The 53,309-nt window shown below is 44.7% G+C and overlaps 3 protein-coding genes across 11 annotated transcripts in view; 1 reads left to right on the top strand and 2 right to left on the bottom strand.

The window, feature by feature from the left end:
* Nucleotides 1-5,147, bottom strand: part of LOC110297739 (zinc finger protein 420) — an 18,893-nt gene extending 13,746 nt beyond the window's left edge. For 2 of the 4 annotated variants that reach the window (XM_029479716.1, XM_029479717.1), the window contains exons 1-2: nucleotides 5,039-5,147; nucleotides 4,071-4,125 (exon numbers count right to left, since the gene is read on the bottom strand). The gene's annotated coding sequence lies outside the window, so the exon portion shown is untranslated. Of the gene's footprint in view, nucleotides 1-2,078; nucleotides 2,611-4,070; nucleotides 4,126-5,038 lie in introns of those variants that run through there. The other 2 variants (XR_003837175.1, XR_002378322.2) reach the window with 2 other exon arrangements.
* Nucleotides 5,148-11,573: 6,426 nt separating this feature from the next.
* LOC110297688 (zinc finger protein OZF-like) lies at nucleotides 11,574-23,146 on the top strand. 2 transcript variants are annotated; one of them, XM_029479718.1, is made up of 6 exons: nucleotides 11,574-11,797; nucleotides 15,943-16,018; nucleotides 19,974-20,100; nucleotides 20,366-20,461; nucleotides 20,687-21,636; nucleotides 21,805-23,146. In XM_029479718.1, exons 2-6 carry the CDS (start codon nucleotides 16,010-16,012, stop codon nucleotides 22,306-22,308), a joined length of 1,686 nt encoding a protein of 561 aa, XP_029335578.1. In that variant the 5' UTR covers nucleotides 11,574-11,797; nucleotides 15,943-16,009; the 3' UTR covers nucleotides 22,309-23,146. The 2 variants fall into 2 exon arrangements, with proteins under 2 accessions (XP_029335578.1, XP_029335579.1); XM_029479719.1 differs by lacking the exon at nucleotides 11,574-11,797 and adding an exon at nucleotides 11,826-11,945.
* Nucleotides 23,147-34,527: 11,381 nt separating this feature from the next.
* LOC110297669 (zinc finger protein 345) lies at nucleotides 34,528-50,169 on the bottom strand. 5 transcript variants are annotated; one of them, XM_021166562.1, is made up of 6 exons: nucleotides 49,952-50,169; nucleotides 43,449-43,523; nucleotides 41,706-41,829; nucleotides 40,910-41,005; nucleotides 37,742-38,593; nucleotides 35,539-37,573 (listed from the first exon to the last, which is right to left on the bottom strand). In XM_021166562.1, the coding sequence occupies exons 2-6, from the start codon at nucleotides 43,455-43,457 to the stop codon at nucleotides 36,312-36,314; spliced, it is 2,343 nt and encodes a 780-aa protein (XP_021022221.1). In that variant the 5' UTR covers nucleotides 43,458-43,523; nucleotides 49,952-50,169; the 3' UTR covers nucleotides 35,539-36,311. The 5 variants fall into 5 exon arrangements, with proteins under 5 accessions (XP_029335547.1, XP_029335548.1, XP_029335549.1 ...); XM_021166561.1 differs by having other exon boundaries at nucleotides 35,604-37,573; nucleotides 43,449-43,613; XM_029479687.1 differs by having other exon boundaries at nucleotides 34,528-38,593; nucleotides 43,449-43,613; nucleotides 49,952-50,150.
* Nucleotides 50,170-53,309: the final 3,140 nt, after the last annotated feature.

Here is a 53,309-nt window from a genome sequence, read left to right as displayed (position 1 = left end):
AGAGCAGGGACAGCAGGGGAGACAGCAGGTGCAGCAGGGGAGAGCAGGTGCAGCAGGGAAGAGCAGAGACAGCAGGGGAGCCAGCAATGCAGCAGGGGAGCCAGCAATGCAGCAGGGGAGCCAGCAATGCAGCAGGGGAGCCAGCAATGCAGCAGGGGAGCCAGCAACGCAGCAGGGGAGAGCAGGTGCAGCAGGGGAGAGCAGGGACAGCAGGGAGGACAGCAGGTGCAGCAGGGGAGAGCAGGTGCAGCAGGGGAGAGCAGGTGCAGCAGGGGAGAGCTGGGACGCCAGCCTTTGGCCCTGAGGAGGTCTGTGCACTTCAAGTGAGAGAAGACCTGAGGGCTACAGCGAGCTGACTGAGCTAGCAGCGCCTATCCAGGCTTTGTCTCCAACCTGGAAAGGAAGCAGGTGTTACGAATGGATGGGCCCTTTCCATGCTATACCAGACCCTGCCTATGTCTGACTTTAGTATCTTCTTACTGGGCTCACCTGACACTTGCTGGGGACAAGTGAGAGCAGACTTCCAGAGAGCTTCCCCAAGGCTGTAAACTCACCACTTGTTAGAAGATGACGGTTCAGGATGTTCCTTGCCCTGCCCATCCTCTGGGAACGGTTTGCTTATAGAGATGATGTAATGCTAGCCTTTGAGGGTTTTGCAGCTTTGGAAAGGCACTGTAGAGACAAGCCAAGCAGCAGAAGGCTCTCAGACAAGCTGAGCTACAAATAAGACTGGGACCAGACCAGCTGCCTGGAAGCAGAAACCAGCTGAGCTGCCTAGAAGAGGTCTAAGAACAGAGTTACTTGAAAAAGCCACTCTCCAACAAGGGCTGCCTGCAGGCAGTGAGCTCTCAGTTCCCAGCTTTGGTGAGCTGTCATCCAGGGTGGGCTTTGGTGATGCGGCTGTCTGTGAGTCATTTCTGCTCCTATAAATAACTCCAATAAAACTCATTGGTTCACCAAGTTGGACTTCCCTGGTATTTGTACATTGGTTGTGGGCTCTGGAGCTGAGTAGATGTGTGTGTGTCCCAGTTCCTCAGGAAAGTGTTTGTCTACACACACACACACACACACACACACACACCTGTATATCTAAAGGACTTAAAATAAATTATATTTGCAACAATTTAAACCTTCTAAACCTGGGGAGTGCTAAAACTTAAAAAGCAGTTCCAGCTATCTGGTCTTTAGAGGAGATATACTTTAATTATAAAAAGAAAAGTAAGGTAATGCTAGACTTAAATAAATAAGATCAATTCCACACCCTTCCTTGGAGATTTTTATAGCAGTTTATGGTTGCTTGTTCTTATAAGCAACCCCAGCGAAACCCACCAGGTCACCAACAAGTAAGTAACAAAAAAAAGATCAACTTGTTACACAGAAACCCTGGCTGCATGCCAAATATCAAAAATTCGAACTTCAAAAATCAAGAGAACTAATGGAAAAGAATCTGCAGTTAGAAATTGTGGGCCGCCGGGCGTGGTGGCGCACGCCTTTAATCCCAGCACTCGGGAGGCAGAGGCAGGCGGATTTCTGAGTTCGAGGCCAGCCTGGTCTACAAAGTGAGTGCCAGGACAGCCAGGGCTTACACAGAGAAACCCTGTCTCGAAAAACNAAAAAAAAAAAAAAAAAAAAAAGAAATTGTGGGCCAACAAGATGGTTAGCCCACAGTCAGCTAAAGGAATTCCCAACACGATCTGGATTCCCAGGACCCACGTAGAAAAAAAGCAGGAACCGAGTCCTGAGGCTGCCCTGACTTCCACGTGTACCCCATGGCAGGCCCACACCCGAGTGTACCCCTCCCACCCCACCCACCACATACATAAATAGCTACTTTAAAAACGGAATTGTACACCGGGTGGTGGTTGAGCACACCTTTAATCCCAGCACTTGGGAGGAAGAGGCAGGTGGATTTCTGCGAGGCCAGCCTGGTCTACAAAGTGAGTTCCAGGACAGCCTGAGAAACCCTGTCTCGAAAAACAAAAAACAAAAAANAAAAAAAAAAAAAAAAGGGAATTGTAACATCTTTCAGTAAGTAAGAGCATCAGTTGAGAAAACACAATCAGTATCAACAGGATACAGGCACAGATACCTACTCCCCAGAGTGGGAGGGCCTGAGGGGGCAAGGCTACCAGGGTTAAGGCAATGAGCCAACAGGGAAGTCAAGGCTAAACTTTTAACTGTTTATTAACCATTTAGTGTTAGCACTGGGCAATTTGGGATAGAGTGCCAGCGCCCCCCGCTGTTGAGTTTCCTCCAGGGAACCGCACCGTGAGAGTAAATCAACCCTGAGGGGGGAAATCATCTCAATGTCAAGAGAACACTGAACCAAAGCTTCCCGCCATCTTCTAGACTGAGCACAAAGTCGAGGAAGATGGAGCTCAGGCTGGGGTGGGAAGTACTGAGACCTGCGTCACAGCATGGATTAATGTCCTCAAGGTTTTACCCTTTGAGAAGAATGTAAGAAAGGAGGGGCCTGGGCTAGGGATGCAGGTGTGCATGGGACGTGACTGCTGAGGGCTTCAACTCCCTTGGAAGACTGCAAAGCATTCTGTGTGTACTAAATGTGGTATGGTGAGGACAGCTTCCCCCTATGTGGCTTACCGGGATCACCTTTGAAGAAAAAGAGATACATTCAATAAATATATTAAAAAATAAAAATCAGTAAATGTCTAGAAGATTTAAACAACACAACCAGTCTATCTGACCCCAATGGCATCTGTTCTTCCTAACACCAGAAGAATACAGTCTTCCTCATTGCCCAGGGAACATTTACTAAGACACACCAGACTGTAGGTCAGGAGACAAATCTTGGTAAATTTAAAAGGATTCAAGTCACACGAAGAAGTGAGAAAGAACAGATCTATTATAAATACTTGAAAGTGGAAGAAGGCATCTCATGGGTTAAAGGCAATTAGAGACAAAAGGCAAGTGGATACGGGTTGTGAGTGACAAACGGCTCCGGAAAGGAAACGGCTGACACATAATGACTTTCAAGCTGTGCGTCTAATTTCTCATTTTAAAATTCCACTCAATAGCTAAAAAAAAAAAAAAGAAAGAAAACAAAAACAAAAACAAAAAACCCAAAAAAACCCCAGAGTATAGGCTTGTCCTCTCTCAGCTCTTAGGAGGCAGAGACAATAGGACCAAGAGTTCAAGGTGATCCTCACCTGGGCCACTCAAGACCCTGTCTAAAACCAAAACAGAACAGAATGAAGTCTGCGGTGGCAGAGGATCCCAGTTTCGTTCCCCTGCGCCCACATCTGGCAGCTCGCACCTGCCTGTAATGGAAGCTCTAGTGCCTTCTCATGGACTCCCCAGGTACCTGCATACAACATGGAGCAAATTCACTCAAATATAAGACTTAATTTATTAAATGAACAAAAACAAAACAAAACTGAAGGTTGAAGTAAGAATATGACTAGTTGGAGCCATAAAGCAAGATGGTATTGAAAATATAAAAATTAAAAAAGCTAAGGCCCTGGGTGGTTGTGGTACACACACCTTTAATGTCAGCACTCAGGGGCAGAGCAGGTGGATCTCTGAGTTCAAGGCCAGCCAGGTCCACAGAGTGAGTTCTAGGACAGCCAAGGCCCTGTCTCAAAAAGAAAACCAAACCAAAACAAAAACAAAAAACTGAAACAAAAGCTAAATTCTCCCAAAAGTTACATAAATAGTACAAGAATGCTCTTTCTTTAAATTTGAGCATCAAATCCATTCTTTATAAATGTATCCAGTATTGGAAAACATCTATCACAAATTATACATTTTCATTACTCTCAAAATATAAAAGTCAACTGCCATTGAGTTAGTGCATGCCTTTAACCCAGGACTTGGAAGGAAGAGGACGGTGGGTCTTTATGATATCAAGGCCAGTGTGTACTACATAAAGAGGTTCAAACCAGGCAGAGACCCTGCCTCAAAAATAAGTAAATAAGAATAAATAAATTGCCTTGTTCCTCCACTATAAGAGAAGACTTGGGTAGGAGACAGTCACAAAAATAACAATAAAGTAAAACAAAGATCGTTTTCTGACATGATAAAGGCTGTTGAGGGGACAAATATCTGCTTACCTCAAACTTCCCTTCTAGATGGACAATGGCCATTTTTCCTCTTCGGTGTTGTACTCTGAGAATAAGAAAGTTAAATGAGATGCTATGTTGTTCTTGCCATATACTCTGAATTAGAGACAACCTCTTCCTCCGTCCCCACAGAGAGGTTAAGTCCTTACATTCTGGGAGTAATTGGGGAGAGACAAAGTCCCAAGCAACTCAGGATCCTTTGGTAGATCTCCCCCAACCCCCATGAATTCCAACAAAATTTCACCGTTGTACCCTACCACATCAGGGAAGGATCACAGGTAGAAAATATACACGAAGCTACACACAAGAAAATTTCCACAGTCACATTGCTAGTGTCACAATTTACACTGTCAGAGCTACACCGTTGGAGCACTAACTCGTATATAGGACCCAAGCATGTACAATAACCAAACATTCTGTCAGGGACAAATACTGTCAGCGACATTCTTTTACAAGGGTGCACTTCAACTTTCTTTACAATCATGAGTACAACACACAGCATCCTACAGTCACACACATACACACACGCATACATTCATACACACGCACTCACACAGTCACCCAAATTGGAGAACACTATAAAAGTCACAGGCGACAGAAACAAGCAATCATAATCTCAGTGACTCTATCATACATGTCTTCCGAGGCAAGCCAGTTATGCACAGGGTACCAGGCACATCAACAACCTCAGAGTGACATAAACATCTAAATACCTCGCTATAACCGCACCGTTTCTCCACCATACACGTGGGCGGACACCATCCGTCCCAGAAACGTCTCTGGTGAGATAAGCAACAATCACACACACCCTTGTGTGTCACAACTCATTCACACACAGCACACCAACCACAAACCAGGGTCGCAACAGGCTCCAAAAGCACAGGCTTGTGGCGTACACACGGGAGACACCGCCACCTAACGCCACAGACTCGTCCTCCAGACGTTCTCAGCACGCTCACCTCCGAGGGAAGCTCAGGGTCCCGCCTCCTGCGCCGGGCTCCACTTCAGGCAGCCTGCTCTACGGGATGCTAAGGAGATCCTCCAGACACAACCTTCTCGTGACGCAAGTACCCCGAACTCTCGCCAGGAAACGGAAGCGGCGTTCTGCACCTGGTGCCTCTGGGAAATGTAGTCCAATGGCTGGGGCCAATGCCTGCCCCCTCTTCCTCCCTCTCTCTTCCTCCCTCCCCTCCACCTTCTCTCTCACCCCTCCCTCTTTCCCTTCCCCCTCTCCCCTCCCTTCCTCCTTTCTCCTTCCAATCTCAATATTTGTGAGGTGATTTATACCTGTGGTAATGGGATTTTTATACCACGCGTGGGGTTGCTCAACAGAGATTCAGCCACTATAATTTGTTTGTGAAGGGTCACTACATATTTCTGGAATAATTGACTAGTTGCTCATGATGATCTGTGTTATCTTTCACCTGTGTCCACTTCCAAACGACTTTCAAAGAACCCTTAAGTTTCCACTTCATTGGTTTGAAGGAGAATGGCCCCCACAGGCTCATATATTTGGATATTGGTTCTCAGTTAGGAGATGTGGCCTTGTTGCAGGGGTGTGCCTCTGTGGGTGGACTTTGAGGGCGCAAAAGCCCAAGTGAGGCCTTAGAATCAGATGTGGGCTCTCTCTCACCTACTTGCTCTAGGGCAGAGCCTGCCTGATGCCATATTTCCTACCATGTTGACCACAGACTCACCCTCTGAAACGGTCTGCAAGCCTCTAATTAAAAGTGTTTTTTTCTTTTTTTCAGCCAGGCAGGGCGGGCACACTCCTTTGATCCTAACACTTGGGAGGCAGAGGCCAGCAGATCTCTAAATTCAAGTCCAGACTGGTGTACAGAGCAAGTTCTAGGAGAGCCAGGGCCACATAAAGAAACTCTGTCTTGAAAAAACAAAAGTATTTTTTTCCTCCCAGAGGCAGGGTTAGGTGAATCTCTGAATTTGAGGCCAGTCTGGTCTATACAGCAAAGTCTAGGATACTCAGGGTTACACAGAAAGACTCTGTCTCAAATATATATATATATATATTCCCTGTAAGCTTGTATTTTTCAAAACCAATTTAAGTGTGCTTAAATGCTTTAACCTCCCTTCTAGCCCACCACCCACCAGAGGCAGTGGAAAGGGAAGGTTAATAGAGCAGAGGAGGATGTGGGCTGTTTAGAAATAGTTCTTTGGGGCGAACCCAGTCTTCGTTGTCAGGATAGCAGCAAGCAGTTCAGTTCACATGAATCAGCAGTGGTAGCTCAATTCACTTGTAAACAATATTCACGAATCAGCCATAGCAGTGGCTTGCATCCATCCAGAAGAAACCTCAAGGCTCTTCCAAATTGACCAGAGTCCACAGAAGCAGCAAGAAGCCACTGGAATGCCACCAGAAGTTCTTTGGTGTGTTTCTCTCTACGAAATCACAACAAACGGTGACTAGCAAAGAATGGCAAGATGACCCACTGTCACCTAACACCTACGTCTGTTGGGTTATACTTATCCCCTTTTCAAACATCATGTGTTCTCTCAAGCATCTGCTCAACAAAACATCACATGCCTTCTTTCCAAGTAGCTTCCAGAAAAACACCATGTGTCTGTTCTCAGCAAAACATCTTCCCACGTGTCTGCTTCAGCACAACCATAAGACAGTTTCCAGAGCCGGGCGTGGTGGCGCACGCCTTTAATCCCAGCACTCGGGAGGCAGAGGCAGGCGGATTTCCGAGTTCGAGGCCAGCCTGGTCTACAAAGTGAGTTCCAGGACAGCCAGGGCTACACAGAGAAACCCTGTCTCGAAAAACCAAAAAAAAANAGCCTGGTCTACAAAGTGAGTTCCAGGACAGCCAGGGCTACACAGAGAAACCCTGTCTCGAAAAACCAAAAAAAAAAAAAAAAAAAAAAAGACAGTTTCCAGAAAAATATCCATGTCACAAAGAGACCAGAAATTTCCACTTCATTTTCCTGTGCTGCCTCAGTCATGGGGTCTTCTCACAGCAATAGGAGAGTATCTAAGACAAATGCAGTGCCTACCTCGGGAAGGAACTGCTACAGGAATGGAGGCCAAAGGGAAGCACAGCTTTACCTAGAATGTGGAGCAAGTCTTCTACAACAAGAAGAAATCTACACATTATCTTGGTAATGAAAAATAAATAGTGAAGACACATTCAAAGGGGGCATTAAGAAGACTGTGTATAATGGCAAAAATTTCAGTATTTGACAAAATAAGAATTTGGCACACAGATGAATATGGAAGAAATTGACTCTAATGCCAGGAAAGGAATGACAAGGATAAGAACAAGCAGGCAAAGAGAGAGGATTCCTTCTTCCATGTCCTTTATGTAGGTTTCCAGCAGAAGGTGTGGCCCTGATTAGAGGCAGATCTTCCCACCTCAAAAGATCTGGATTAAAGGTGGGTCTTCCTACCTCAAAGGTCCAGATAAGAAGTAGATACCCCCCCCAATCAAATGATTTAATTAAGAAAAAAATCCCTCACAGGTGTTCCCATTTGGGAGTTTTATTTAACTTGAGATGCAGTCAAGTTGTTAATTAAAATGTCCATAATTGATGCTTGTAAAACAAATAAAACAATAACTATATTTAGAGACAATATTCAAGGCTTGTCACAATATAACATAATCACATTTTGTTCAAGAGACAAACAAAACCTACCAAAGTCATAATCCAAAAATTAATGCTCCAAGCTTGCCAGCAACCATGATTGATAATATTACAGATAATAATAGACTTTTTGTTTTTAATTTTTTAAAATTTTGTTTAAGATGGGGTATGTTACATAGCTCAGTATATCCTGGAACTCACTCTGTAGACCAGATAAAGACAAGTTGATAGCCAAAGATGGCCACCACAAGTTCATATCATATCTCCTTACATCATGCTTAATTTCAAAATAAAAAAATAAGCAGGTTATAGTTATGTCTAATAAAGCTATACCTTGTACAATTGCAAATGCATTGTAAATTTAGGATAGGTGGCAGTGTGTCTTGGACATTCTTTTAGTATCTCAAACTTAAGTATGATAACCATTGATATTTTCTTAATTGATGCTATATCACATGATAAAGAAATTAGAGAAAGAAAACAAATATCTTAACAAAATTTGACAGAAACATGTCAATCATAGTCTATTTTCTGTACCTGGTCATGCACCCTTATAACTACCTTTCTTTACTACCCATTCTGTATTTCCATCACACTTGGCAAAAACACAGCAGGTCTTTGTATTTTTCATGAAGAAGTGGTGCATATCTTCATTCATGATGGGTCCACACCCCTTGTCATCCTGTCTGGATTGGGCTGTCGTAGTTCCCTATTGACTTTAATCACAGGACACGGTAGCACCAAGAGGTGCCTTAAAGGATCTTCAGATATAATCCTTCTTATCTCCATTGTGGAGAAGCAATCCAAATTCTCCATGGTAATCTGGATCAATTACCCCTCTGAACAGTTATTCCTATCAAAAGTGATTGGTTTAAGGGCATTAGAAACCCAAAGTGGGCAGGGGGTATTCTGAGATTCTAGTTCAACAGAATAGTTGTTGCTCTTGGCAGGAGCACTCTCCACTCTGGAACCAAAACTTCTAGACCAGCAGAATTTAAGGCTACAGGAACAGGAAGTAAGCATTTTCCTTGTGAGTCACTAGGGGTGGTAATGAATGGAACTGTTTCCACCTGTTGATTCCTGGACTTTTGGATCATGGCTATGGAAGAAACTGAGACATTTATTGGATACTGACTCAAGGCATATACCACCTTCTGGAGATCCCTGCTCTAGCCCTCCAGGGTGCTGCACATAATTGTCACCGTAATGGTGTCTTCAAAAGGCCATTCCATTTTTCTATCAGGCCAGCTGCTTCAGGATGGTGGGGAACATGGTAAGACCAGTGGATTTCATGGTCGTGGGCCTACTGTCGTACTTCTTTAGTTCTGAAGTGAGTTCCTTCCTCAGAAGCAATATTGTGTGGAATACCATGAAGTTGAGTAAGGCATTCTGCAAGTCTACAGATGGTGGTTTTGGGAGAAGCACTAGGTACAGGGAAGGTGAATCCATAACCAGAATAAGTATCTAGTCCATGTTGGCTCCTCTGGAAAGCTGTGGCATGATGGCCATGGGGCTGCCCAGAACATCATCCCTATATCCACTGTCATCCCAGACAGAGCTGAATGGGAAGCTCATTGGCATGGCCTTTCGTGTTCTACCCCCATCGTGTCCATCGTGGATCTGATGTGCCGCCTGGAGAAACCTGCCAAGTATGAGGACACCAAGAAGGTGGTGAAGCAGGCATCTGAGTGCTCACTGAAGGGCATTCTGGGCCACACTGAGGACTAGGTTGTCTCCTGTGACTTCAACAGAAACTCCACTCTTGCACCTTTCATGCTGGGGCTGGCATTGCTCTCAATGACAACTTTGTGAAGCGCATTTCCTGGTATGACAATGAATACGGCTACAGCAACAGGGTGGTGGACCTCATGGCCTACATGGCCTCCAAGGAGTAAGAAACCCTGGACCACCCACCCCAGCAAGGACACTGAGAACAAGAAAGAGGCCTTTGGTTGCTGAGGAGTCCCTGTCTCAACTCGGCCCCCAACACTGAGCATCTCCCTCACAATTTCCACCCCAGGCCCCCATAATAACAGGAGGGGACTAGGGAGCCCTCCCTACTATCTTTGAATACCATCAATAAAGTTCGCTGCACCCACCTCAAAAAACAAAGTATCTAGTCCAGTAAAGACAAAGTGTCCTTTCCAAGGAGGAAGTGTTCCAATGTAGTCACTCTGTTACCAGGTCATTGGCTGGTCACCTTGGGGGAATAGTACCATATCTGGAACTCAGTGTTGGTTTCCGCTGTTGGCAGATCTGGCACTCAACAACCATTGTAGCCAGGTCAGCCTTGGTGAATGGAAGTCCATACTGTTGAGCCCAAGCATCTCTGCTACCATGGCCACTTTATTCATGTGCCCATTAGGGAATGACAGGAATGGTTGGGGAAAGAGGCTGACTATTCATAGAACGGGTCATCTTATCTACTTGATTATTGAACTCCTCGGCTGAAGTCACCTCTTTTTTTTTTTTTTAAAGATTTATTTATTTATTACATGTAAGTACACTGTAGCTGTCTTCAAACATGCCAAAAGAGGGCATCAAATCTCATTACAGATGGTTGTGAGCCACCATGTGGTTGCTGGGATTTGAACTCAGGACTTCTGGAAGAGCAGTCAGTGCTCTTAACCACTGAGCCATGTCTCCAGCCCCTGAAGTCACCTCTTGACGATCATTTATATGACACACAAACATCTTCGACACAAACATCTTCCATCTTTTGAACATTTAGAGAGATATATCCACATACTTTCTCCCCAGATGTCTTTCTCACCAATTTTCCAATCATGTTTTTTTTCAAGTCCCTGACCATCCAGCCAATCCGTTGACTATCGTCCATGAATCAGTGAGCAATCCCAATTCTGGCCATTTCTCCTTCTAAACAAAATGTGTGACCACCAGAAGCTCTGCCCACTGTGAAGATTTCCCTTCAGTAGTCTTTCAGGGTTGTCCCAGAAAAGGGTTGTAATGCTGCAGCTGTCCACTTCTGTGTGTTGCATGCGTATAACGTACAGAACCATCAGTAAACCAGGCCCTAGTCATCTCTTCTTTAGTCAACAGAGCACAGGCGACACACCGTGAGGCTATAGGTGCATGCTTGGCAGGAGATGGCATTGTAAGAGTAGAAACCATAGGCATTTGGGCAACTTCCTCATGTAACTTGATTGTTCCTTCAGGATATGTTTGGGTCCAATCACATGCATACCATTTGATATTGATATTGCACATCCTACTTTACCTTGTTTAATGAAAATCTAAATATAGCAAATCCTCTCTCTCCTGATCCTCAATAACATTTACTTAATAAATCTATTTAATATTGTTTATGATTATTGGATGGTAAGTTATATTTTATTCATGTTAGATAACTAATTAGTGCTTAATATCTAACCAATCTGTACCTTATGTTTTAGGAGACAATTTTTTTGTTTTCTTTTTATAAATTTTATTATCATTATTTTGGAGAACAACTTTTCCTTCGTACAATGCAATTAATAGAGTCGATAATTCTTGGTTGTCAACTTGATTACATCCGGACTTAACTAAAACCCCCAAAATAGAGGGCACACCTCTGAGGGCTTTCTGCTCATTTTGAAGTGGGAAGATCTACTGTGAATCTGGATTTTTTTAATAAGGAAGACACATCTTTAGTCCAGAACTTTAATTCAGTTTTAAACTGGGCCATGCTTTTTTTCCTGGAAGCCTATATAAGGACATGGAGGAATGAAACTTTCACTCTTTGCCTGCTAGTCCTCACCTTGCCAGCAAATCCTTCATTGGCAAGTGTTCTTTCACACAACCCAGTCTAGGTTGGCTACCGCGTCCCCTCTGGTGACGTAGAGAGTCGCATGGCCTCCTGGGAAATGTAGTTCAAGACTTGGCCAGCGACGGGTCTCGCGGTGGACCCTAGGCTTGCTTTATCAGACACACCAGGAAGCCAGTTAGAAGCTGCCTGCATGCCTGCTTGCTGGCTGGGAGCGCACGAAGCTGTGGGGGAGGACAACTGAGGAGCGTCGCGCGTTCCCGAACCCCAAAGAGAATCCCAATGTGAGACCTGAGTGTTTGAGACCAAACCATCCCCGGGCAGTCTGATGAGAGGAAGCCGCCTGCCTAGTCCTGTGGGTACCAGTGAGCAATGGAAATCCTAGTGTGTGATACCCTGATGAGACCTGGTGTGTGGAAGGGAAGTGAATTGAGAGAAACTAGGCGCGGATAAGATTGATGGACTAATGGGGAGGCACCAAAGTGCTGGGTAGCCTAAAGAAGGTGAGGTTAACACTGTAGCGTGTTTGATTTGTGCATGTGATGACCCCTGAATGTGGATCACCTGGGTGGCAGGGAGTGGGGACAGTCTGAACCCTCTAAAGCTCATTTCCACCTCAAATCGTGATTAATACCTGAAAAGGCTTGGGTTCAAGGCCGATTATTGTCCTTTTGCTTCAGTGAGTAGAGGCGATCTCAACTCCAGAAGGATGGCATGGCGGGGGCTTGGGGAAAGGAGAGGTTTCGTGCGGAAGGTTGCTGTGTAGTTCATAGACACACCTGTAAACAGTCTGTTTTGCTTTCAAGGGTTGTAGGCAGCAGGGGTGGAAGCAGGGAGGGTCTTACCTTTCTGGGAAGGAATGTGTGGCCTTGAGGATGGAGGAAGAGGGAAGTGGAAGGGGACCCTTTCGTGTATAGCCATCACGCTGGAGGTGTTGGTACTGGTAGATACAGTTAGTTTAGATTTTTTTTTTCTTTTTCTTTCTTCTTTGTCCCCGTCCCCCCCCCCTCCTCCTCCTCCATTTTGAGACGGGCTCTCACTATGTACCCCCTGGCTTTCCTGGAATTCACTAAGTAGACCAGGCTGGCCCGAAAAGCACAGAACTATGCCTTCCTCCACCTCCCCGTTACTAGAATTCAAGGTGTTCAGTTTTGAGATGGTACTTGAGTTAAAATTTAAGGCCTCAACTGTTTTTTTTTTTTACAGATAGATGACCACATTCCTAATCTAACATAAACAAGAAGAGATGACAGTAGGTAGAAGAAACGTAAAGAAGGTTCTTCTGGCTTGGAGATGGCTGTGGAGGAGGAGGAGGAGGAGGGGGAGGAGGAGGAGGAGCAGCAGCAGCAGTAGCAGCAGCACACCTTTAATCCCAGCACTTGGGAGGCAGAGGCAGGCAGCTTTCTGAGTTCGAGGCCAGCCTGATTTAGAGAGTGAGTTCCAGGACAGCCGGGCTACACAGACAAACCCTGTAGTGAGAATTCTGGAAGTCTGGGTTCTCAAAAAGCACAGAAATATAAGAATATGCTTTCATTTTAATCCCAGCTGTGGGGATATGCTGATTTGCCTCATGCTCTAGCAGAGGGATGGTTTTACCAGTTGGAGACAGATTCTGTAATTGTGTGCTGTTTGGAATTCTGGGAATATTTCAGAGGGTAAATGCTTAAGCCCCATAGGTGGTGGTGTTTGGTCATTCCTCCCTGCGCGACCCCCCCCATTGGTTGTAGTTTGTTAGTCACACTCCAGGAAGAACCAAGAGGAAGAAGTTCAATTCAAAGATCTCCACTCTCTCCCCTCTGTCCTTCTTACTCTCCTATCTAGTGATAGGGGGTGAAATGGGGGTGGGGAAAAAAGGAGAACACACAAAGTAGCAAAGACAGCTACAGAAGATTCTCTGTGAATGAGAGCCACGCAGGGTCCAGGTCTCAGTGACACCACTAAAGTATTTTCAGAACACTTTTTGCTTTTATGTTTTAGTTAATGTGAATTTTTAGTTGTAATTTTAGTCTCTATTAGTACCTTGTTTTTTTGTTTGTTTGTTTGTTTGTTTTGGTTTTTGGTTTGTGTGCTTTCTGCAGCTTGTCTTAAAAGGTCCTTTCTTACTCATTTTCATATCCGTTCTTTATAGATGTGCGATCTTTGCAAACAGTCACTGCTTCACATTGAGGTTTTGTTTTCAGTTTTTAAAACTTATTTTTATTTGATTATTTTATGTATATGGTATTTTGCCTAAATGTATGTTTGTGTGCCACATGCATACAAGACCCACTAAAGTCAGAGGAGAGCATTGGATCCCCTGGAACTGAAGGCAGAGACAGTTGTGAGCTAGCGTGGGTGCCAGGGATCGAACCTGGGTCCTCTGGAAAAGCAGCTTTGCCCTAAGCCACCTTTTTAGCCCTGCAGTTTGTTTTTAACAAATTTCAGGTTCCACCTATTGTTAAAAGATTCAGGGTTGGATTTTATATGTGCATTTTCCATTGCCGTGTAAACAACGTTTCATAAATTGTGCCACCACATTTTAAGAAGTAAATTAGAAAAATAACTAAGACACACAGTGGACGGTTTCTGGTCTTTTAAATTAGAGAAGAGCTGGCTTTCACAGAAAACACAGATTAAAAGCATCATTGGTGACTCTCAGGGAGAAGAACACAGAATGGTAATGCTATTGTGCCTACTTTTAGATAGCCTTGGATCCATTCATATCTCCTAGTAGGACACATAGACATATCATTTTCAAACTAGATACACAAACATAATTTTGCTTAGTATTTTTATTGCTATCATCTGAAGTAAAAACATAAGGGTTCTTTGGAAATTTGGTTGGATTGTGTTTTGCTGGGGCAAACACGTGAAAGAACATTTAGCTGAAGCGGACACAGGTAAAAGGCTAAGGCAGACTCGTGAAGGAGCATTTGAGCTGAAGCAGACACGGGTGAAAGGATGTTCTTCTCCAATAAGGTCACAGCTCCTAATCCTTCCCTAAACAGTTCAGTAACTAGGGATCAAGCATTCAAATGTATGAACCTGTGGGGGCCATGCTTATTTAAAAACCACCATGTGGTATGAAATAATTTATGTGCCTGGCCCTTTAAATGACCCTTTGCTCTTCAGTGTCAGTTGGCTCTTGGACTTCTGGGAACAGGAGAGGATATAAAAGCCAGCAGAGGCTGAGAGGTGAGTGGAGAGAGTAGTAAGTAGGAAAGGGGGAGGGGGAGGGAGGGGAGGGAGGGGGAGAGAGGAGAGAAAGGGGGAGGGGGAGAGAGAAGGAGAGGGAGAGAGAGAGAGAGAGAGAGAGAGAGAGAGAGAGAGAGAGAGAGAGGAGTAGGATTGGGGAGTAGGCAGAAGCAGAGTCCAGGAGAAGAACAGGGTCAGAGAAGACAGTTGATGCAGGAAGAAAGAAGACTGTTTAGGGCTGGAGGAGAGAGAAGATTTTGAAGAATGAATCTATAAGGCAGTTGAAAGTGAACTGGGCTAGCAGACTGAGGTAGCAGTTAAGCTTAGAGAAGCTGAGCTGAGACAGAGAAGATATTTTTAGGAGACAGATAAAACAAGAACCCACAAACAAAGAAATTAAAAATAAAAGAAAAAAAATTAAAGAGCAAAAAGCTACACCACCACATCAGCTCTCTCAGTAAATATCTGTGAGTCTGGTGAGGGTGTAGTTAGGCTTCAAACGCGTCTAGTTTTGTGGTGTGCCTTCTGTTGTGTGCTGTGAATGGAAATGACTCTGTAGGTATCAGACTGTTGTTGGCCATGAAGAGGATAGAAGGCACTGGTTATCGATGTGCATGGGAGAGCCCTGGGCAGGTGGAGTGGGCTTTCAGCTGGGAGATGACCATTGGGTATCTAATTCAGGAATGGGGTAGTTAGAGGGAACATTTATGGAAAGACAGAGTGATCCTATTTCATATGCTGGTCTTTGTGGTGGTTTGGGTATAACTAATTGAATTCCAATTATCTCTCTTTAGTTGAGTAACTCTGGCTTTGTAAGGGAGTAGAATTCCCTCAGAGCCCCTAAGCTCTTTCTCCAAGGAAGGAAAAAGCCCTTCACATATTCCCATTTGGAAGCTCTGTGGAGGTGTGGATGACAATGGCCCCCATAAGCTCATATGTTTGAATGTTTGGTCCCCAGTTAGTAGAACAATTTGGGAAGGATTAGGAGTTGTGGCCTTGTTGGAATAGGTGTGTCACTGCAGATGGGTTTTGAGGTTTCAGAAGCCCATACCGGTCCCATTGTCTGTCTGTCTCTTTGCCTGCTGCCTGCTGCCTGTGGTTTAGGATGTAAAGCTCTCAACTAGTGCTCCAGCACCATGCCTGCCTGCTTCCTGCCATTATGATCGTGGACTAACCCTCTAAAACTGAAGTAAGGCCCCAGTTAAATAGTTCTTTTAATAGAGTTGCCTTGGTCTTTCTTGGTCATGGTGTCCATTCACAGAAGTAGAATAGCAACTGAGACAAACTTCAAAGAAGTCTTAACCTCTCATGGTTCTTTCCCTCTAGCTTTCTCGGGCTCTACCTGGTTGATCGTGGAACCCAGAAGAGGACTAGTCAACTCAAGTTTTAAGCCATGGCCCAAGTAAGTTGGAATTGTCTGCCAAGCTAGCATGTAAATATCTATTATTACTTGTCCTTAAACCGCTTCTCTGAGTTTCTTCCAACTGGTAAGGGATGGTTGTGAAGCACTCTAGAGCTGGCGGCCATTGCTTTGGTGTTCTAACCTTCTGACAAAGAACCAAAGGAGAGGAAGGTCATCTCTGTACAGGGAGTACTAGAGCTTCCTTCCCAAACCATGGCTTTGTAAGGTAGAATTGTGTGCTTAAAGGGGAATAGAGAATGAGCATGTTTTTATTGAGTTCATAGAATTGGATATTTCAATTAGTCAAGATGGGATGCGCCACTGGTTGGAATTCACTTTGGTGTGGCACTTGGTTATGCCTTTGGTAAAAGTTATGGGACATTGAATGCATAGGGGTTTAAGATGTTGCATTTATCTGTCTGTAACATGAAGAATAAGCAAGAACACAGAAAGAATGATATCTGTATTGTAAAGATGGCTTATCAGAAAAGGCTTTGCTCAACTCTGTAAGTCACATCTCTGTCATGAGCCTTTTGACAATTAAAGATGGTTCAGAGACAGTGAAGTGTGGCTGTTGTTATTATTCTTGGGCTATTATTGACATGTGGAACATGTGTTGATTGGAAGGTACACAGTATGAAGTATTAAGAAGTGGATTTCTTAAGGAATTATTATAATTAATTTAATTTTGTCAATTGGAAGTATTTATTCCAGACCTAAGTGTAGCACCAAGTGTCTAGAGCACAGGGGTTTTGAAGGCAGAGACCATGTCCCAGTGTCTCACTCAGCAGCTGCGGGGTGGGGGTGGGGTTGGGGAGTGGGGCATCTTACTTTACTAAGTTAAACAATTAGCTGGAGAAATCTTTATGCAGATAAGTTAGCTAGGGCATTTTGACCTTTGACCTTGGGTTCCTAAATAGAGTTAGTAATTTCCATGGGTTTCTTCACAAGGAGATTAAGTTCTAGCTAAACCTGAAATAAATAGCCTCAGCAAGGATACAAGATGGAGCTGGACAGTGGTGGCGAGGGCCTTTGATTCCAGCACCTGGGAGTCAGAGGAAGGAGGATCTCCAAGTTCAAGGCCAGCCTGGTCTACAGACTGAATTCCAGGACAGCCAGGGCTACACAGAGAAACTGTGTTTTGAAAAAAATGAAACAAAACCAAACAAATACAAGATGGAGGGACCTCTCTGCACTGTCTTGCCCTGTCACATCACTCTCACAAACTGTCACCATTCTGCAAATCTGGAAGCCTTGATAGATATAGATATTTATATATCATCCATCTGTCCATCTATCTATCTATCTATCTATCTATCTATCTATCTATCTATCTATCTATCATCTATCTATCTATATGAAGGGCGCAAAGGATGCCATGCAGGCCTGTGCAGGCCCTGTGCATGCTGCCTTAGTTTCTGTGAGTTCATGTGAGCTTTGCTCATGTTGATTCAGAGGGCCTTGTTGTCTTGGTGTCCTCCATCCTCTCTGGCTCTTACACTTTTTCCATCTCCTCTTTGGCAGGGCTTCCTAAGCCATGAGGGGAAGGGGGATTTGATGAAGACATCCCATTTAGGGCTGAGTGTTCCCAGGTCTCTTGCTCTACATGATGACTGTCTATAGGTTTCTGTATTTGTTCCCATCTGCTGCAGGAGGGAGCCTCTCAGATGGTGGCTGAGCAAGAATAGCAGAATGTCATTAGGAGTCCTTTTATTGCTATATATTTTTTTAAGAACAGTAATAATTGATTTTACCCTATGTTCCTGGGCTATCTAATCTCTGGTTTTTGGTCACCCAAACAATGTTAGGTATTGATTCCATAACGTGGAGTGGGCCTTAAGTCAAAGCTGATATTGGGTTGGTTACTCCCACAAGCTATGTGCCACCACTGCTAGAGTATATCTTGCAGGCAGGACACCATTGTAGATCAAAGGGCTTGTGGCTAGCTTGGTGTTTATGTTTCTCTTTTCTCTTTTGGTTTATACCCTCCTGTGCCAACAGTGCTAGAAGGTGAAGGCTCTATGTAGGAAACCAGCTTGATCTCTCCATGTTCAATGAGTTGAGAAGGTGTGGTCTTCATCAATGAGACCAGTTTGTGGACAATGACCTATGGTCTTGACAAGTCTGGATTGTTGGGAGATTCCCATGGTGCCAACAACTCAATTAGATGTAATTTAATTCCAGTCCTGGCGGCTTCATTTGATGACAAGAGATGGCCAACTGGGATTCTGTCTCCCCCATTATTTGGTGACTTCATTTAGATTGCCTACATGTATGTATGTATTTTAGGACATTTCTACTGTATAAGGGTTCCATACTACCTCTCAAATGGGCCCTAATTTTACTTGTCTCTCCCTCTCCCCATCCCCTCTCCACTTGATCTTTCTGTGCCAGCAACCCCCCAGTCATCCATAGCTATCTATATATTCTGTTTCTCTTTCCTAATGAGATCTTTCTGTCCCCTCTAGTCCCTTACTCTACACCTGACCTCTATGATTCTATGGGTTGTAGCTTGACATAACAGCTAATAACCACATATAAGCAAATACATACCATAATGTCTTTCTGGGGCTGGTATACCTCAAAGATTTTTTTTTTTTTTTTTAGTTCTATCCATTTACCAGCAAATTTCATGATATCATTATTTTTTAATGGCTGAGTAATACTCCATTGTATAAATATACCACGTTTTCTTTATCCATTCTTCGGTTGAGGGACATCTAGGTTGTTTCTAGTTTCTGCTTATTACAAATAGGGCGGCATGAGTATAGTTGAGCAAGTATCTTTGCTACAGGATGAAGCGTCTTTGGGCATATGCCCAGGCGAGAGTGGTATAGCTGGGTCTCGAGGTAGACTGATGCCCATCTTCCTGAGGAACCACCACACTGATTTCCACAGTGGCTGGACAAGTTTTCAATCTCACCAGCAATGGTGAGTGTCCCCCTTAGTCCACATCCTCACCAGCATGAGGTGTCATTGTTCTATTGATCTTAAGCCCTTCTTATAGGAGTAAGGTGAATCTCAAAGTTTTGATTTACATTACCATGATAACTAAGGATGTTAGACATTTTTTTTAAGTGTTTGCTAGCCATTTGAATTTGCTCTTGAGAATTCCATTTAGATCCTTGTCCTATTTTTTCCCCCTTTTTTCTCCCTCCCCCTCCCCTGCTTGCTCACTTTATTTTGTTTCTCATTACAGATAGTCGTGAGCCGCCATTTGGTTGCTGGGATTTGAACTCATGACCCCCATCCCATTTTTAACTGGGTTATTTGTTTTCTTGATACCTAGTTTCTTGAGTTCTTTATACAGATTGTATATTAGCCCTCAATGGGATGTACAGTTGGTAAAATCTTTCCCCATTCTTTGAATAACAGTGTCCTTTTCAGTTTCCTAAGGCCCCATTTATTAACAGTTGATTTTCTTGCCTATATTAACAGTGTCCTGTTCAGAGAGTCTTTCCCTGTGCTGATGAGTTCAAGGCCATTCCTCAAGGTCTCTTCTGTCAGGTTCAGTGATTCTGGCTTTATGTTGAGGTCTTTGATCCATTTGGAGTTAAGTTTGTACGAGGTGGTAAGCGAAGAGCTATTTGGATTCTTTTACATGCAGCCATCAGTTTGATCAGCCCCATTTATTGAAGATGGTGTCTTCTTATCCAGTGTGTGTTTCTTTATCAAAAATCAGGTGTCCATAGGTGCGTGGGTTAATATCTGGGTCGTCAATTCAGTTCTCTTGATCAACATGTCTGTTTATGTGTCTGTACCATGCTGTTTTTATTATTGGAGATTTGTTGTGAGATTAGGGATTCATTTCCACGTCGCTTCCTGCCCTATTCCAGACTACCAGCTCTAGGTGTTCATTCATTTTTTTCTGCTCACTTCTCTTTGTTCAGCGTTTCCCCTTCCATCCAAACATTTTCTTCAAGCTCACCTCCGATATTTTGGTGTATCCTTTTAGAGATTGATGACGTTCAGAGATGTGGCCGTAGACTTCTCTCCAGAGGAGTGGGAGTGTCTGAGCCTGGACCAGAGGAGTTTATACAGAGATGTGATGCTGGAGAGCTACAGCCACCTCATCTCAGTGGGTAAGATTCAGAGCTCAGCCCTGAATGTTCCTGCAGCAGCCACGGGGTCTTTTTCCAAGTCGTAGAGGAGTTCCTCTGAAGTTGGTTTATACAGAATTAGCAATAGTCCCTCCTGGCGAGATCCTCCCATCTCCCTGACCACTTAGAAATACTTTTTGACTTTCTCTTGTTCTTACTATTCTCTCTTATAACCGAGGAACCAGATGATAAACGTACAGTTCTTACCATGTGCTCATTTCCTGTTTTAAAAATATCTTCTGGGCAGGACTTTTTGTTTATCGGCCACATCTGTTCTCCTTGTTGGAAAAAGGACAAGACCCCTGGATGATTTTGAGGAATGAGACAAGGGGACCTTATCCAGGTGAGTGAGGGCTGGGGTGAAGTGGGACAGTCATCAGATAAGATGATGGCTGTCTTAGTTAGGGTGCTGGTTGCTGTGGTGAGATAATCATGACCAAAGAGCAAGCTGGGGAGAAAAGGGTTTATTGGCCATTTTTAAAGCCATTCATCTTATACTCTAGTATTTTCTCTATTTATATTGGATGCTTTATCTGTTTTGAATAAACACCATGAATTTATCTTTCAGACATAGATTTCAGTTCTCAGAACAAGAAGTTACTGGGAAAGCCTAGCACATATGAAGAATTATCTCAAAGGGAAATGAAGGACTATTTTAGAAAACACAGTCTTGAAGATTTCTGTTTTGGAGATGACTGGGAAGGTAAAAATCAGTTTCAAACGCATCAAAATCAGGAATATTTTAAGCAACTGGCAGTCGCCTATGAAAAAGTGCTCACTGTGAACCAGGGTATAGTTTTCAACCACCAGAGACTGAAGGCAGGAGAGAAAGCAATTGAAATTCAGTGTGAAAAAGCCCTTACTGGGGAATCTGACCGTAGTCTTCCTCAGCTAACTCCCCCTGGTAACGAAGTCCACAAAGACAAGGAGTGTGGGGACACCTCTGCTCCTGCATCGGAGCGCACACACTGTCAGAGAGCTCACTGTCCCCAGACACCTCAGCAAGGGAAGGAAGCTGGTTTGCTTTCAGGAGTACTGGGCCTTCAGCAAGGTCACACTGGTGAGAAGTCCTATGACTGTAAGGAGTGCGGCAAGTCCTTTACTTTGAAGTCAAACTTGACGCGACATCGCAGAATTCACACCGGTGAGAGGCCATACACGTGTCATGGATGTGGAAAGGCGTTTACACAGAAATCCCATCTCTTGTCACATCAGAAAATTCACACTGGAAAAAAAGCTTATGTCTGTGGGGTCTGTGGAAAAGCTTTTCACTGTGACTCAAGCCTGACCAGTCATCAGAATATTCATTACCATGCAGTTGATGCTGGCAAGAAAGCATACGAATGTAAAAAGTGTGGCAAGGATTTCGATTGTCACTCAGGTCTCATTGATCACCAGAAAGTCCACACTGGAGAGAAACCTTTTAAATGTAAGCACTGTGGAAGGCTTTTTAGGTTTCATTCACATCTTAGGGCGCACACACGGATTCACTCTGGTGTGAAGTCCTATGACTGTAAGGAATGTGGAAAATCTTTTACATTGAACTCAAAACTTCAAGTTCACTACAGAATCCATACAGGAGAGAAGCCTTACAAATGTAAGGAATGTGGAAAATCTTTTACATTGAACTCAAAACTTCAAGTTCACTACAGAATCCATACAGGAGAGAAGCCTTACAAATGTAAGGAATGTGGAAAATCCTTTAATTTGAGGTCAAACTTGATGCGACATCACAGAGTTCACACAGGTGAGAGGCCGTACACGTGTCACGGATGTGGAAAGGCGTTTACACAGAAATCCCATCTCACGTCACACCAGAAAATTCACACCGGAGAAAAAGCCTATGTCTGTGGAGTCTGTGGAAAAGCTTTTAGTCGCGGCTCAAGCCTGACCAGTCATCAGAATATTCATTGTTATGTGGTCAATGCTGGCAAGAAAGTGTATGAGTGTAAAGAATGTGGCAAGGCTTTTGGTTGTCATTCAAATCTTAGTCGCCATCAGAAAATCCATGCTGGAGAGAAACCGTTTAAATGCAGGGACTGTGAAAAGGCCTTTGGTCAAAGAGCACATCTTACCAAACATCGGAGAATTCACACTGGTGAAGAAGGCCCTGATGAATGTCAGAGTGTGGAAAAGTTTTTCCTTGAAGACCACAACTATGTCGACATCAGAAAATCCATACTGGTGTGAAATGATGGAATGTAGAATGTGGCTCTTATTCGTGGTTTTTATTGTACCCACACTGGAATATTCACATTAGTGGCAAGCCCTGAGTCCCAGGGATGTGGGAATGCCTACAACTGGAGTGCAGGCGTAATTGTCACCAGAGCATTCATACTGAGGAAAGAAAATAGTCCAAGGAATATGGAAAGACTATTCACGGTTTAAAGCTTAAATCATCATCAGACAATGTGTACTGTGGAGGAGGGTTAGCAACCAGGCGTCTCCACCATCAACCTCAGGGACCCAGGGACCACAGGATACATCATCACCCGCTGGCAGGATGCAAGGCACTCGCACCACATCCTTCCCAAGCACGTGTACAGCATGCTCTTATAAAAAGCCCGTGCCTCCTTGTAGAGAGAATCCATTGTGTACTGTGTGGGGTCATCACCCATCAATAAATAGCTGAAGGCCTATTAGCTGAAATAGAAGGAAATTAGCAAGAGATAGAAAGTGGGACATCTGGTAGCAAAAGATTTGAACTTTGGAAGTTAGACAGAGGCAGGAGATTCCCTGAACTCTGGAGGAGATAGAAGCGTGAAACCGAGGATAGGCAACTAACCCTGCGGAGGACAGAACAGTTTAACAGTTAAGGAAGTGACAAGCTAGTCAAGGAGCAAGCCCAAGCTTATCAAACAGCCATTTATTCATAAGAAATTAAGTCTAGAAACAAAGAGGCCAGGTAGAAAAGCTCGAGGCGAGGCTGTACCTCCTCTCCCTGTTCTTTTCCCCTCCACCTTTGCCCAGAGGCAGCTTCTGTATGCTCCCTCCTCAATAAACCTCCCAGGTGAGACCTGTCACGTGGTGTGACTTTGTGGTGTTCGTTGCTCAGATCATAACAAGGAACCTCAAGTATGTAATTGATACGGGAAGTTCTTTATCTGGTGTTCAAGGCTTATAGCTGCTGTTTCCAACCTGTGGGTCACAGCCATTGGAAAATACGTATTTCTGATGGTCTTAGGACCTGAGGCACTGCTCTGTAGCAAAATTACACTCATCAAGCAGCAACAAGAATGAATTTATGGTTGGAGGTTCCAAAGACCATTGGAAATGTGTTTTCTAATGGCTGCTGCCCACAGGTTGAGAACTGGTGGCTTATAACATTCCTTTTTTTTTTTTTTTTTAAAGAAAATCAGAGGTATAATTGTAAAAGGCTTTTAACGCAAGAAGGTACCGATTGGTCATCAGTTATACCCTATTAGAGAGGCAATAGGGTATATTTAGAAGGTACATTTCAAGGCAATGAAATGAAGGTGCAAAAATTATATTTTGACGTGTCATATGCTGATGGCTTATATTCTATGCAAACATTAATGATTCTTTTTTCTAGTACGACCCCAAAGTCCAAAGAAAATGGAAAACCATGTCAAAGTAAATCAGGCTATACTATAAAGCAGTAGGAACCCTTATGTGAAATTTGCCAAATTGTGCTGACAGAATTCTGATAACAGAATTAAATGAGGAGTGTATTGGACAGGATATTTCCTGGAAAAATATAAATTGGTGTGTGTGTATCTGTGTGTATGTGTGTGCAGTGTGTGTGTGTTTCTCAAGGTACATGTGGAGAAGTAAGCTCTCTTCTACCATGGGGGTCTCAGGGATCAAGTTGAAGTTGTCACACTAGAGGCCTTCAAGGCTTGGGCTCCAACTTTTTGTAGTTTTCTTTTTCATGAGCCCAGTGTTTAAGGGAATGAAAATAACAGACTGGATATTTACCTGGAATGTTAAAGCTTTTCTTTAAGTAAATATTGCAAGGTTAATTTTGAGTTCCGTTGAAATTTTTTCATTATTTTTAACATGTATGGTTGTTTTTCCTGTATGTATGTGTGTGTGTGTGTATGTATATGTATATGTGTATGTATGTATGTATGTATGTATGTGCGCCACGTGTGCCTCTGCATGTGGATACCTAATGCCCACGGACGCTGGAAAAGGATGTCAGATCCCCTGCAACTGGAGTTCCCGATGGTTGGTGGCTATTTTGTGGGTGCTGGGAATTGATCCAGGATCATCTGAGAGAGCAGCTAGTGTTCTTAGCCACTGGCCCCCGCCACAATTTATCATCTCAGTTCCTGGTACCTTTCAGTTTATATGATGTAAGGAAATGAGTACATGTATATGTGTGTTGTACATGGTAAGTCATATTTGGATGCTGCCCTATAGTCTCAGGTAGTTGAGTACTTGGTCCCCAGTTGGTGCTGCTGTTTGGAGACATTTAGGAGGTGGCCTTGCTGGCAAAAGTATGTCACCAGAGCAGACTTTGAAAGTTCAAATTCCTACCATTTCCAATTTGCTCTGGCTTCCTGCTTGTACTTTAGAATGTGAGCCCGCAGCGCTCAGCTGGCCTGTCTGCTCACACTTGGCCTTGATGAACTCTTACCCCTCTGGAACCATAAGCCTTTCCTCTTATACATTTCCTTGGACATGGTGTTTTATCACAGCCCTGGAAATGTAGCTAATACAGGAGTCAGTACCAGGGAGTGGGCTGTTGCTGACAGACCGGCTATGCTAATTTTTTGAGGAATGTGGAAGACTTTGGAACTCTGGACTAGAAAAGTAGCTGAATGCTATACTCAGAGCTGAATGGGTCATCCTAGCAGGAGCTAGGTGGTAGTTTATTTGTTGTGGTGGTTTTGTTTTGTTTTTGTCCATTCCTATGAAATGAGCCAAGTCAAGCCAGATTAGATTGTATTAAATACAGGTTTATTGGGAAGCTGCTCTTGGGTGAGTTCCCTGTCCCCAAGGACTGAGGCCAAGGATGTCACCATGGGGAGAGAGAAGGGGGAAAGAAAGAGAGAAAGGGTGTGGGCACAGAGAGAAGAGAAAGGAGGAGAAAGAGAGGGAGAGACCAAAATGTCTGGATTGCATAGGGAGGAGCCTCTGGGGGAAGGGCAGCCCAGCCCCTGGGCAAGAAAATTCAGGGTTGGGGGCAGGGCATGCCAGGTGGGGACTGAGGGATGCTGGGAGAAGCTGGAGGCCACGTCCGCTCTGATATGTAAAATATGCACCTCAGTCCCTTGTCTCATGGCCCCAAACCAAACATCCCAACCTTTTGTTGATTATAAATGAATAAGGGTGGCATAATCATTTATGTCTACTTCCTGCGACATTGGGGCACAGTTTTGGGGTGTGGGCAAAAAGGTGGAATGCTGGCCAAGACCTGGAAGGCTGGTTGTTTCACTGCTGTCCAGGTTGTGGGACCATTTTGGGGTATGAGTGTGTAGCCCCAGTTGAAGCAGTGAGCACCTGGGGGTAACTGTTTTTGGAGTTTTCCTGGATGCAAGTTCTGAGGAAACACTTGGATGTTAGGGGCAGAAGATAAAAGTCGGGAGTTTATGAAGAAAACCTTTTTCTTGGGTGTACACTTGAAACACTTCGGCCCATGGTCTTGGTAGTTGAGGGGGTGGGGTGGGGTGGGTCTCAGGACCAGGGAAAGAGAAATAGATCCCACCCTCAGGAACAGGCAGGTATGTGTGTAGGGGTGAGGTTGCGGGGAACAGCAGGTATGTAGGTAGGGATGAGGTTGGGGGAACAGCAGGTATGTATTAGGGATGAGGTTGGGGGGAAGAAAGGCTCTTTATTGATAGTACTTTTCTTGATTTCAATTGACCTGTGAGAGGTGGATTCTCTGAGGCTTATAAGAATCTTTAAGTTTACAAAAAGATAAATCACTTTCCTGTAACTTTAATTTTTTCAACCCCCCCCTTTTTTAAAGATTTATTTATTATATATAACTACACTGTAGCTGTTTTCAGACACACGAGAAGAGGGTACCAGATCTCATTGCAGATGGTTGTGAACCACCATGTGATTGCTGGGATTTGAACTCAGGATCTTCAGAAGAGCAGTCAGTGCTCTTAACCACTGAGCCATCTCTTCAGCCCTCAACCCTTATTTTTAATGATGGTTCTTAAATGCTTTAACCTCCTTTTGGCCCACCATCTACCAGTGGTAATAGAAAAGAAAGGATTCGGTGGAAGTGGAACTATTTAGTAAGGTTCTTTAGAGCAACTTCCCACTGTGTTGTCTGGAAATGGGCGGTTCAGTTCATGGTTAGCATAGTAGCTCAATCCACTTGCAAACACTTCATGGATACACCAGCAGGCCAGTTTGGTAGAGTTGGGATAGCAATATCAGTGACCCGACCTAGCAGAGACATCTAGGCCTCAATCAATCTTGGCATGAGTCAACTGGAGGAACCAACAGGAACACCAGGAGTTCTCCTCTGTGTTTCTTTCAGTAAAGTGAAGATCAGTGAAGACTTGAGACCCACAAGCATTGCACAGCTAGCTCTGTCTCTGTCACTCTGGATATTAAAGACATTAGAAGCCATTTCCACCAATTCTTGGATGGGGATTTGAGGATCATCTATCTATCTACATTATATTTGAACAGGCAAACTTAGCTTGACTCCAGTTACCCATCTTAGGTTTAACCTTGGAACATATACTTTGATTATTAAATATACCTTATTCTTATTTTGGTATGAATGCATGGAGTTACGGTAGAAGTATGAATTTCCCCATAACAAAGATGGCTGCCCACTATGTGACTGCCCTTGTCCAAGATGGCAGTAAAGTTATAAGTCCACCCTCTTTCTCCCAAAGTCATGATAGTGATCAATCACGTGCTGTTTACTCATCCTGTATACTTTCCTCATGCTGGTGTGGCATCATTAAAATGAACAAGCTAGTCTTTCAGTAACACCATCACAATTCGTGCCAAAATCAATATTACACCTGGATTGGCCCAAACTCAAATCCTATTGCCCCCAACCCCCTTCCTGGTTCTGGGATTACAGATAGACACCATCACATTCACCAATAATTTCACTTTTGGAAAAGAATATAGAGTATGGTGGTTTGAATGAGATTAGTCCCCATAGGCTCATAAGTCAGGGGAAGATTAGGTGTGACCTTGCTGGAGGAGACGTGTCACTAGGGGTGGGCTTTGAGATTTAAAAACCCTACACCAGTCCCAGTCTGTCTGTCTGTCAACGTCCTTGCTGCCTACAGATCAGGATGTGGCTCTCAGGTACTGCTCCCATACCTTGCCTGGCTTTGTGCCATAATGTTCTTCAACATGATAATTTTAAGTAAGCCCCCAGTTAAATGCTTTGTTTGATAAGATTTGCCTTGGTCACAGTGTCTCGTCACAGTAACAGTGAATAGAACAGTGAGTAGACATAGAGGAAGTGAAATTCCCAGAAGTCTTGTCCCCAGCCCCTCCCCACCACAGCACTGAAAACAGATGTAGACACATGGTGACAAGTAACTTCTTACATGGATTCCAGTGATTTGAACCTGGGTCCTCATGCTTGTGCAACTAGCAGTGTTACCCATTGAGCTGTCTCCCCAGCCCACCTGTGATTTATACCAAAAGATTTCACGACACTGAAATTGAGTACTTTAAGAAATCTTGTCTTGGGGCTGGTGAGATGGCTCAGTGGGTAAGAGCACCCGACTGCTCTTCCAAAGGTCCGAGGTTCAAATCCCAGCAACCACATGGTGGCTCACAACCATCCGAAACGAGATCTGGCGCCCTCTTCTGGAGTGTCTGAAGACAGCTGCAGTGTACTTACGTATAATAAAAATAAATAAATCTTTAAAAAAAAAAAGAAATCTTGTCTCAGACATCTTTATGTTTATAGTAGATCTCAAAAATGTAAATATTCCGGGAGATGAGGATACAGCTTAGGAGAGGGCACATTTAGTGGATGTAACAACCTAGATTACGTACTCAGTAGAAGGCAAGTGTAAACGCTTGAGCAAAACTTGAGGAATGATTAATAGCATTCCCATACCCTGACGAAAATATGGATGGCATCTAAAGCTGTGACCAGTTCTCTGACATTCATCAAGCATGAGATCAGTATGAATTTTTCTATGCTATGTAAGCTGTGCGTCCCAGATGAAGGACTTCCTCTAATGTCAAGGAAGTTGTGAGCTATAGAAACATTTCCCCACAACATTCACATTCATAGGGACTGTTCCTACTGTGCATCTTCTAATGCTAAATTCTGAATCACGACAACAGGTCTTTCTACAATCCTAGCCCTGACTTTCCTTCAGAAGTAAGGATTTTCTGATGTCAATCAACCTCTAAGCCATGAAGGAAGGCCTTCCCACATTCTTTACATTTACAGAGTTTCCTTTAATGGCTTTTCCCATGTTAAGCAAGCACAAGTGAAAGTCTGAAGTAGAAACTTCTGGTCTCTGGAAAATCATGGTTAAATGCTGTTTGGATGGGGCAGGTAAAGTATGTTTTTCTGTAGCAGACACGTGAAAGGACACTTGATGAAGGAGTATAAATATGACCCCACAGACAGTTGGAGCTTGAGCATTTCTCTGCCCCACTATTCTTTGCTAATGACACACATGTATTGGTTCACCTTACATTACATTGCTGAACTCTGCTTGTGGTAATGCCATAGAGAGAAACTCGCCAAAGAACTCAAAAATTCCTGTGGCTTCTTGCCACTATCACGACCCTTCCACAATCTTTGCATTCATAGGGATTCCTCCTAATGTGCATTTTCTGATGCCAAATTCTGAATCAAAGTGTGAAGCCAAAATGAAAGTATGAAGTGGAAACTACCCTTTCTGATTTGTGTGTGGTGTCTGCTGACAGAACTGGACTGCAGATGCTGGATTGTGTGTGGTGACTGCTAAAAGAACTGGACAGCAGCTGCTGGTTTGTGTGTGTAGTCTGCTGAGAGGACTGGATTGCAGCTGCTGGTTTGTGTGTGGTGTCTGCTGAAAAAATTGGACTGCAACTGCTGGTTTCTGTGTGGTTGTACTGGTTAGTTTTGTGTCAACTTGACACAGCTGGAGTTATCACAGAGAAAGGAGCTTCAGTTGAGGAAATGCCTCCATGAGATCCAACTGTAAGGCATTTTCTCAATTAGTGATCAAGGGGGAAAGGCCCCTTGTGGGTGGGACCATCTCTGGGCTGGTAGTCTTGGNTTCTATAAGAGAGCAGGTTGAGCAAGCCAGGGGAAGCAAGCCAGTAAAGAACATCCCTCCGTGGCCTCTGCTCAGCTCCTGCTTCCTGACCTGCTTGAGTTCTAGTCCTGACTTCCTTTGGTGATGAACAGCAGCATGGAAGTGTAAGCCGAATAAACCCTTTCCTCCCCAACTTGCTTCTTGGCCATCATGTTTGTGCAGGAATAGAAACCCTGACTAAGACAGTGGTGATTGCTGAGAGGACTGGACAGCAGCTGCTGATTTGTGTGTGTTGTCTACTGAGAGTACTGGACAGCAGCTACTGGTTTGTGTGTGGTGTCTGCCAAGAGAACTGGACTGCAACTGCTGGTTTGTTTGTGGTGACTGCTGAGAGGACTGGACTGCAGTTGCTGGTTTGTGTGTGGTTTCTGCCAAGAGAACTGAACAGCAGCTGCTGTTTTGTGTGTGGTGTCTGCTGAGAGGACTTAACTGCAGCTGCTGGTTTGTGTGTAGTGAAGGTCGAGAGAACTGGACAGCAGCTTTTGGCTTGTGTGTGGTGTCTGCTGAGAGAACTGGACAGCAGCTGCTGGTTTGTGGATGGTGTTTGCCGGGAGAACTGGATTGCAGTTGCTGGTTTGTGTGTGTGGTGTCTGCTGAGAGGACTTGACTGCGGCTTCTGGATCATGGGGGGTGATTGCTGAAAGGATTGGACAGCAGCTGGTGATTTGTGTGTGGTATTTGTTGAGAGGACTGGACTGCAACTGCTGCTTTGTGTGTGTTGTCTGCTGAGAGGACTGTACTGCAACTGCTGGTTCATGTGTGGTGACTGCTCAGAGTACTGGACTACAGTTGCTGGTTTGTGTGTGGTGTCTGCTGAAAAAAACTGGACTGCAGCTTCTGGTTCATGTGGTGACTGCTGAGACAACTGGATTTAAGCTGCTGGTTTGTGTGTGGATGGATAGGATTTTTTCTGCCATGCATGGGAACAAGGTGCTTGCTGCAATCATGTAAGATTTTGGGGCAGCTAGGCCCTGTGGCCCCAGTTCTGGCCAGTTGCCAGAGATGTTTGAGAAGGACTAATCAGAACAGGTGACTGAATTTAGGAGGAAGGAGAGACGAAGATGGTGGTTTGGTAAGGGCACACAGTTCCAGACAGGAGGTATTTGTGCCCAACTATTGTGCCATGGAAGGTAAGCTGTAAAGTGACAAGTGGAGTGTGTCTTTTTTCCTGCAGATTCAGAGTCTCAGGTTAGGGCTGTCGGAGGCCAATCTTGGGTCTTAGCCAGGTGGAACAAAAGAGAGCCAGGAGGGGCCAGAGCTCTGCTGCGCCCCCATGAAAAAGGCTGAAGTGTGTTTCTAAAACTACATGTAGAGTGTGTGCACGTGTGTGTGTGTGTGTGTATGTGTGTGTTTCAGCATCTTGCCTAGTCCAGGCATTTACTCAAAATCTACATGCAGGACAGCTCCAGCGAAGCAACCCAGAGACCCCCCAATCTACTCTCAAGGACACAGATGTTTGTACTGGACTTGCTCCCTCCTACCTACAGATAGTTCCACAGACTCTGGACAGCAAGGAAATAATAGTCTCCTAAGACAGGACTGTTGCGGGAAATATTAAAAAAAGAAAACTGCCACATTCCTGTGCTTGTGCCCGAAACTACCTGCTCTGACAGCCTGGCCAGCCATGCACTGGCGGGCAATGACCGACCTGTTTTTATCTCATGGACACTGACTCAGAACTCCACAGTCTCTCCACCCAGCTCACTAGGTTCCCACTGGTGGGTTGTTACCATGCCAACCCCATGCTTCAAATGCCCCACTGCCTTTGTGGTGCACCTCTGGGAAGCCCATGCTTTGCCACCATACCTTTCTCTCTTGAACCCAGATGAGCCACTGATTGAAGGAAAATACAACACAAACTTAGCTCAGAAACGATGTTATCTCAAAAACTGGGCACAGCAACTAAAATCCTAATTTTATAGCCTTATTAAATCTAAATCCTCTGGTGGCAAATCCTGATCGATCTGCCATTGAAACTGGGAGACACTCGTAGCTACATCTTGTCCTCATGCTATCCCTATCCAAAAAAGACCTAACTTTCTCCTGCTTCCTTTCAGAAGTACCTCCTACTCATCCAATGATTGGCTCCTTTATTTATTACGGAATTGGTTTACAAGAACAGCACCAAAATGGAGGAATGCTAGTATTCCTTATAGGCTTGGTCCAATAGTTACCTGGCAATAGCCAGGTAGGCCTGGCTTGCTATAAAGGGGCTGTTTGGCCCCACCTCACTTTCTCTTCCCCTTCTCTCTCTGATTCTCTTCTCTCCCTGACCCCTTTCTCCCTCTCTCCCCTTCCTTTGCCCCTTCTCTCTACATGTTCCTGGCTGGCCTCTTCTCTCTCACCTTGACTTAGGCAATATAGGACATTTAACTCTCTGGGTATCCTCTGTCCACAGTTTAGGCCAAGCCCTTGCAGTGGGCAAGGCAATGGAGCAGTGTTTCTCAGTGGTTATCATACCACTAGACAGTCTTGTTGCTGTGCCCATATTTTCTTGGAGAAGTTCACTGTTAGGCTTTGGAGTCTCTGTCTGTCATAATAAGCTTCAACATTTAATATTATATTTAGCATATTTCTGACAAGATTGAGAGCCAGTATCTATTAAGCATATCTGAGTTGGTTAATTATTTGTCTTAGAATGTATCTAGTAAATAAAGATATGTTTGATAGAGCTGGAGAGTTGTCCCAGTGGTTAAGAGCACTGACTGCTCTTCCAGAGGTCCTGAGTTCAAATCCCAGCAACCACATGGTGGCTCACAACCATCTGTAATGGGATCTGATGCCCTCTTCTGGTGTGTCTGAAGACAGCTACAGTGTACTCATATACATAAACTAAATTTTTAAAAAACGATATATTTGAGGGAGCATGGTATGATGAGGTGGGAGGGGTGCCTTGGCAGGCTCATGCTGAGGCATCCCTTCCCACCGAGGTTTCATCCATTGAATGGTGATGGGTACAGTGTAGAATAGAGTTTATTTAGGGCATGGGAAGGGGAGTTGAGAAGAAAGAGACAGAGCGAGAGGGGGAGGGGGCTATAGGAACCTCTGTCAACTTGGGACTAAAGGATGATTAGGAAATGAAAGTTACTGTGGATATAAAAAGAACAGAGTAATTAAAAAAACCTTGAACCCAATTATTTCTTTAGGGTTTTTCCCTATAGGAGATCATGGTCTTGAGTGCTCACCTAAGAAGTCAGGGAGAGTATGTTGAAACTACCTAGAGGTTTTTGTGTTCATGAGATGTCTGAAACTTCTCGTTCATTTCCCTTTTCAGATGCTAGACTCTGTTAGGTTTCATCCATCCATAATTCTGTTTCCGCCACTGGGTCTGGAAACGGGCCGGTGGCCTATGTGCTCACTTAGCTTCTAGGCTTTTCTCCTTCTACCTCTGAGAGACCCCATTTTAAATTTCACGCCATGTGTGCCTATGTGCCTTTTGATGACACTACCACAGGCTGCTCCCTCGTGGCTTAAAATCTTGAGCTCAAGGCTCATGCTCTGCAACTAGACCAAGTCTTGCTTTCCATTCTTGCAGTTTTAGCATAACCATAAAGATGAGCTAGATTTACTTACCTCTCCTGGACCTGCCCATTCTAGTGTCTCATTCTCAAGAGAAAACTAATCCTTTCCCCTTCTCCCACGAGGTACTGCTCCAATTTTCTGTTCACATGTATTTACTTGGAATATACTATGTGCATTGTCTTCTACTGCTTATACATTGCTCCACTTGATCAAGCTACCTTTGCTCTATCTGTCTATCTATCGATCAATTGATTGATTGATCCATCCATCCATCCATCTATCCATCTACCTACTTACCTTCCTACCTACCAACCTATTTATTTAATATTCTTTTTTTTTGGTGGGGGGGGAGAAAAAAAACCAATGGTCAACCAACCCAAGTCACCTAGCCAGTGAAACTTTTTCTTTCAAGAGATCTAGACTAACCTTGGCTCCTTTTCATATTGACCACAGCATGACCCGAAATGTTCTTGCCCATCATCTTAATGTTTTTGAATATATGCTGTATGACAAGAAAGTTGAACATTGGCATAAAACACCCCTCATCTTTTGTTGAACAATAAACTTTACACTGGGCAGACCCACAGATGTACACCTTAAACCCATCATGTTGAAAACTATGATCCACACAAAGTGCTCTCCAGTACGAATACTCAGGCTTCCAGACTAAAATCCCTCCGCCTCTTCAGAGAGATGGCTACTTTGCAAACAGTCCAGTGTTTTCCTTACCTGTGGCAGGGCAATAATTCTTCCTCTGCATTCTCCAAGGCCAGAACCCAAAGCCTTTAATTGTATCCTCCTTCCTACAAACGACTTAACAACAGTGATTAAACACAACATTCATTTCCTTCTGGTCACAGGGTCACTGCCACCATTGTGCTTCCACAAATAGTAACCTGGTATCAAATGCATACCTAAGTCACACTACACACTTAACATATCTACTATAGGGTCGATGAGATGGCTCAGTGGTAAAGGCACTTGCCATCAGGCCGGAGGACAAGAGTTCGATATTTAAAATCCATGGTGGAGCGTGAGAACTGACCCAAAGTTACCCTCACTCCCATATGGCTGTTTGCACCCCAAACATGCAACACCTAACAGGTAATTAAAAAACAAATACAATCATCATACACAGCTTTCACACACACACACTTGAAGGCAGGAGGGGCATTGCTGTGAAGAGGATGAGGGATTGGGGGTGAATACATTACATAATGTATGAAATTATCAGAGAAATGAATACTTTCAACTTACTGTAAATCTGTGAATGTCTTGGAATTGGCAGCACTTTTCTAAATTAAATGTAAGAGTTTCTTAGCTCCTAATATAGTGTTTTTTTTGTTTTTTTTTTTAATCCCTTCATTGTCTTTATGGTGTATGTGTGAGCATGAAGATCAGAAGAGAACCTCAAATGCTGCCCCCCCACCCCCCACACATGTACAGACACACAAATATCCACATAAATAAATTTTTTTTTTTTTTTTTTTTNGAGACAGGGTTTCTCTGTGTAGCCCTGGCTGTCCTGGAACTCACTTTGTAGACCAGGCTGGCCTCGAACTCAGAAATCCACCGGCTTCTGCCTCCCGAGTGCTGGGATTAAAGGCGTGTGCCACCACACCTGGCCACATAAATAAATTCTTAAAAAATAAATCTGGTCAGCATGAATGAATATGGCTTTATTACAGTAGAGATAGATGATGAAATTCCCCTGTGGTAAAGTTCATAGATGACAATAATTTCAGAATGACATGCACACGAGACACACTTCACTGCCCTGTATGTACACTTACCCACAACTGCGTAACACATAGTACTACGAGAGGTACCAGGGACTGCACTTGTATGGCACTCAGGACTGTACATACATCTGTACCATTCAGAACTGTCATCCACCCATAAGAAACACTCAGACAAGAAGCCAGCAGCAGCATCTCTTTCGCTGTCAGGCTCACCTCTTCTGTTACTTTTCATTCACTTTATAACAGAAACTTTTCAAATACAAGAATTATGCTAAATAAGCCTACAGATCCTCCACAGGATTTTCTTCTCTCCCACAGAATGTACACGTTATATAAATATATATTATGGATCTCTGGTAACCTTAGTGGGACATGATTTTCTTTTTCCTTTGAGACAGTCCCATGAGTTCCTGGCTGGCCTTGAATTCACTAGGTAGTCCAATCATGACCCCGGACTTCTGAGTACTAGAATCTGAGGCATCTACCACAGAGCCTGGTTACGCAGCTGGAGAACAGACCCAGGGCTTCGTGCCTGCCAAACAAGTGCTCTACCCACTGAACCACATCCCCAGCCCTCACAGAACTTTTAAAATGCAATTCTGAATTTTTAAAAAATTCTTTTGAACTTTTTATGTTGTATTAAAAAGAAGCACTTCCAAGTTTCCCTAGAAAGTAATACAGATATAAAAATCATGTCTCACATATGTTATACTTTTACATGTCACTGCAAATACTCTACCATAGAGCCATATGTCACTTCTCTTATAAGGAATCCTCACCATACATAAATAGAGTTTTTCCTAAACTTACAGCAATCATATCATGACTTTGGATGACAAACACGTTATTTTGCCAAAAGCTCGTTAAAAAAAAAAAAAAAGAAAAAGAAAAAGAAAAAAGGAAAAAAAAAGAGAAATTAACTCAATGAGTTAGAAATAAATTAGCTTTTCTTATTTTTGTGTCGCAAGATAACACAGCAGTGAAAAGTGTAAGCTCTTAGAAAAACATCTCAACATATTTATCTTCATGGGCTTCCTCAAACGTGAGGGCTGGGGATGCAGCTGAGAAACAAGACGGTGTGTTCAGCACACACAGCTCAGGGTTTCACACCACAGGAAAAAGTATACATATCCAGGTGTTGACCCAAGCTGACATGGTAACTAAAATCACTTCGTACATTTGTGGGGCTCGGTGCCAGCATGAACTTCCTGTCATGAGAGGCAAGTCCAAGATGAAAGCTTTTCTATCGTTCTGGGATAGCCAGGTTGCTTGCCAAGCTCTGCTCCCCACAGCTGTAAACCTGAAGGGCATTTCCACATTCTCTCAGGTCCCTATTGAGAATTTACTATCAGTTAAGTGCAGAATCATGAATAAATGTTTCCAAATTCCTTGAATTCAGTTCTCTTAGTCAGCATGATTTTACAGGTGTCTATTAAATTTTGAATCATGAAGAAAGGTCTTTCCATATTCCTTATATCCAGTTCCCTCTCATGAATTTTCTCCCTTTGAGCAAGATGTGAACCCATGAAAGCCTCCACATTGTTTACACTGTAGGATTCTCTACCCATGGACTGACATGGACAGAGACTTGAGTTACAACTAAAGGCTTCCCCAGATCTGCTGTAGATTTCCCACCAATGTGGACACTCTAGTGCTGGGTAAGATTTGAGACCCAGAAATAGGCTTTTCCAAGCCCTCCACCTTAACTTAATTTCTTATCAGTATAAATCTTCTGACACGGATTGAGCTGAGCCATGAGCAGAATCTTTCCAACACTCCTTAAATTTATAAGATTGTTGACCAGTGTGAACTCCCTCATGTTTAATAGCATCGGACTGCCAAGTGATGGCTTCTCTGCGCTCATCACATCCTTGGACTGCTCGGCACTGTGAACTCTCTGATGTTTAATGAGGTGTGACTGTTGAATAAAGGCTTTCCCACATTCATTACACTCGTAGGGCCGCTCACCAGTGTGAATCCTCTGGTGCCGGGCAAGGTCTGACGCAGAGGCAAAGGCCTTCCAGCACTCCTGACATTTATACGGCTTTTCTCCAGTATGGAGTCTCTGATGTCGGGTCAGCTCTGAGCTGTATCGAAAGGCCTTTGGGCATTCCTTGCACTGAAAACGTTTCTCCCGAATATGAATTGCCTTGAGGTCTGTACCATGTGAATGCCAACTAAAGTCCTTGCCCTTCTCCTTACACTCATACGCTGTCTTAGCAGTCTGAAGTTGAGTCCGTTCTGGGTCCCGAAGGACGGTCTCTCCGAATTCCTTCCCTTCCCAGAGTCTCTCGCCCGTAGGAATCAAGGAGTGCGGAGTGTGTTCCAAACCAGAACTAAAGGCCTTCTCTCCTTCATTGAACGCGTCTGATTTCTTACTATGAATTTTCTGATGCTGAGTCAGGTGTGCCCCTCGAGTGAAAGCTTTCCCACACTCCTTACACACGTAAGGCTTCACACCAGTGTGAACTCTCTGATGCCGGCCCAGGTCGGATCTGCAAATGAAGCCCTTCCCACATTCCTTACACTTGTAGGGCTTCTCGCCCGTGTGAATCTTCTGATGTCGAGAGAGGTCTGAGGGGCAACGGAAGGCTTTTTCACAGTCCTTACATTTAAAAAGCTTTTCCCTGTTATGAATTTTCTTAAGGCTACTAACGATGGAGCGCAGACTAAAAGCCTTGCCACACTCTTTACACTCGTACAGTTTCTTACCGGTGTGAACTGTCTCACACGGCGGAAACTCTGCGTCTGGAAAGAAGGCCTCCCCGTTCTCCTTATCTTCAAAGAACTTCTCACCAATATAAATTAACTGCCTCTGGGTATGATCTAGGGCGAAACTAAAGGAGTTTTTACACTCTTTACATTTATGCAATTTATCGCCAGTATGAATCTTCCTATGTTGACTTAATTGTGACCCGCAAGTGAAGGCTTTCCCACACTCCTTGCATACGTAAGGCTTTTCACCTGTGTGGATTCTATGATGCTTGCTGAGGACTAACTTCCACTGAAACGTTTTCCCACATTTGTTGCACTCGTAGGGCTTTTCACCTGTGTGGATTCTATGATGCTTGCTGAGGACTAACTTCCACTGAAACGTTTTCCCACATTTGTTGCACTCGTAGGGCTTTTCACCTGTGTGGATTCTCTGATGTTTAATGAGATGTGACTGCTGGATAAAGGCCTTTCCACACTCATTACACTCGTAGGGCTTCTCGCCGGTGTGGATCCTCTCGTGACGAGTCAGATCCGAGCCACAGCTGAAGGCTTTCCCACATTCCCTACACTGATAGGGCTTTTCTCCCGTGTGGATCCGGTGATGTCGAGTCAGGTCTGAGCTGTAATTAAAGTACTTTCCACATTCCTTACACTCATAAGATTTCTCACCAGTGTGAGTCCGAACGTGGACACTGAGCAGCGAGTGGAATCTGAAGGCTTTCCCACACTCCTTACACGAGAACGGCTTCTCCCCAGTATGAATTCTCTTGTGACCAGTGAGGCTAGAACGGAAGCTGAAAGCCTTGCCACACTCGTCACACTGAAATGCCTTCTTGCCATCCTGAACTGCTCGGTAGCGAGTAAGCTTAGGGCCGGATGGGAAGGTCTTTCCGAATTTTTTATCTTCCTCAGATTTCTCACCTGTGTGAATGAGCTGAAGTTGAGCGGGTTCTGGTGCACAACTAAAGGATTTTTCAGATTTGACTTCCTTTGCTTTCTCTGCTAGCTTCAGTCTTGGACACTGATTAAGAGCTGTGAGCAGATTCAGAAGGGGCCGTTTGTCATAAGCGAGTGTCATTTGCTGGAGAGTTTCCTCCTGATTCTCACTTTGTGGTGGCTCCTGACCTTTGCCTTCCCAGTCAGCTGCAGGACACGAGGCTGCAAGCCCGTGGTTTGGCTCCATTCCCATGACCTCCCAGTGGGACGACCGAGTTGCGCACGTGCTGTTTGTCCGTAGGGCTTTCTTCATCTGCCACCCGGAATCTGTAGCTGAAAGGTGAGAATGCACATGCGCACTGTTTTACTATCCATAAAGGGAAAAGACGCTATCAAAAGTTAAGGTTAAAGTGGATCTCATGAGAAGTGAACGTCTTAACAAAACAATAACAATAAAACCCCAAATTAAAAAGGACAAAAATAAACAGAAATTTCAGACAGCTAACTTAAAAAAGGTGTCGAGGTAGGGTAGGAGGGTGCAGAATGGACTAACGTTGTATAAACCCAGGTAATCCAAAAGCACACATAGGCTAATCCAGCAACCACAATGTCACATGCATGGCCCACGGTTATCTCCTCCACTGCCATGTCAATGATTATACAGGCTGCTTCCTTCATGGCTTTTAAAAATGTATGCATCTATTTTATATGTATGGGTGTTTGCCTGCATGTTATATATGTCTGTGTACCATGTGTGTGCTTGTACCCAACAATACCAGAAGTGCCAGAAACGCCCTAGGACTGGAGTTAGGCAGCTGTGGGCCACCACATGGGTGCTGGAAAGCAAACCTGGGTCCTCTTTAAGAGCAGCCTCTATGACTTTTTATACCATAGAAGACAAAAGCATATCGAAGCTGGCCCAGTCAAAGACTAATTTATTATTATTATTATTATTAGTGTGTGTGTGTGGAGAGAGAGAGAGAGACTGTGAGCATGCATATGCCACAGTGGACATATGGACGTCATTGTGTGTATGTGTGCCCACACGCGCACTGCATGAGCATGCAGAAATCATACTATAACTTTCAGACGCCAGTTCTGCCGCTGTGGGACTGAACTCAGGGCCTCAGAAGAACATACATAGCAAGAAACACTTTCCCCTGCCTGGCCATCTCGCTCGTCCCTCGTGCATAATTCCTCCAGAGGGCCCGGCATGGAGGATGAATGACCGACAAAGGCCATCCTCTTCCGCAGAGGAGAAAATGGAGAAAATACAGGGGAGTGGATGAGCCAGGGCTCGTCCCTGCCATGGACCCTGGTTGTCCCTCTTTGGCCCTGACCTCTTTGCACTTAGTTTTTCCTAAGTAGCCCAAACTGTTTTTACTTGTTATTCTTAACAGATGAATAATGTTAACATGCAAACATTTCTGGGTACATTCTTACCACAGAAAAGAATACAAGGTTTCCGAATACATATTTTCTTAACACTAGCAAGCCAAAATGAAATTAGAAAGCTGGTAACCGTGGGTTAAAAGAATGCTTCCTGGGGGCTGGAGAGATGGCTCAGCGGTTAAGAGCACTGACTGCTCTTCTGAAGGTCCTGAGTTCAAATCCCAGCAACCACATGGTGGCTCACAACCATCCGTAATGAGATCTGGTGCCCTCTTCTGGAGTGTCTGAANATAGCTANAGTGTACTTANATANAANAAANAAANAAATCTTANAAAAAAAAAAAAAAAGAATGCCTCCTGAATTCAGGAAACACAAGGAAGGAGCGAGAAGCAAGGTGATCCAAGAAGGCTGGCCCACGGGAGGAAGGGAAAGTTTTAACGGTAGCTAAAATTAATGACGGCGTTTACTTTTTTTTTTTTTTTTTTTTTTTTCAAGACAGGGTTTCTCTGTGGAGCCCTGGCTGTCCTGGAACTCACTCTGTAGACCAGGCTGGCCTTGAACTCAGAAATCTGCCTGGCTCTGCCTCCTGAGTGCTGGGAGCGTTTACAATTTTTAGGAAACTTTATAAACACCCAAATGGAAAACGGCAAGAAGACAGCAAGGGAGGGCGGGCGTCTGATCAGCATCATTCTCAAAATCATGACTGTTAGCCTGCACCAACTGGGAAACCCCCATCTGCCCTCCTTCCCCCATCCCCCGGCTGGCTTGAAGACACTCCGGGCTAACATCATCTCCCCCTCCCCTGAGGGGCTCAGGTTTTGACCATGAATGGACACTATCCCAGGTGTTAGCTGACATACCATCACCGTGTGCCCAAGACACATAAACCCCCCTGCTTTAGCCTGGATGTGTGACTTCACTGACCACCTGAGGCATCGGTGAATCCACCAGAGAGCTGCCTCCTAATAAACCTGCCATTACCTACTTTTAATCTGGTCTGATCTGGCCTATATCTTTGTCACCAAGGGAGAGAAAGAGCCTATCGATGACCACAGGAGAGAGAACGGCACTTCCCTCTTTGTCTCATGTGGGACAAACAGGATGACTGTGGAGTGAAGACGCTGCAGGAAAGGCCAGTCCCGCATTAGCCTTTGCCACGGGACACTCCCCAGGGTGAGGGTCTGGACCAGTGGGTGAGAGGTGCTGCTGACTCACTGGACGGACAGACTCCTGGATGATCGAGCAGCCTCACTCACCTGGGCAAAATCTGTTAGGCTCATTGCCCAAATCCATGCAGGCATCTTGCTTTTTCTCCTGCACAGGGAACCCATGCGGTTGATAAATGCAAAGCCCTACGTGAGAGATAAAAGACAGGTGGTGATCACAAGGAAAACAACCCCAGAAGTTACAAAGGAAGGGGAACAATGACAAGGAAAAAAAGTACAAAGTGGGGCTGGTGCGATGGCTCAGCAGGTAAGAGCACCTGACTGCTCTTCCGAAGGTCCTGAGTTCAAATCCCAGCAACCACATGGTGGCTCACAACCATCCCTAACGAGATCTGACTCCCTCTTCTGGTGTGTCTGAAGACAGCTACAGTGTACTTACATATAATAAATAAATCTTTTAAAAAAAAAAGCACAAAGCGTTTTGGGAGGATGGTGAACATGTGGTTTCCCACTGACCACACAATTTCTGCAAAATACAAGCCATTTCCCAGAAGAAATGCAGGCCAGAAGGCCAGAAATCCCCCTGACATTTCTTTCTTTTTTCTTTTCTTTTCTTTTCTTTTCTTTTCTTTTCTTTTCTTTTCTTTTCTTTTCTTTTCTTTCTTTCCCTCCAAGACAGGGTTTCTCTGTGTAGCCCTGGCTGTCCTGGAACTCACTCTGTTGACCAGGCTGGCTTTGGACTCAAAAATCCACCTGCCTCTGCCTCCCAAGTGCTGGGATTAAAAGTGTGCGACACCATGCCCTGCCCATCCCTTACATTTCTTTAAAAAAAAAGAGTCAGCAGTTGCCACCAAGGCACCTAGGAATGTCTAGGGTAGCATCTTACCCACTGAGACAAGGTGGCTGTAGTTCTCCAGCATGACATCTCGGTATAAACTCTTCTGGTCCAGGCTCAGACACTCCCACTCCTCCGGAGAGAAGTCTACGGCCACATCTCTGAATGTCATTACCTGCCATGGGACAAACCCAGTGTTAAATGGTGAAAGTTAAAGAAATGACTCAGCTGGGAGGTAGAAGGATGGGAAGGGCAGGGCAGGGAATGGTCCACAGAGTTGGCAGTTTGTGGTTCGGGAGAAAGGGTCACGGGACCATGCGTGGCAAATGGAGTTGAGTGCCCACAGGCTCTTAAAAACGACTGCTCTGGGGGGCTGGGGGGATGGCTCAGTGGTTTTGTGCTTGCTTGCTGCTCTTATAGAGGTCCTGAACTGAGTTCCAAGTATCCATCCTGGGTGCCCATACTGCCCATGGCTCCAGGGGAGCCTCTGATGGCTCCCCACCCCCCATTATGTTATTTACAGAAGCAGATACATATACACACTAAAAAAAAATATATATATATATATGTATGTATATATATATACACACACACATATATATATATATATATATACATACATACATATATATATAAAAAATATAAAAACAAACTATTGCTTGATCACAACATCCTTATCGGTGTCACATACGGAAGACACGAGGATGCAGAAAAGACATCCTGGAGAGACGACACCTATTTGAAGTCGCTGACTCCAGATGTACGTAAACCACGAATAAATCTGATCACTCTGTGGATGTTTGTTCTTTTAGAGGTGGGTACTTTCTGTCCAATCTTCCACCAGTTTACATTCAAAGAATTCTTTAGAGATGTATTCCCAAAATAAATACTAGATTTTTTTGTTTTGTTTTGTTTGTGTCTGAGCGGAACATGTTGCTTACTGTAAGCAACTGTCAGTCAACTAACTTCTTGCTAATTCCTAGGTCTTGGTACCCTCAGGGTTTCTGTCGTGACCTCTAAATGCACCAGAAAGAGCCACACACGGAAACAGGTGCCGAACTGCACCAAGTCTCCTCCTGGCTGACTGAGATGCTCCAGTCTGCACAGACAGTATGTGAAAACCTTCCTGTGATCTGTCACCATCATCCCACCTGTGGATCTGACGTGACAGTCTAGGACGCCCTCCACAGTCACGTTTTCTTCCTGATTAGACAGGAACGGAAGACCAACAGTGTTAACGAACCTGGACCCTTGGGGCTCTCAGAATCTGAACTACCAACCAAAGAACACACATGGGCGGGACCTAATATGAAGCTGATGTGCAGCTTGACCTTCATGTGGGTCATGAACAACCGGAGCAGGGGCTATCCCAAAAGCTGTTGCCTGTCTGTGGGCTATGTTCTTCTAGGTGGGCTGCCTTGTCTGGCCTCAGTGGGAGAGGAAGGACCTAGCCTCACAGAGACTTGATGTGCTGTGGGGCGAGGGGGATACCCAGGGATCCCTACCTGCTCAGAGGAGAAGGGGGTGGGGGAAAAGTTGTGGGAGGAGGTGGCCAGGAGGTGAGGCACTGAGAGGGATGTAAAGTGAGAAAGTAAAATAAATAAATATAAACAAAAACCCCAAAAATCCCTGGACTTTTTGCCATGTGGGAGAGATAAGGGTTTACTAACAGAAGAAAGAGCACCAAGCACAAAAGGGCCCAGACTGCCCCACGGCACCACTGACCTTGCAGAATGAGAGACAAGGACATTCCTGTGAGGAGAAATAGTGATTGTTGAGACAATATGAACTCACGTGGGCCATGATTGAAAACTCCTAAAAGTGACCAGTCAGTCCTCGTCTTGATTCCTATGTTGATGAGGCCAGCTTCTGAGAAGACAGCGCACAGGGAAGAGAACCATGAGGCAGTTGGCTTTCCACAGACCAATTAAGTGGACAAGAACAAAGGCCGTTTTCTTCCTTGGAGGAAGGTCAGAGGGAACGTGATGAAATGACGGTCCCACCAAACTCAAGAGAGCCCCAGTAAAGCAGGATGTTGTAATCTAATGAGCTGTGGCAAAAATCATTCTATAGCCAGGTGGTGGCGCACGCCTTTAATCCCAGCACTCAGGAACAGAGGCAGGTGGATCTCTGAGTTCGAGGCCAGCCTGCTCTACAGGGTGAGTTCCAGGACAGCCAGGGCTACTCAGAAAAGCCCTGTTTTGAAAAATAAAACAAAATAAACAAAAATTGGAGGATATGAGACAAGCTTATTCTGATCTAATCTAAATGCCTCCCCAAACTCTACAAAGCTGTTGTAAAAGTCTTCACAGGGAACGGAACTCTCCCTTGGTGGGTGTCCACCGGAGCTGCTGGGACTCCTGTAGATCCAGGACAGGGCCTGCTATGTCCTCGTGTCTAACAAACTCTTCAGCGCCTCCGAGTCATTTCCATCTAAGAAGGGTCACGCTAGAAAACTGAAGACAGCTTTGAGGCTATAACAAGCCTGAAGAACGTCACCAGGCGATCAGTGAGACAAGCATGCATACAGGCCACCCGCAGAAAGGCACACAGTCCAGCTCCACTGCCAGTCCCCCTCACCTCCAACCTGGTCACCATCCTAACAAGTGTGCCTTGCAGCCTGGGCGGAGGCCTCGCTTCTGAAGAGAGAAATAACTGCTTTTTAAAAACTTGAATTTTACTTTATGCGAATGAGTATTTGCCTGCCTGTATATCCATGCACCATATGTGTCCCTAGTGCTCCCTGAGGGCAGCAAAGGGTGTGTCAGATTCCCTTGGAGCTGGAGTCAGAGATGGTTGTGGGCTGTCATGTGGGTGCTGGGGACTAAAGGAAAATCCTCTGCAAGAGCAGCGGGTACTCCTGACTGTGGCATCCTCTCCCAGTCTCTAACTCTACATTTTAAGAATAATTACATTTTAAACTTAATTAGAGGTGTGGAAAGGGCTGGAGAGATGACTCAATAGTTCAGAGCACTGGCTGCCCTTCCTGAGGACCTGGGTTCAGTTCCCAGCACCTACATGCTGGCTCACAAGCATCTGTAACGCCAGCTTCAGGGGATCAGCCACGGGCACTGCATGCACAGGAAACACAGACATCCAACAAAACACATACACACATATAATTAAAACAAACAAAACCAAAAGCCAACCAGCCAGACACACAAACAAACAAACAGGACAGAGTGGTCAATGCTTTTAATCTTCGAGCTGAGGAATGAGAGGCAGGGAGATCTCTGAGTGTGAGATCTCTGAGTGTGAGATCTTGGTCCATATCGAAAGTTCCTGGCCAGCTGGAGTTACATAGTAAGACCCTGTTTCAAAAAACCAAATAAGGGGCTGGAGAGATGGCTCTGCAGGTTAAGAGCACCGACTGCTCTTCCAGAGGTTCTGAGTTCAATTCCCAACAACCACATGGTGGCTCACAACCATCAGTAATGGAGTCTGATGCCCTCTTCTGGTATGTCTGAAGAGAGCAATGGTGTACTTACATACATAAAATAAATAAATCTTTTAAAAAAATGCTTTTTTAAAAAAAACCAAATAAGTGTGTGGTGGGTGGGGGTGTGGAAGAAGGGAGGAAGCTGTCATAGAGAGCAGGGCAGGGCACAGCAAGGCTCATGAAAATTCCATGTAAAGCGTGCGCTGCCCATTTCCTGACGACATGAAGAGCTCCGTGGTCATGATAGGTCTTTGCAAGTTAAGTGAGGGGCCACTGAACAACTGTGAAGTGAAACACGATTTGTGTTTTGGGAGGAGAGAGGGAGGACTTGAGAGTAACTATTACACAGTTTGAAGGAAAAACCGTTCTAATCCCACATTCCTAAGCCATATATAAGAAAAAAGCTAAACAGAACCCATATGGACAGTCCAGCAACGAGAAATACTCACTCTGTGAGTAGTGGGCAAACACTGAATGCAAGATTCTGACAGACAAGACATGAAAAGCAGGCAGGGACTTCGTAGGATCTCTGTGAATTATAGGCCAGCCAGAGCTAGAGAGACTATGGCTAGTGAGACCCTGTGTCTCCCCCAACCCCCAAAAAGAGCCAGTGGGTGTTGGCGCACACCTTTAATCCCAGCACGTGGGAGGCAGAGGCAGGGTGATTTCTGAGTTTGAGGCCAGCCTGGTCTACAGAGTGGGTTCCAGGACAGCCAGGGATACACAGAGAAACCCTGTCTCGAAAAACCAAAAAAAAAAAAAAAAAAAAAAAAAAAAAGTGCTTGTTGCTAAAAGTAAACAGGAGGGGGATTTGGATTCAAGGTGACTAAGCAGACAGCTGTGAGACTGTGAGTGGGTACTAATACTACCTGCCTAAATAAATACAACGGAGGGACATGATGGTATGGGGGAAATGGCACAAAACGTCACCTAAAAAGACGTTAGCTTAAAAAAAAAATCCATGAAGAGTGGATGGGCTGAGGAGATGCGTTGCAGAAGACCCTGGCTTCATTCCCAACACCCACACAATGGTATGGAGCGTCCATCATTCCAGTTCCAGGGGGCTCGATGCTCTCTCCCGACCTCTCCAGGGAATCAGGCATGTACTTGGTACACACACATATGCACGGGCAAACACTCAGCACATGAAGTTACCAAAAAAATTTAAAACTCACAATGAGTTATGCCAAAAAGGTCAACTACCTCTAACTGAGAGGAAAGTCAAGTGTTTTTTTTGTATGTTTTTTTGGTTTTTCGAGACAGGGTTTCTCTGTATAGCCCTGGCTGTCCTGGAACTCACTCTGTAGATCAGGCTGGCCTCAAACTCAGAAATCCACCTGCCCCTGCCTCCCAAGTGCTGGGATTAAAGGCGTGCGCCACCACCACCCGGCAATTCAAGTTTTTATTAGACTTTTCTACCTTGAAAATGATGGCTTATATATTTGTGGGAAAAGAAATGAGAGAATCAATGATTGTATGTCTAGACAAGTTATCATTCAATTTTTAAATTAATTAACTCATTCTGGCTTTCTGAGGCAAAGTTTCATTATGTAACCCTGGCTGGCTGGGAAGTAACTTAGTAGACCTGGCTAGCTCTAAACTCACAGAGATAGCTCAACTCATGAACATTAAAGATATAAAAAGCACACTTAATCTTGACACACACACTTGTAATCTTGTACATGACAGCAAGGTCAGGAAGGTCCCTATAGCTTGAGTTAGAAGCAGTGAGAGGCAGAAGTCGGTTCTGAGAACACTATGCACTGTTTAACACCGGAGCCTCTCCTGGCCCTTTCTCTACTCTTTTATCTCCCAGTTGTGTTTCTGCCATTTCACTCACCAAGAGAAAGCACTTCCTTCAGCTCCACGCCCACTTTCAGAAAGTACAGTGTCTATTAAACACAACGCTCATTCTTTGTGTGCCAGGGCAGCTGCTCTATCGTGTTTACATACATGGCCATGTACATACAGGCACACATAACCTGTCCAGTGAATGTGACCATCGCTTTCCGGAACACACACAGGACAAGGCAATTGCCCAGGGTTCCCACATTAATCCCAAGTGTGTGTACCCCACCTCCAAACTCGCATACTAACTCCAACCCTGCCAGCCGGGAACACCACCACTTCCTCTTCAGAACTCTGCGCTCCACAGGAAAGCCCTTCACCCCTGACCTCGGCTTTCATGGCCATTCTGATTTCAAGCTTTAAATTGGCACTCAATATACCCCACAGACCCTAGACGTTCCTAGGGCTTCAGGCTTGAAGCCAATTGGGTTGAATACACCTCCCCGGAAGTTGCTTGGTCACAGTGCACTCTGGGAAATGTAGTCCGTCTCTGCATAGTCTTTAACAAAAGACTACACCACAACTGTCAATTTAAACGCCCTGGCTTTAAACTCCAGTATTTCCATCGACATAGACCTTCTCCATACACAAAGCTAACATCTGTTTACAAGAGCTTCAGGAATTTCAGGACACGTAGGGATGGCCAATATTGAGACCTACATACTGTTCTTTCCCAGCTATGCAAATGATGCCGCTAGCTATCTTTGGACCAGAAATATCCATGGGTGGGCTGGCTCTTGGGAAATGTAGTCCACCGCCTGGGAGCCAGAGAAACTGGCCTCAGAAAGATGACAAGACACATGGGTTGTAAAACAGCATCATACTAGAGGTGATTTTGTACGGTCTACACTCCAACAACAAAGTGGCTATTCTCACTCACTACCTCGGATCACATTAGCACCTGCCTGCTTTGTGATGAAAGATGAAAAGGGTTAAGTTTTAGTTGGTGCCTGATCCAAATTCCTGTCCTGCCTAAAAATCCATGAAAACCCTACCTTGAACTCAGGTTTGGTGTCTCTTCCACTCTCAGACAAACAGAAATACCTTAATCCCATCCTCCAAATGCTCTTAAAATATGTGTCTGGACAGGGTGTCAGATCCCCTGAAGCTGGGGTTGCAGCCGGTTGTGAGCCACCATGAGGGCAGTGGGGTTCAAAGCCAGCTCCTCTCCATGCCTTTCAGTTACCCTTAAAGCTGTGCTGTAAGTGCCTGCTCGCGGTTGTTATTGTTCCCTGGTATACTGATGCCATTCCGTCCGTCTGTTTGCTTGCTTAAGTTCCAATAGAGGAAGATGGTTCACATCAACTAAAACTTAAGAGCCAGGCTTACGAGGAAGTCTTGAAGGCACTTCAATGGTGTCAGCCCTTCAATGGGCATCTGTGCCAGGCATGGTTCTCATTCAGCTACTGAGCTTAGAACCTCCTTCATGGTTCTGCCCACCAGTCTCTTGTTCAACTAGGCTGCATCCAGTTCAGTGCAGTTATCATCTCCCTACCTGAGAGTGGATGATGCAAGGCTTGAATTCTAAATCAAATACCAACTCACTGGCAGGGTGTGATGGGGCTCCCCCACAGCCCTAGCTAGCACTTGGAGAGTGGAGCTGGGAGGGTCCGGGTTCAGCCCTAGACTCTGATCTGACACGTATCCTGTTTGAGGCCAGCATAAGCTACAGCCTATCTCAAAAACAAAAACTACCACTTGACAACTGTGCTTGAGCTTGGTCTTTAATGATGCTACCGTGTGTGTGTGTGTGTGTGTGTAAACACACACATAGATACATATATATGTATACATATATACATATATGCGCATATATGTATACATATATACATGCATGCCAGTCCACATCTAAAATGCCAGCATTGGCAGATGAATCTCTGAGTTCACTGTCAGTATGTATTTACATAGTAAGTCCTAGGCTAGCCAGGGCTACATAGAGAGGCCCTATCTCAAAAACAGAAAGGGAATGGGTTATGGCATTGGCTTATGGCACTAAGGTTTCTAAGTAATTCAGATAAGGAAATGAGATGACATTTACCTTCTAAATCTCGGTGATCTGGACACACACTGTTGTGGCTGTGTCCACTGACTCTGGCTGATAATGGACACACACTGTTGTGGCTGTGTCCACTGACTCTGGCTGATATGGACACACACCACTGTGGCTGTGTCCACTGACTCTGGCTGATAATGGACACACACTGTTGTGGCTGTGTCCACTGACTCTGGCTGATATGGACACACACCGCTGTGGCTGTGTCCCACTGGCTCTTAAGTACTGTGTGCAGCTTGTTTTAATCATGGTGATGCTGCTCTCTGTAATAAACTTCCGTTTATCACCTTCTGGAGCAGGGCATGGTGGTTCACACCTGTTATCCCAGACCTTGAAAGTCAGGAGGACTGCCTCTGAAGGGTGATCAGGGCTACACAGCAAGATCCTGTCTAAACAACAAACCAACAGAAACCACTTGACAAGAGGATCTGGAGTTCAGGTCAACCTTGGTTATAAAGAGAATTGCAAGCCAGCCTCAAAATCAACCTCACCCGTGTCCCCTCAGGAACTCTATAGAGAAGGGAAGATGTCTGCTTGGGGTACCTTGAGCGTTAATAACGCCCCCCCCCCCAAAAAAAAACCCACCCCGACGGACAAAACACTGTGTGAAAAATAACAAGTCGACTATATTGCCTGTAGATTGCCTACGCCGCACAATTAACTTACAGAAAAATAACAACGCTAATTAGTTATTATCAGCTGTGCATTTTCCCTCCCCTAACACAGACACTCCAGAAGACCACACTAACTAATCGTAATTTGAAAAGAAAATGCGATTTAGGAAGCTTCAGATATCTCTATAATCTCAGCCACTCCTGTACAGGGATCCATCCAGTCGAGACCCAATCCCCAAGAACCATTCGATCCACATACAATGTCCCCTCCCCACAACAGCTCGCTCCACTCACAAAGCGCCACAGCTCGATCCCAACTCTTGCTCACGCTCATTTTCCTTACCTCGCAGTTTCTCTGCCGTCCAACTCCTCCCAGATCCAGCCGCGCATGCAATCTAATCTCCCTATGCTCTCTCTCACACACGCTCAGGGCTGTCATTGCGTACTCTTGCACCTACAGGACGAGGCTTCCTCTTGGTCAGACTGCCAATGCTGGTTGGTCTTAGACGCTGGGGTCCTACATTCCGGTCTGTGGCCCCAACTTCCAGCAGGAAGTCGAATTCGGAACAGCCTCCTTAGACAGATTTGCGCCTGGGGATTGGATGACTCAGCCTACTCGAGCCATGCGCCTCCGGTCGCCCGCACGGCCTTGAACTACATTTCCCAGAATACCTCGGTTCCCTGGAAACTCGCAGTGCTGAGATAGTGCTGGGTCGAGGAGCCTGATCTAAGTTTGGTCTAGGAAGTCTTTCACCGCTGCGATTTCCTCACGATTCCGACGAATAGCAGAACACTTTGTATCTGCTGTTCAGGCCACAGCTTTCAGCCCCTGACATTTCCAGGCGTTGTATTTCCCGCTCCTGAGAACCTCTTTTAAGGAGTGGGCAGGGTTTTGGGAGAACCTATTAGCCTCTTTAGGGATAATGAGACGCCTTGGTGCCTAGGGTTTGGATGCTCCATCCTGTGCAGTGCAATGAAGGGAAGAAGCTGATTCCGGGAGATCGGGAGCTGTGTAGAATTGTTACCATGTGTCTGGGTGGTGGTCTAGGGGATATGAAGGCAGAGAGGATTCCTTGATTGGTGAGTATGATCGCATCCATTGTGTGTGTGACTGGAGTCTGTGTGACCGTTTGTGCCGTGCTTTTTACCAGTGTGAGGTCCCTCGAGTGTGAGTTCCCCTGAGCTTTTGTGTTTGTTAGCATTTGCCTAACTTTGGGAATGTGTGAGGTGCCCGACTGAGGTGTGACTGCTTCCGGGTGGACCTTTTCTAATTTCGGTAGAGGTAAGGTGAGGGTGGGGGCAACAGTGACTGTTATTGGGTCTCCCTGTTAAGGCTTCCGTGTGGGGTGGATTGTATTTTCGTTTGAGGCACCCATGGCTTTTGTGCCCCCGTGGTGTGTGATGACTTGGAGAGTCACTATAGGCGAGGCAACTTTGTACCTTTGTGACTCCAGCCAAAGGGACTTGTGTCATATCCTGGGGGCAGACTCTGTCCTGATCTACAGTCACCCTACTTTTGTCTGGTATTTCCATTGCATAGGAAGCCCCTAGACTTCTCTGATTTCTTGATAGGTGCTATGGCTGTTGGGCCAAAATGATCTCTGAAATGGTTGAATATGCATCTACAAGAGCCTAGTGTGTGACACACTTTTTTTTTTTTTAATTCCCGAGCTCTGTCCTGTAGCTTATGATTTCCTGACATCCCTTTACTTTTGTCAAGATGTGGCTTGTTTTCCTTATGTTGAAAATTCTGGCCCATCCTGTGACTGCATTCCTGTAGTGTACCCTGAAGTGGAAGTTTAAGGAAATGTCAGGTGATGCAGACCCTTGTGACATTTGGAGAAGGTATAAATAGGAGTCAACCCACAGTGACTAGTGTATAGCTAGCTTTGCATTGCTTTGCTGGTTTCAAGTCTTTGCTGATCTTTGCTTCATTGTACCGTATTAACTGCTCTTAAATCCTTTATCATCCTCCATTTACCTGATTTCTTTTCTTTTCTTTCTTTCCTTTTCTTTCTTTTTTACAACACAAAGGAGAATTCCATGGGCTGGTAGACTCTTCTACATGTTGAGCCTCCAGCTACTCTTATACCAGTTGTCCAAGCGCCTGCAATTTGTTGTTGTTGTTGTTATTGTTGTGGGCCATCTGCCATATTGGTCTGTTTAATAACCATTTTAGAGGCAAGGTTGTTGGTGTATCAGCAGTGTCCACTTTTATAAGTTTGGAAATTCAGTTGCTATGATGTCCTGTTTTGGATCGTGGGCACAGCTTTTGACTTTTTTGATCACCTGTATCAATACCTTCCCCAGGAACATCTCCCATATCACACCTGACTTCCTCATATGCTGTCCCTGGAACTGCAGAAATATTTATTTTAGTACCGCACTGTTATAAAAGATCCCTTCCCCATAAGTTTATGGGTAGATCAGCCACATAAGGTCTCAACTTACCTGTTTGCCCTTCTGGTCTCACACAGGTAATCCATTGGACACTTTGTCTTATTCGTGATAACGTACCGATTCCTATAAATTGTGTGTAAACCTTCTGAAGTGGCCAATCTGGATTCCAAAACTTTTGGGAAAGTATATGTCTTAGTTAACATTTTATTGCTATAAACAAACCCCGTGACCAAGGCGACTCTTATAAGAACAACATTTAATTGAGGCTGGCTTACAGGATCAAAGGTTCAGTCCATTATTATCAAGGTGGGAACATGGCAGCATCCAGGCAGGCACGGTGCAGGAGGAGCTGAGAGTTCTACATCTTCATCTGAAGGAGGCTAGCAGAATACTGGCTTCCAGGCAGCTAGGATGAGGGTATTAAACCCCACGCCCACAGTGACACATCTACTCCAACAGGGCCACACCTTCTAATAGTGCCACTCACTGGGCTAAGCATATACAAACTGTCACAGTATACTAACATCAGCTCCTGTATCCACCAAACCTTCTATGGCACCACCATTCATTTGTACCATTAATTTGGGTTGCTGATCATTGACCATTGTTTGCCAGAACACACATTTTCCAGTACTCCCCCAAACTCCTGTCCTTTCTACTGAAGCAAGCAGCCTTGCCCTTAATGTAAGAAAAACAGTTGAGCAATTCTATCCCTTGAGTCAATTTGCATCTCCTTTTCCACATATGCCATGATTTTTATTTCTTCCTTGCTATTCTCATCTATTTATACCTGGATGCACAATAAATCCTTGAGAAGTTAATCCACTTCTTCCCAAGATGATTCCCACTGTCCCTGGAATATATCAGTGGGTAACTTATAACATTCGGTTTTTGTGGCTAATATAAGAGAGATATCTGTAGCCGGAGCCAAATCTGCACTTCTTTCTGTAGCATACATAAGATCAGAAATACCTAATTTTGATTTTTCTGACTGCTTGGCACCTCCTGAATGACCAAAGGAAAATGGCTCGTATTGCTTGCTGTGGGGCCTTGAGCTGACAGGCCCCTCTGTTTCCTGATGGCAAGAGGCTATCTTTTATGTCTCCCTTAGACCAGCAGTCCATTGACCAATGTTTGCCCATTTCACAGAGGCTACAATACCCTGGAAGGCTTTGTGGCTCACAGCCGCCAGAACTGCTTGCTCTCTCCTACGATTACCATACCCTCTAGAGTCATCACACCTGCTATCGTGAGCTCTGAATCTTCTTTTTTTTTTTTTTTTTTTTTTTGGTTTTTCGAGA

The sequence above is a fragment of the Mus caroli genome, chromosome 7 (assembly GCF_900094665.2).
Source record: "Mus caroli chromosome 7, CAROLI_EIJ_v1.1, whole genome shotgun sequence".
NCBI classification, from domain to species: domain Eukaryota; kingdom Metazoa; phylum Chordata; class Mammalia; order Rodentia; family Muridae; genus Mus; species Mus caroli.
This window is presented reverse-complemented; position numbering and strand designations above follow the sequence as displayed.

What these genes read in the sequence shown, in the direction of transcription:
- LOC110297688 (XM_029479718.1), top strand. An exon ending in CAGCCACCTCATCTCAGTGG is followed by an intron (nt 20,101 to 20,365) that starts GTAAGATTCAGA and finishes TCTTCTGGGCAG; the next exon opens with GACTTTTTGTTTATCGGCCA. An exon ending in TGAAGTCCTATGACTGTAAG is followed by an intron (nt 21,637 to 21,804) that starts GAATGTGGAAAA and finishes TACAAATGTAAG; the next exon opens with GAATGTGGAAAATCCTTTAA.
- LOC110297669 (XM_029479687.1), bottom strand. An exon ending in CAGCCACCTTGTCTCAGTGG is followed by an intron (nt 41,006 to 41,705) that starts GTAAGATGCTAC and finishes TCTCTCACGTAG; the next exon opens with GGCTTTGCATTTATCAACCG. An exon ending in GCCTAACAGATTTTGCCCAG is followed by an intron (nt 38,594 to 40,909) that starts GTGAGTGAGGCT and finishes CTCACCTTTCAG; the next exon opens with CTACAGATTCCGGGTGGCAG.